At 44.6% G+C, this 72,089-nt stretch overlaps 1 protein-coding gene across 1 annotated transcript; it reads right to left on the bottom strand.

The window, feature by feature from the left end:
- Window positions 1-30,256: 30,256 nt before the first annotated feature.
- LOC142803004 (neprilysin-like) lies at window positions 30,257-56,295 on the bottom strand. Its single transcript, XM_075888101.1, has 11 exons — window positions 55,979-56,295; window positions 53,470-53,790; window positions 49,202-49,382; window positions 48,037-48,348; window positions 46,508-46,768; window positions 43,750-43,923; window positions 40,940-41,055; window positions 39,040-39,286; window positions 37,654-38,199; window positions 32,681-32,872; window positions 30,257-30,501 (listed from the first exon to the last, which is right to left on the bottom strand). Exons 1-11 carry the CDS (start codon window positions 56,293-56,295, stop codon window positions 30,430-30,432), a joined length of 2,739 nt encoding a protein of 912 aa, XP_075744216.1. The 3' UTR covers window positions 30,257-30,429.
- Window positions 56,296-72,089: the final 15,794 nt, after the last annotated feature.

The following is a 72,089-nucleotide window of genomic DNA, read 5'->3' as shown; positions in this document are numbered from 1 at the left end:
CACACTCCTGTATACTGGCATACTGACGCTAGTGGTCCAGGAATTGGAGGTATTCTACTGCAGTGCGATGAATAATCATGGGAAAGGGTCATTGCGTATGCAAGCCGCGTCCTGAGAAACGCCGAGAAGAATTACATCACTACTGAACAGGAGTGTTTAGCTGTCGTGTGGTCGGTGCAGAAATTTCGACCTTATGGACATTGCCGTCATTTTACCATAGTTACAGACCATTATGCCTTATGTTGGCTTTCCGCACACAAGAATTTGTCAGGACGCCTTGGTCGATGGATTATACGTCTTGAAGAATACGACTTTACTATTACCTACAAGTGCGGTAAAAAGCACCTGGACGCAGATGCGATTTCTTGCTGCTCACTTCCTACAGCACCGTCCACTGCTTCCGCTACTAACTTCAGAGATTAACGCTTGGAAAACCCTTCCGCATCTCTCTCGTCCTTAGCCGCCATTGACAAGGTACCTCTTGACAACCACGGCTACATCAAAACGCATCCACTAGCTGACTCTTACTGTAGACGCATCATTGATCGCCTTCAGGGGAAATCGTGACCGCTTGATGCGCGCCTTCGGTGACAGCTCAGGCATTTCAAGCTCAATAACTGCGTTCTTTACCATCACATCTATCACCCGGATGGTCAACGCTGGGTGCCCGTTCTGCCTCGCTCTCTTCGAGCCGATATTCTTAAGGCCTAGTCAAGGCGCTAACACATATATGCCGCAGTCAAGGCGCTAACACATATCGAAGTGACGCGGTGCGCGCGCATACTGGCGTTCATTTCGTCGCGTCACACCGGCGTTGCCAGGCTGCAGGCGCGGGTCCTGCCGTGTACTCGCAGGCGCGCGTCACACTGCGTCGCATTGAAGCACGCGTGTTTCAGCACGTCCGGCGTCCCTCAGTCATGAAAAGAGGGAGGCGTAGTGTTGTCTGGGTAAGGCATCGGCGCGAAATGCGGAATGTCGCATTTTGCACCGGTTGCCGTCGGGCCGCGCTAACACAGGCTGGTCGCGCCTGGCGTGAGATTATATTGTGCTCGCGTTTTGCTAACATTGCGTCGCTGTGCTTAGCGTACGCGCGTCAACGCTACATTGGAGTATACTGGGCCCTTCTTGACGCGCTCGCGGCCGTTTTGCTAGCACCACATATAACAAGTGTGTTGTTACGTGACGTCGATAGATGACGAATTATAAGACTGGTGCAAATCCTGACACGCGTGTCATGTAAGAATATAACATACCACGCTCATAGCGTGCTCGTGGTCGTTTCGATAGTTCCGCATACACTAAATTCGGTATCACGTGACGTGAATAGGTGAAAAAAGTAAACGACACATCAAAATATGATAATCATTATCCAGAAGTCATGTACGGCATCATTTACCTCCACCTCTTAACGTTGTGCTGATATAAAGTGACATATCAACTTTTCTCATTCATGCTTCACATTTCATTGATCCTAACTGTATGTAGCATCTGCCATTTTTTTTTGTTTCCTTCGGTGCGCTAAGTCATGAAAAGAAACAACGAGCTATGCATACTTCTGTAAGCGTTTCTGAGAAGCGCGACGAAGCTTTGCGAAAAGCCAAACGCCACCTTTACACTTAATATGTAGGTGTGCTAAAAGCGATGCAATGCCTTTTCTTGATCAAAGGAAACCACTAACCTACGTGCTCATCTCATCATCATGCACCGTATATTGTCACGTGTAAAAAAAGAGAGACTATGAATTACTCTTCCCAAAACCTAGCATGCCTGGTGATGCCCTATTAAGAAAGGCATCATACTTTTAAGCACCGAGTGACAATTGCTGTAAAGGTTTTTTGATTGACGTTGAGTAGCCTAGTTGGTTGCCATCGCTCCAGTCGAACGGATGATGGGTCATGTTTAAGTATTAATAATATACGACTAAGAACAAAACTATCAAGAAAATAAGAGTTCTCAAAACAATGGCCAATAACACAGGTGAAAGTGGCACCACTGTCTTTCCTGAAGGTTAAATATACACGGGCAACCCATCCGGCCCAGAATCTGCACCAGGCTTGATTGAAGAAAATGCCTCTTCCAGCTCATCAGCTGAGGAACTTCTAAAAATATGCGCCGCTACCTCCGGTGGAACAAGAGGCAGATCGCTAAGCAATGTTAATGCTTCAGTGGTACCATATGACGAGTTGTCATAGTCGAAGGAACCATGTTTTCGTAATGACTTCTGAAGAAGGTTCAATCATGCGCAGGTGGTTTCGCAGAGGGAAGGACTCTTGCGGCATGCGTTATCAACGGACTCGACTAAAAGTGTTTAGAGAAAGTGGTGAACGACTTATAGTACTTGGTAGTCCGCTGTAGCAGGGCAGCATGTGTGATTAGAAAAGTGGTTAACGATTTGGGGTACGAGGTACTTTACTATGGCAGAGCATAAACCTTGCAGAAAGGTGAAAAAAATTGCCCGCAGCTTCCGTCGGGGGAACACTGAGGAGGATGCGGAGCATATAATTGGTTAACGGGGTGTTAACGTGCGACTTACTTGGGTCGATGGCTAAATTGGTTAACGTGGTTGTGAAATGGGGTGTTAAATTGCGACTTACTTGGGTCGATGGCTAAATTGGTTAACGTGGTTGTAGGAGGGGGTGTTAAATGAGTGAACACGTACACACGTATGCGAAAGGGCGGCGCTGGTCGAAGGGACGTCGATCATTGTGTTTGTGGATTCGTTGGAATTCATTTCACCGCGACCTTGGACGTCGACGCGCCGTACAAACCAACCGACGAGCGGCAACTGAGCGAGCGAGCGCCGACCTTGAGTATATATACAGCGCGACGGCGCATGCACTGTCAGCTGTTGAATGTTCTCGAAGCGCGACGGCGCATGCGCGTCCACTGGAGAATTAGGAGAATTGTAGAATGTTCTCGAAGGGGAGAAGCGCGCGCGGCACAGATGGTGGGTGACGGTGCATGCGCGCGTCAGCTGTCGAATGTTCGAGAAGAGGGAGAAGCGCAACGGCGCATGCGCGCGCGTCAGCTGCCGATGTTCTCGAAGCGCGACGGCGCATGCGCGCGCGTCAGCTGCCGATGTTTTCGAAGCGTGACGGCGCATGCGCGCTACATTATACAGCTAGCAAATGTTTGTGAAGAGGAGAAGCGCACGCGGTGTGTAGAGGAGGAAGGGTGCACAGATGGTGGAGGAGTGAAGCACGCGCGGTGTGTAGAGGAGGAAGGGATGCACAGATGGTGGAAGAAGGAGGAGGAAGCTTGCGGACGGCGCCGCACTACAAGCCTCGAGTATTAGATGCTCCGCATCTAAAAGATTTTTGATCACCCGGAAGCAACATATGAAATTGAGACGGCTAAACGTATTGTGTCGCTACATGATATTTCTGCAGCAAATTAGTACTAAATGTATCGAAATTCTGTGCATTTCCTTCTATTTATTTTGCCCTCCTTCGCATAATAAACTTCAGTTGCTATAGATCATGCATTGACCGCCAGTTTTCTAGGTTTGTTGCATTGTTTCACGTACCTTTTATTCGAAACATATCGGTGAAACCAGCGCATTCCTTTAGCTCTCGAAATTCCAGCTGGGCATCATTGTACAACTCTCAAAAAGATGATGCTACTTCCGGTTTGTTATACAGGGTGATTCTTTCAGAACTGAAGCTTTGTTAGAGCTTATTTCTTTTACGCCATTGCCGGCATATTATTCGGAAAGCACGATAATTTTTAACACGAAAGTGTTTTATGCGAGAGTCTAACAAAATATATTGTAGTAAGGTGGTAAGTTGGGCCAGTTGGTTAGGATCCATCGTGAACTTTCTTTCTGTTCCGTCTTTTCTTTCTGTTCTACTCCTTCCCTGTCCTGTATTTTTTTTTCTGGTGTTGCGCTGTAAGAAAGTTCACGATGAGTCTAACAAAACTTCAGTGATGTTTTCAATGCGAAGCATTTCTTGGCGAACTTCGGCGACTTTGACCATATCTATCTATCTATCTATCTATCTATCTATCTATCTATCTATCTATCTATCCGCCTACGACTTTTAGCTCTCCTGGCCGTTTTGATAATGATATCGATACTAAACTTGGTATGGCATAACTTTACTGTATGAAGAAAATATTCGTCTAATCATAGCATGAAAATCATTACATGTATGTCATGACTGTGAAGATTTACATTTCAGGGTCTTGCAGCTCTTGCGGTGGTTTTGTTCACGTGGCATGTTGCAAAACTTGTATGGTATGACATGATTGCATGGCGAGCACAAACGACAGACCCTAACATGAAAATCATGACATGCGTGTCATGTAACATGAGACTACATGCCACGCTATTGATGCGCTCACGACAGTTTCACTAGAGTCACATACATCAAATTTGGTATTATGGTACGTGAATGGATGACGAAGGTATGTAATTGGTGCAAACATGATAATCGTTAGTTGTGTGTCATGTAACAACATGACTACATGCCACACTCATAATGCCCTGGCCGCTGTTTCGCGAGTTTCACTTATATCAAATTTGGTTTTACGGAAGGTGAAAGAATGACGAATGTATGATACTGGTGCAAACATGACAAACATGAGAAGCGTGATATGTAACAACATGACTACATGCAGTGCTCATAAAGTGTTCATGGCCGTATCGCTAGCTTCACATGTACAAACTCAGTATTACGAGATGCAAATGGACGATGTAGGTAAATGACACATCCAAACATGTTAATCACGACATGCGTGTCATGTTATATGACTACATGCCACGCTCATGATGCGCTTGCGGCCGTTTCGCTAGCTTCACATACGCCAAATTTGGTATTACGTGACGTCAATGGATGACGAAGGTATGTGACTGGTGCAAACATGATAATCATGAGATGCCTGTCATGTGAGAACACATCTACATAGTGCTTGCCGGCGTTGATTTCGTCGCATCGCGCCGGCGTTGTGACGCCAGGCGCCGGTTTCGCCATTTATTAGCAGGCACGCGCCGCGCTGAGTCGCTTTGACGCATGCGTGTTTCAGCGCGTCCGACGTCTTTTCGTCATGAAAAGAGGAAGACGTAGTGTTCTCTGGGTAACACTTCGGCGCGAATTTTGCGCCGGTTGCCGTCGGGCCGCGTCAACGGACGCTGGTCGTGCCTGTCGCGCGTGGTATCAGACTATAAAGTGCTGGCGTTTTGCTAACGTAGCATCGTTGTGCCCAGCGTGCGCGCTCGTCAACGCTACATTGGAGTATATTGCGACCTTCATGATGCGCTTGTGACCGTTTTGCTAGCTCCACATATACCAAATTGGTGATACGTGACGTCAATGAATGACGAAATATATGACTGATGCAAACATGATTTTCCTGACACGCGTGTCATGTGAGAACATGACAACATATCATGCTCATTGCGTGCTCAGGGCTGTTTCACTAGCTCCACAAATACTAAATTTGGTATCACGTGACGTGAATAGATGAAGAAGGTAAACGACACATCCAAACACGATAATCATGACACGGAAGTCATGTATGCCATCAATTACCTCCTCCTCGTAACTTTGTGCTGATTTTAAAGTGACATATAAAACTTTCTTATTCATGCTTCGCATAACATCGGTTCCCACTTTACGCGGGATCTGCCAATTTTTTCTGTAAAGGAAATGATGACGAAAAAAAAAGACTCTAGAGAAGAAAAAAATAAGAACACAGCATATCCACGGAATGATCGATGATAAATTGGGCGAAGCGTCCATCCGTATGCCTATCCGTTATTTCATGGTTTCTTCCGTGTGTTTTATCTTGCTTCCGGCCATCCGTCCATGCGTTCGTCTGTCCGTCCGTCTGTCTGTCCGTCTGTCTGTCGGCCTGTCTGTGTGTCTGTCTGTCCATTCGTTTGTCTGTCTGTAACTTACATTAGCGCCACCTACTAAGTGAGTCATACAACTGGCTGGTTACAAAGCTGTCACGGACATGCATTGACAAATCCACGGCTTTGGGAGCTTCACCCCTGAAAGTTTTGTCAACAGAAGCTGAAACCGTGGTTTCTGGGTCCACACGAGCAGATTCCGGGCACGCTATCCACTGTCACACGGCCGCAAGGCATGGAGGCTTTAAAAAATTACGCCCTATATATATCTACCAATGTCTTCCCACCACGTTCTTGGTAAAGTGCAGTAATGCTACATGGCCGCCGCATCCGTGATCAGTTCCTTCAACACGTTGTTTCTAAACTTCTGTCCCATTCAGCGCGTTTTCCATGAAAGAAGTGCACTTTTTCAGCTCCTTAACACATTCTCAGGCGACAACCTTCACCACAAGCGCCGGTGTCACTAATAGCATTGATCCATGCCAAATAGTTAAACGACGTGATCGGCTTCGCTAGGCTTTATCTCCGCGTTGCCCACTTTCGCTGGCCCCGCGAATGATTGCAGCGCAATGAAGGGAAGTCACTTCGCACTCTGCGCTTTGCTCTAGTCGGGCTGTGGTGTTCAATACCACTAACCCTAACCGTACTAGAAGAGCTGCACGAGTGAACACGTGCCACTCTTCTAGTCGGGCCATGCGCCACCATGCCATGAGTAGCCGTCGTTGGGCCTAGTTCAGCGTCCAATCAGTCACGCTCCTCTGGCTTTCAGATCACTTTCTTTGGTTCCACTCACACCATTCACTACTACAGCTACCACAAGATTGTATGACCAAAAGGGTTCATTTAATCATCATTAGCGACGTTAATCGTCGGAATGGAAATTTATGGCCAAGCGTCAATGTGAATGCACCCTCTTAAGCGATGCTCAAGCTATCAAACCTCAGTAGATATTGCCGAAGTTCTCCTATATCACTGTGTGGTAAACATTAAACTACTTCTGTAAGAAGCGTCTTCGTGTTTTATCCATTCCCATGAGGGTGAATCAACCATGTTTTTGACCCTTTCATCCTTTGATGAGCAAAAGGAATTGACCACAAAGTTACAATAACTGAAACACGAATATGTTATACAAGACAGAACGGCTTCAGCTTATGCAATGCTGTTGAATACCCTAATTGACATGCGTACTGAACATGACTAATAAATATACGGGTTATAAATTTTTTACCCTACAACAACTTTTGAAGTGACCATCTAGCACGTTCGACTGCCATGTCTTCAAACAGGAACGTGGTGAGTTCTTTTATCTTATTCAAACTCTTTCAATGTCTTTCTTTGGATACATGGACACAGAAATCTTGGCCCGTCTGTCTAACGATATCTAACAAAGCATCATGCCAAGGAAAGTACAGGGGATGTTGTTAGAAGTAAATGGAATGTAAACGTGAAGAAAGAAAAGCGGACGAAAAGGTAACATGTCATGAGCAGGGACCGAACCGGCGACCTTCGAGCAACGCGTCGGATGCTTTACCAACTGAGCTACCACAGCGGCTATCCACAGCCCAATGTTTTGGGCATGTATGGGCATTAAACGTGCGAGTGTCACTCTGCGGCACCAGTAGCCATGACGGTAAGTGGAATACTCTACCAGCCTGTTTTGGCGTCACGTGGTACGCGACATTATTAGAAGATGCTGATGTGCTTGCCAAGCAAGCATGCTTTCAGTGTTATCCCAGGAGGGCTTACAAAAGGTTCTACAAATCCCACTTTTCCACATTTTGCTGCGACTGTGCTGCATGCTGGTTGGTTGGTTTTACTTAAAGGAATAGCTCAACCGACTACGGAGTATTGATAGCAATGATTCATGTGGCAGTAGGATTTGTCAAATAAATGTAGATAATCCTAAAACGACCATTTGTAGGCAAGCGAAATCATAGATGCGACAGCGCCAAAGAGCTCGTGTCGAAGAAATTTCAGCGTAGGTGTCGGCGTTGATGTTGGCGTCGGTGGTTATGAGCTAAAATCATCATCGTGGCGGTCGCCAAGCAATTGAAAAAGATTAAAGTTTGATCAAGAACAAAAACTATTCTCTCTGAAGTAACAATCTAACCCAGTCCGCGTGCATGGCGACCCAATGTTCGACTACAGAGCAAGGTAATTGCTTGAGACTGCTTTGAAAAAACACCACTACAAAAATGTCACCTAGCGAAAGACATCTCTTTAACTAATTTGATAGTGTGGTACTATGCGTAAAATTGCGCCAGGCGTCAAAACATGTGAATTGCGTAGCTAGTAGTTGTTTTGAAGGTGCACCCATCAGTACGCGGTGAGCTATATATATTATTCACAATATATTAACGGAAGCATTTACAAAGTCCACAGCTGCATGCGTAGGTTAGTGTGTTGCCTTACGGACGCGCTGTGGGCCCTTCACCGATTTGCAAAAAGAATACTTTGGCGTACTGGGTATTGAAAAACTACTTAAAACGCAATAAAGGATACATTGTAACAGCCAATGTGGCACATATAATCGTTGGTTTCCTTATGCTAGTTGAGGTACGCGCTAAAAAGTGAATCCAGGCTCGCAATTGAGGAGGCGATGTGCACTATGCCCGATTAGTCTATCGCGTTCTGTTTTAAAGACGAAGTTCAAGCTTCCTCCAATATGTTTACTGTGGAGCCTAACGTACGAAAATTAGAACCTAAGCAAAAGGCACACCCTAGTGAAAAGTTTCTCACTGATTTTGAAGCCCTTTTATGTTGATTAAGTGCACTGAGAGTACATTTTAGGCCTGCGCATTTGTATACATCAGCCATCAAAGTGTGGCTGGAATTCGCTAGCGACGATCAGCACAGTTGAGCCAAGTCATGGCTACCAAACCACTATGGTGAATAATGACTGAATTAGAATGGCGCAGTTAAACTTTACTTCCTCTGTCAGCATGAACAGATATGTAGTTTTTATTTTGCTTTCTCGAACAAGCGTGGACGTTGGTAAGGAGGGAAGACATCAGAATATCTTCTACGTGGTTCTTTTTTTCAGAGGCGAAAAACGTGAGAAACTACAACGCTCACTGCAAACTTGACAAGCGAAACTTATTTTACTGCGCATAATACTAGAACGAAATAAGGTACACGCTATCACACTTTATTTCCTTCACGTAGTCGGCGCAACCTGAAAGGTTTTTCTTGTCGAGAGTATGCTACATCAATTAGCTCAAGCAGCCACTTGTTCCACTATACCGCGTGATTTGTGGTTGGGTAGATGACTGCAGTTCAGCAGATTACCCGGGCTGACGTCATTGTACACCTTTTACGCAAATCTTTGTAAGATTATGAAGCAAACTTAGTGTAACAGCAAACTAATGCAGGATGTTTTGCATATTTGGATACAGCTTTCAGGTTTGCCCGAACAAGTTGTACGAGTGGTCCCCGCACCGAGCATACGATCAGTTGTCCAACGCCCCAAGCGTTCTAACTGGTGAAGTAATAATAAATTACTCGAACTCAACAACGAGTGCTTTCACCAAGTTCCGGTATCAAGTGGTTCTTCATATACCAGCGTGTCAAAATACATTCCATGAATTTGTGGAGATCAAAATAGGTGACATAATGTCCCAAATTATTGCCGCCAATAAATTTCACTCACGTACACAATCTCTTAAGCACGTTTCATTAGTGCGCTTGTTCTGTGCACGACTTTTCGTCACAATCTACACCATGACGGCATGTGTCTCATGAGAACCTAACTGCTCGCGAAGTGTCACTGCGACTACTTGGGCGTCAAGTACTATCACAGTTGCATATAGGCTCCTTTCTTGTTTTTTGCTTCCAGCTTGCACACCAGACAGATGGTTCATGTCCTTCGAAAAATTGCGGTACAGAACATCTAGGTTAAGGTTACACTGGTTTCGCCAGGAGCTGAGCGGAACGTTAGTTTGTGGAAACAGCAGTGTAATCTTTCTGCGTGGATGCATTTCTTCTATATTAATCACGGTAAATTACTGGGCACAAATTGTTTCCCGGAAAGGTGATCATTCATGGGGCGCCTCGAGTGGCACCGCTGTAGCACGCTTTCAAACGAACCACTTGATGTAGAGCCACGCTAGAACACCGGCGCAAAGGCAGTCGTAGCACTTCGTGACCAGGTCCAGAAAACGGCACACTAAGCACCTCTTCCGGACGGGACCTGCGCGTGGCAAGATCAAGAGATACTGCAGCAGCCTTCTTACGGTCAAGCTGAAAGACTGGATGCTTCAAATACCCCCTTGTAATTACCAGTACTAATGCTTCTGAAAAAAAAAAACACGTAGCGGCAGTTATTCAACAATGCACTGCGCAGCCTCGCCGAAAACAGAGTCGCGAATTTCACTCCGCAACACAAACCAGCCAGTCCAAAATATTTTCCATTGCAGGAGTACCTAATTTTGTTTTCTTCAAACATTTCCGGTCTTGCTCTTTCGGTTTTAGGAATATAAGCCTTTTATGTAAGCAAAACTGCCCCGAAATTGCTGAGTGTGGTACAAGTTAAAGGAATACACTGGATGAGTATACATTAGAACCCAAGTTTGCTTAAGAGAAGGTGCAGTTGGATTTCAGGGTAATAAGTGAAAAATGAAATTAGACGTATTCACCAAGAGAGCAGACACTTTTGTTGTAAGCAGCTGAGATGGTTAAGGCACGTGGCAGAGATAATCACAAACACGCTCTTTTTTTTTAACGTGACCTGTGAGATCCGTATTCGGAGCACGAGGAAACGCAAGTTTAGCGCGAGGAGTACACCAGGATGCACAAATCCTAACGAGCGATTCCCACTAATAGACACCCAAGGCAAAAATTAGGTCTTCGTCAACTGTCTTATTCTACACTACAAACGGCACCACAAAGGGTAGCCAATAATGCAATTATATAAAACATTTGTTTACGTAGACAGCATGGTATAAGCAACATAATTTCGGTGTGGAGACTAGGCCCCACGCCGCGTCGACATAATGCTCGTCACTTTGAGTGCTTCTAGGGCCATGGCATTTCCTAAAACTAGAGGGGTCTCAAGCGCTTAGATCGTTCAGCGACTATGGCAATGATGGGCAGCACACAAATTTACTTATTTTTCACGCTTGCGCAATTCGAACTCACTAGTGACTTTGTTTACTGTTGTTATCATTTCATTTTGAATAAAAAATACAGACCGTTGTGAATTTCGTGAACCGTTTAGAAATGATGAGCCTAAAAGCGTAAGTGGTGAAGTGCAACTGCTGAACAATTGTCGATGGTCATATCGTGACAAAGCAGCCCTAAGCCACGTCAATCCAAGTGGAGCAAAAAGTGCCAAGTTTATACAAATTTATGTACTACCCATGATTTTCATTCTGGCTGCAGCAATTCGCATTGAAACTTCCATAGACACTAGTGCCAGAATTCTATCTAGTGTATTTACAGGAAACTTTGTGACTAGGCCCCAAGTGTGCCTCAATGCGCACTCTCCCATAAAGGTGTTGTCATTTTTTTGAACCAGCTGACGCCACCATGCCGCCATTTCTTGCTGCGCGTTCCGCACCTTTCAGGGGAACCGCTGCAGAGTGGTGAGGTGCCTATCAATTACTCTGTGCTTAATTGTGGATGCCATGCCAAAGTAGACGCCATACACCTCCTCACCCTAAAGCTGACAAAGTGCGCATCACGGTAACTTCTAGAGACCCCTTCGTCGCAGAGGGCGCCGCGAAACTGCGGCTGGCGCATGTACAGACGGGTCCACTGTTAAAGGGAACACCTGCGTGAGCAGCATGTTTAGTTTTCGTTATCTTACGGAACCATAGCGGCTTAGATATGCATAAAACTACTGGCGGTTAAAAGTTCCGACACCGATTGACGGATTATTGACTTGCACGAAGACTGTTTCTTAATCCACTTGCTCTTAGAGGGCCAGGAATATTGATGGTGTGCATTTGAGTGTTCCCTTTAACAGTGGATCATACTGCACAACAGGTCACAAGCTGCGTGCGCAGTGTCCTTGACGGCTTGCGAATGAAAGAACACCGTGGAGCAGTGTTCCTACTCCAGAATTGGAATGATTCCGGAATCATTCCACAAGTTTGTGACCCTGGAATGAAATGGGAATGAAATAGTGGCAAATGTTCGAGAAATGAAATGGAAATAAAATTAAGCATATTTTGGCCAGAATGGAATGGGCAATGAATTACGTCTTACACCGAAAATAGATCAAGTTCTCGTGCTGTTTTTCAAACTTCAAACATTTGTAAATGAAAGCCTCGAATATAACAAAAGAGGATCATTTTAAAATGGTTTGGCTGCTTAAAAGCACGATACATATATAAGCAACGCGCCTGCTGAAATTTTTCTTATATTGACTGTTTTGCACTGCAGTTTGTCTATACTTTTGCCTAACCGCCGTCAGCGGAACAACAGTGGCAGCATGCCCCCCCCCCCCCCCCTTCCCGTGCCCTCTTTTCGCCTTGTGATTTTTTTTTCATCTTTGGCGGCACCTCAGCTACAGTCCCCAGCCTTCTGCTGTGTTCACACCCTTCACGCCTTTGTGCTATCCTCTGGCACCGTTGGCCGACCCAGAGGCATGTTCTCTCTTTCTCTCTCTCTCTCTCTAAGTGATCTTATAAAGAAACAAGAAAAGTGATGCTCGTAACTGCCTCTCTTTAAGAGGACACCTCAAGAGGTCGGCACAGGTATGTGGTAAAGGAAGTAAAAGCTATAGGAGGGAAAATATAGCAGAAGAAATAAAAAAGAAGAATAGGACACATCTGATCCGCCTCCCTTAGCGCTCGCCCGAACCACCGCAACACCCAACCGTCCGTAAAAGCAGTCAAGATCGGGAGAAGATCCACCGAGTTAGGAGAGCTATGATGTGATGAGATGTTATGAGCACACGAAAAAAGAAAAATCGCTTCTCCAAGTTGTGACATGTATTAACGCTGGCGCGACGCTTTTCTTTCACTGGGAGTTCACCTCCTCCTCCCCCCTTCCAGTTTTACAGTACTGACCCCCCTGTCACATATGAGTACCTTCGCCCGAATATCTGTTAATGAAGGTTTTTAGGTAAGGGCAGCACACAGTCGTACACGTTCAACTGTGTGTGGCCCCACTCCGTACAGACAAATAGAGAATAAACTTTTGAAAGCATTGGTTCCGGAAGCCGCCTGGAGTAAAAAAGTCCACGTAACCACGGCTGTCACGGCGCCTCTCCGAAACCCCCCCCCCCACCTAAAAATAAAGAAAAACCCACGCGCTGCACTAAACCTACGTTCGCTCTGTTCTAGAACGGGAGAAGAAGAGGGGGCAGGTAGAGAAGCCCTACCATAATGCACTGCCACACAGGCTCCTACGTACAGCGGTTCACGCTTGAGCAGCTCATGTTTGAGAAGAGTAACACATAGGAAGACGGCAATTGCCTCATCTCTCTTTTTTTAATAAGCAACCCTTGAAAACACCATCCAGTCACAATTTGTGTTTTAAAACCAAACGACAAATTGCTCATTTAGCTTTTACATTGTATTGCAAAAGTTCTATGAATAAGACCAACAAAATAAAGTTTTTTTTCCACTTAGCTTGTACTGCTTGCGACCTTTACTGCAGCATTTAGAAGTCTCGTGGACGCTTAAGCACTATTAATGACGCAAGACTGGTGACCAAAAAACTAGTGACCGATTGCCGAATGGGTTCGGAAGATAAAAAAAAATCGGTAGATGAAGACCTGGAAATAAGGCGTTTCTGAATCTCGAGCTGAGAGGCCGTCATCCCGCACTCCCACTGCTCCGGGGTGGGATCATTTTATTGTTATCGTCATCTCTCTTTTTTTTGTAACTTCGCTTGGTTTGAGAATGGCAGACTGGGCTTGTTGGTTTACCATACCTTAAGTTTAAGGCACGAATACCACACGGACGAAGAGAGACGATACACACACACGGAGCGCCATTTCCAACAAGGATTTATTTCAAAAAAGCACAGAACCTATATAGTCGTAATGATTAGTCGTACTGATAAATTACTACGACTCATCATTGACGCCAAGAAAATAATCGAATTAGGTGGTCTATGCGTCAGCGTAGTCTCCATTTCATTATTGTCAAAAGAGTTGCACTACTTTAATGTGACTATGCATTAAGACATGGTGACGATGCGTGGGGTGTGTATATATGTTCGGCGCTCTTTAAAAATAAATCATTGTTGGAAGTGGCGCTCCGTGTGTGTGTATTGACTCTCTTCGTTCGTGTAGTATTCGTGCCTTAAACTGCAAGTTCGCTTGGTTCCTTAGACTCGGCACATATTCTTGTTTCTATTGGCAAGCAAATAGGACATTGCGCAGTATTTTTCTACACCCTTGATAGCTACTACTGTCATATCATGCTAAAATTAGTTTTATAGGCCTGAGTACATGCTCTATCAAAGTCTAAGGCCACAACGCTTTCTCTAGGTTGACCTTTAGCTAGCCAAAGCAAAGAGAAGGCGTTGTGTAAAAGTGTTAACAAAGAGAAACCGTGGCACATGTTGGCGTTCCAACAAATGCATTATTCCAACATATCCTGAGAGGAAAAGCCAATTGTCCCCGCACATTAGTTCTCATTGATACCCCACAAGAAAGGGGCTGTTATGCACGGCCTCATCTTTATCTTACGAGCAGTTTAGTACCTGACACACCTAAATATCCTTTGCGACAAGGAACATTGCATACCTGCGCACAGGCGGGCATAAAGTTCTCCTTACCCCATCCAAGCTTGCGAGGCCCGCTTGACAAGCTTAAGGGCTGACGAGCAGTGCGGCCCCGTGTTGCATATTGGATGCAAAGGCACAAGGTGCCAGAGCGGTGGTGCAGTGTTCGATAAAATACCAGCAGATCTATAGTGTTTTGTTACCATACTATATGTGGCGCTTGAACTGCTGCTACGGGAACCAGTAGGGTGGTTTTACTGCGCGAGATATGCCACTAAGCTACTTCCCCCGACCTTGGTAACGTACTTTTATTGCTTTTGCAGTTCTTAATGCTCAAGACACTATATTTATGGGGTCATTCTTTTTTACCTCAATAAAACTATCAAGATACATTTTCTACGTTGAGGCATTGAAGGGATGGAATTGAACGGCCACGCCATTGCTGAAGGGGGAAGGGAAATTTTTTTTTTCATTCTTAGGACTTAAAAGGGATGGAATTGCGGCAAATGTCAATTTCCCGGAATGAAATTGGAATAGAATAGAGGCGTTCATTCTGCAACACTGCCGTGGAGGCAAGTGCGGCGTACGCTGTACGTGCCGTCTTTCGATCTTGAAAAATGGGGCATGCAGGTCTAGCTTTAGTTGCAAGCGTGCGCGCTACTTTAAAATACAAGGCGAAAAAATAAAGGAATGCGTGCCTGCCTCATCGCACTCGGTCTTCCTAGGTCCTCTCTTCGCAGTGCCCCTTCGCTTCCGTGCCACAAAACAGCGGCCGCCGCATCTGTCGAAACCGAAGATTATTTGGACGCGCTCTTAGTCGGGGCGAGTGAAGATAATTCATACCTAAATAATTTTGTTGTACAACGTGGTAGAGAGGTATTTCAGATAAGAAATACCCTGCAGAGCAAGTCATGTTTTCTGCAGCCGTGGGAACGAGCTGCACCACATAGTTATATTTTATTACACTGTATCCATACGCTGGTACCTAAGCATGCGTAGACCTACGCTATCAAATATTCATGAGTTTAAGAAGACCGCAGGTGGATAACTATGCCGTTCCGAACTGTTTTTGATTTCTTGCACACTTTTTGCTTACGAAGCCTTATTCTATAACACTGTTAAGTCCCCGGAAGCATGAATTTCTATAACTCACCATATTTACTAATACGGGTTTATTATTATTATTACTATTATTATTATTGAATTGAAACACATCAATAGCATATTAACATGGCTTACTGATTATACCACAAAAGAATACAAATGGCAAAATAATATAAAGCGAAACTTATGGACACATTGTGCAAAATTAAAAAAAACAATAACAATAATAAACTACGCTGTTAGTCACGAGTGAATTCATCTTGGTGAAGCGCGATTGAGGGGTAACACGTTATCAGTAGCGCGTGATGAGCGTAATCACTCATTGTGCGTCGCTAAAGAGATAATGCATCAGCGGCAGTGGCTGCATTATTCACAGTTACCTGAGAGTCAGTCATTATTGAAACGTGCAATAGGGGTCTCTATCTTCTCATGTCTCCCATCTAGTGTTTATTGCTCCATGATCTTCCAGAAGGACCATGTTTTTTTTTTCTTAAATTAGGATAGCGATTATAAAAGCACTACTGGGGAATTACTCGTGCCGCCGTATTGTTTTACACGGAGTATAAATCAGTGACCCTGTTCAAGTACGTGATACGTTCCGAGTGCGAATAAAAGCGTGGGAAGGCTGGAGACGGAAGCAGCTGAAGGTAACATAAAGCGTGCCGCCCAGCACCGTTGGGCGAAGGAACAATAAGAGCGTTCGGAGTTGGGGTAAGGGGCTTTGTCGCTCGGGAAAAAGCTGAACGCTTGATGTCATGGTTGCTGTCAAGCGCGCAAGTTTTTGACTGGCACCAATAGATGTGTGTCCATCATTGAGAACAGCTTGCTCTCATCGCTTACTACGCCTAGGTTAAGGCGACCGACAACAAATGACCATGCAATAACCATTCAATGACAGCTTAACTAGGCGCCTACTGTGACCTAGATAAGAGGTGATTAGCCAGATCGAAATCAGAACGCACATAACACTGATGTATAGGCAGGGTAGATGGCGCCACCAGTACATCACGCACTGCGGCTCTAATGCTGACCATACCAGCTGGCAGGTAACTGGACTACGCATTGAGGTACACTCGAGCTTTCTCCGCGAATCTTCATTGCAAGCACGAAACTAAACACCGACAAAGGAGACGAGACACAGGAATTTGTGTGTTGTCTTCATCGATTCGGTGTTTAGTTCTGCAGCTGTTTTGCATCTGTGCCAACTAGCCCTATCCGCTTGTTTACAACGTCTGTTCATCACTCACTGTGCCCGTCATCATAAGTGCGTTGCCGCTTGGGTCCGGGCTGCACCAACACATCGGAAGACGGGGACGTCGGGACTTCGCTGCAGCGTTTCCTGCTGCCACTGCTCTCAGTGCACGCCTCGAACACCTGGCAGCCGCTGTCTTGCCTGTCGTGCGACACGGAATCCCCGCAGTAGGACTCTGCGGCACTTTTCCCAGGCAGCGTGAAGATCAGTCGCCTACGCCATAGCCTCGGGGACAGCTTTTCCTCTGGTCTAGGACAGCCGGAACTATCGTCCGGCGGTCGCATGTCCAGCATGGCGACGCAAACCGACTGCGACAGTTGTTGTAGTTGTTCACCTATTGATAGTGGCGCATACCCATTATGGCGGATTGGCCAAGAATCGACTGGTTTTAAAAATTACTGTTTAGATTTGGAGTAATGGAGGTATAACAGAAAGATTATCGATATTCTAGGAAAGTGTGGTGCTTAATGTAATGAATACAAATATTTACATAAACGAATTTATCCTTAGAACAGAGCAATAATCTGATTTTATACGTATATAATTATGTAGACGTGTAAGGATAATGAAACTGGTTATTTAGTCAACTTATTAGTTTCATCAATATAGTTCCGGACGGCCGCGCATACTGTCGCATATGAGAAACCAGAAATGGAAGCTCCAAAAGACAAACTGACAGGCCCAAATAAGTGTATACCAATACCACGTAAAGATATTTCTAAAAGGGTTTCTCGTAATGTGTTAAACCGCTTGCAGGTCAAAAAGAAATGATCTATTGTTTCCAGTTCATCACAGAACACACACTTTGGTGAAGGTGCCTGAGCAGACCTGTGTTTATAGAAATTTAGATTTGGTACCCGGCAACGCAGCCTTGTTATAGCTACTTCCTGTTTACGAGTGCGGCAAATGTCTCTTTGCCAGGGATATAATAAATGGCGATATTCTGTAGAGTTTGTTAGTGCTGAACTTTTAAAGACTTCCATAAGCGTACGTCAGCGGAATCGAGCAGCAGTCACATAAGTGGCTGTTTCCATTGCAGAACACGACGTTGATGATGATTATCGAGATGTCATTGATGATAATGAAGATGCAAGTCTGTTGCACCTAGCCTAACAGGCGTCTTCCAGATGTATTTTTTCACACAAGTACGTGTGCTTGGATAATATTGCCGCGCCCGAAACAAAGAACGAAGACGATGTGCGCGCCAACAGCCTCGTGAAAAAGGAGGACTGAAGAAGACGACGTACTTTCGTTTTTGGCTCGCCTGCTCTTGGCTCCTGCATAAAAACACACGCCGTCTGTTCTCGGACTCAACGTCTCGGTGCACTGCTTACGTTGAACCGTGACACTGGTGGAGGTGCTGGGTTGCAAGCCTGCTGATGCTCAACACCCCATCTGGAAGCCGTTCATCAAGTCCCGACACGCAGCCATCTGTTACGACACCAGTGCACCGCTTCAGTCGCTGGTTGCTAGGCCTATCTCCAGAGCTGACCTCCTTCGACGAACATTCTACCAGGCATTACGTACCTCTACCAATGGCCTCCGCTAGCCAGCCACAGTTGGTCCAAGGGATACAAGGCAGCCCCGTTTCCAATCCAGCCCAGGTAACACTTCTTCAGCCACTTGTGCCTGATCGCTTCAGTGGTGCCCCACACGAAGATGTTGACGATTGGCTTGAGCATTACGAACGCGTTGCCGACATCAACCAGTGGAATGCTCAACAGAAGCTCGCCCGCACGTATTTCACTCTCGATGACGGCGCTCACACGTGGCTTGAGAATCGAGAAGGCCGTATATCCACATGGGATGACTTTCGTCAGCAGCTGATTGACACCTTTGCTAGCGTCGACCGTCGAGAGCGGGCTCAGCAGCTGCTCGAGTTAAGGCTTCAAAAACCTAACGAAACTGTGGCAATGTTTGCTGAAGACGTGACGCGCCTCTGTCGTCGGGCTGATCCCAACATGTCCGAGGAGAAGAAGTTGCGCTACCTTATGCGTGGCGTGAAAGAACAACTGTTCGCTGGACTTGTGCGCAATGCCCCAACTACCGTGGCCGATTTTATAAGAGAAGCCACTGCCATTGAGCGGGCTCTGCACCAAAGATCGAGGCAATATGATCGCTCGTCGACTACCACCCCAATCAACGCCGCTTCAGTGACTCTGGACAATCAGGGCTCCCTACGTGACCTTATCAGAGATATTGTCCGCGAAGAAATGCAGAAGCTTTGGACTCCTCCAGTGGATACACCAGTGACCGCCGTTGCCGCGGTCGTTCGTGACGAACTTAGGCACGCTTTTTCAGCAGCTGATCTTGATCGCGATCAGCGTCAACTGAGTTACGCCGACGCTGCCCGCCGACCACCACCCGTCCCGCCCATTACATCATACTACCAGCCACCTACAGCCGCACTTTCGTCGCAACCATTCCAGGAGGCTTTCAGACGTCAGCCCATGTCTCCGATGTCTCCATGCCAACAGCCACCACTTGCCGCGCCTTACTCACCACCACGAGAGGACATAAGACGCCCACAATTTCGCAGAACGGACGCTTGGCGCACCGTCGATCGGCGCCCTCTCTGCTTCAACTGTGGTGGTGCCGGCCATATAGCTCGCTATTGTTGGTACCGTGACACATCGCTTCGCCCGTCTCGGCCAGGGTATGACGGTCGCCGTGCCAATGACGACTACATTGTTCGCCATGACGACCCTGGTTTTCGAGGACCTTCAACAACGTGGTCTCCCTATCACGAGTCGCCTCCTCATCGCCAGCCCAATTCCGCCCAGAGGTCACGCTCTCCATCCCCTGCTCAGACATCATCACCGAATCGACGTACTTTTGCTGACCTTCGGGGAACAAGGTCGCCCAGCCCTTACCGGGGAAACTAAAGGCGGCGACCTCTCGGGGTAAGGTCGCAGCCCGACCACAAGACGATAAAAAGTCCCCAGTACTGCCGCGACAGAACGACTTGACGCCGACGAATATTAACAACGACGAAATGGTGAGCGCCGACCTCAATGTAATTATTGACGGAGAGCAAGTGACGGCCTTAGTCGATACGGGTGCTGATTTTTCCATAATAAGTCGCAAGCTGGCTGATCATCTTAGAAAAGTAAGAACGCCATGGACAGGACCACATATAAGAACAGCGGGTGGTCAATTGCTGCTCCCTACTGAAAGATGCACAGCAAGAATCAGCATAGGGGACTCTTCTTTCGTCGCGACTTTCATTGTTCTCCCAGAGTGCTGCAAAGATTTAATTATAGGAATGGACTTTCTCAGGGAGCATGGCGCAATAATCAACATCCCAGACCGCGTGGTTTCATTTTACGAGAGTGCTCGTGTGACTGATCCTACATTACCAGAGCACAAATCCTTTCGTCTCAAAGACCACAATATAGTCGTGCCGCCTCGATCATGTATCCTCGTTTCAGTAGCATGTGACGTACCGTTCGACGGTGAAGGAGTCGCCGACCGAATAACCTCGCTGCTTTTCACTCACGGTATTTCCGTAGCACGAGGAATAGTCAATGTCACCGACGGCCGAACGAACTTGCTGTTGACCAATTTCACCTCCGAGCGACGGCACCTTCCAAAAGGCACAACGTTGGCACATTTCGACGAGATCGCAGATGTTCATGACTGCTTTTCAGCACTCGAAGCAACACCTGCACAAGACCCACGTGACCTAGCACCTAACCTTGACGTCAGCCCTACATTAACTCAGCAACAGCGGGAACGCCTGCTTGTGCTGCTAGACGAGTTCCACGACTGTTTTGCGTCGACCTCGAAAGTTGGCCGGACGTCCTTGACCAAGCACCGAATCATCACAGAGGACACGGCTAGACCAATTCATCAAAATCCGTACCGTGTGGCTTCAAAAGAGCGAGAAGCGATAGAACAGCAGGTAGCAAAAATGCTTGAAGACGACGTCATTCAACCGTCGAAAAGCCCCTGGGCATCACCTGTTGTTCTAGTGAAAAAGAAGGACGGCAGCCTGCGTTTCTGTGTCGACTATCGAAAGCTAAATCAGGTTACAAAAAAGGACGTCTACCCACTTCCCCGCATAGATGATTCGATTGACAGGCTTCGAAACGCACGTTACTTCTCTTCCATGGACTTAAAGAGCGGATATTGGCAAATTGAAGTAGACGCCAGGGATCGCAAAAAACCGCTTTCGTGACGCCAGACGGACCCTACGAATTTAAGGTTTTACCATTTGGCTTGTGCTCCGCTCCTGCTACTTTCCAGCGTCTCATGGATACCGTTCTCTCTGGCCTTAAATGGAGAACCTGCCTAGTATACCTTGACGACGTCATTGTGTTTTCTACAACGTTTGACGAACACCTTGAACGATTGCAAATGGTCTTGCAGGCCATACGGGCCGCAGGCCTGACGCTCAAGCCGGAAAAATGTCACTTCTGCTTTGAGGAACTGCAGTTTCTCGGCCATGTCGTCAGTTATGCAGGAGTTCGTCCAGACCCCGAAAAAGTTGCCGCCGTCGCACAGTTTCCAACACCATCAGATAAAAAGGCAGTGAGGCGTTTTCTGGGTCTCTGTGCATATTATCGGCGATTTATTCCAGAATTTGCACGCATTGCGTCACCTTTAACTCGTCTCACGAGGGATGACGTTGCATTTGTTTGGGGCGACGAACAGGAAGATGCTTTCAATGACTTGCGGCAACGTCTACAGACGACCCCCGTACTTGCCCATTTTGATGACACAGCCCCTACAGTGCTCCATACTGACGCCAGCAATGTTGGCCTCGGAGCTGTGCTTGTACAGCACCAGGATGACGAGGAAAGAGTGATTGCTTACGCAAGCAGAACTCTGTCACGCACAGAAGCAAATTACTCGACCACTGAAAAGGAATGCCTGGCCGTGGTGTGGGCAGTTATGAAATTTCGCCCATACGTGTACGGCCGCCCATTCAAGGTTATCAGTGACCACCATTCGTTGTGTTGGTTAACAAGTCTGAAAGATCCTTCCGGGCGATTGGCCCGCTGGAGCCTTAGACTACAGGAGTTTGATATAACGATGGTGTATAAGTCGGGAAAACGACACACGGACGCCGACTGCCCATCTCGATCACCAATAGAGTCGGCTACTGCTTTTGATGAAGAAACAGCATTCCTCGGAATCCTCGACACGTCAACCATCGCAGATCACCAGCATGACGATCCTGAGCTACTTGGCTTGATTAATTATTTAGAAGGACGAAGCCAGAATGCACCCAAAGCCTTTACAAGAGGACTATCGTCGTTCTGTCTGCGAAACAATGTCGTTTACAAAATGAACTTCTCGTCAGACGGGTCCACCTACCTGCTTGTCGTCCCTACCACTCTTCGATCTGAGGTGTTGCAAGCGTGCCACAACGAGGTAACATCTGGACATTTAGGCTACATGCGCACACTGAGCAGAGTTCGAGGGAGATATTACTGGCCTAGACTCACCGCTACCGTGAAGCATCATGTTCGGACCTGCCTCGATTGCCAGCGGCGCAAGTCACCTCCAACGAAACGAGCCGGTTTGCTACACCCTGTCCAGATCCCGACAACGCCGTTTGACCAGATCGGAATGGACCTTTTGGGCCCACTTCCCACCTCTAGTGTTGGTAACCGTTGGGTTATAGTGGCGACCGACTACCTTACTCGCTACGCCGAGACAAAAGCCATCCAGAGAGGCACAGCAGAGGAGGTAGCCCGGTTCTTCATAGAGAACATTGTGCTGAGACACGGTGCGCCATCGATCGTTATAACAGATCGCGGAACCGCATTCACGGCCGCACTTTTAGATCATGTGTTGGTGCTCAGTGGTACTATTCATCGCAAGTCGACAGCTTACCATCCACAAACCAACGGGTTGACCGAGCGACTTAACAAAACTCTAGAAGACATGCTTTCAATGTATGTGGACTTCGAACACAAAAACTGGGACGAGATTCTCCCTTACATAACGTTCGCATACAATACTGCGAAACAAGAAACCACACGGATGACCCCATTCAGCCTTGTTTACGGACGAGAAGTAAGAACGATGTTAGACGCGATGCTGCCACACGAATGCGATGACAACGAAACGAGTGCTGACGCGTTTACTCAACGCGCAGAGGAAGCCAGGCAGCTCGCACGTCTGCGAATATACAAACAGCAAGAGTACGACGCAGGCCGCTATAACCAACGTCATACACCTGTAACGTACAAAACCGGGGACAGGGTATGGGTGTGCACACCTGTACGAAGACGGGGACTATCCGAAAAATTGCTCAGAAGGTACTTCGGACCTTACCGAGTGCTGCGACGACTAAGTGACGTTACCTATGAAGTCGTCCCGGATAGCCCAAACTGTTCAAGGCGTCGCCAGCACCAACCTGAGCTTGTGCACGTAGTGCGCATTAAGCCATACGTCAGCGAGTGACTCTGCGAGGCACCGTCGCTTCTACAAAGTGACTTCTTGCGCAAATTACTGTCTCAGCTATAGCATCGGGGCGATGCTCTTTTAAGGGGAGGAAAATGCCGCGCCCGAAACAAAGAACGAAGACGATGTGCGCGCCAACAGCCTCGTGAAAAAGGAGGACTGAAGAAGACGACGTACTTTCGTTTTTGGCTCGCCTGCTCTTGGCTCCTGCATAAAAACACACGCCGTCTGTTCTCGGACTCAACGTCTCGGTGCACTGCTTACGCTGAACCGTGACAATATGAACGTGAAAAATTCAGAATACGTCACGTGGATTCAATCTTCGCGATAAGAGGCGCTACGCCTCTGTGGTGACGGACCCATGACAGATTTTAAGTACGTGTGATTATGGTAACAAAAAGCCGGAAGGTGGCACCAGCGACCTTTGAACAGTACATATTGAAGGAAGTGGATAAAACCTTTTTTGTTCTCGGCGCCGACTAAGCCGGTCTCCGTAGCAGAGCGCCAGGTCATTGGGATTTGGTTCCTGGGACCGCTCCACTGCTCAGCGAGCACCAAGAACAAAGACGGCTTTATCCACAGGTCCCCTAGATGAAGCATTAACCCAGGTCCAAGTGACTACACAATGAAGGGCTCAGACTCATTGTATAATTAGCCCGAGGACGCTGGCCGCAGTAGTGAAAGTTGAAAAGCTACACAAGTGTAATAACTGTGGCCTAGCACATGTAGGCAGGACAAGACCACGTATTATGGGGTTGCCCCAACCACCCTCCACCCGAGGAGCTCCTGCAGCCATCTCCCTCTCTGAAAGCCTGGGAGAGGTCCTTAAGTAGCCCGAATATGCATACACAGGTCAAGCTGGCGAACAGGTCTGCTAGTTTTGCGGCCGCTTGGGCCCTAACCTAGCCCCCATCAAACTTGGTTTCCTCCATTTCCTCTCACCTTCTGAATAATAAAGTTTATTCCTCTTCCTCCAGGAGGTGGGCGTTAGGCGACGATTGTATAGTTTTGGGGAGAAATATACCGAGAAAACACAGCGTTAATGGGATGGGAAGGAATAAGTAGCAATGACAGCGTTGAAATTAACAAGAGACTGAAACAGAAATGTCCTTTGTTCCCGCTATTATTCATGCTCTACACGGTGAGGATGGAAAAAGTGCTGGAAGGCAGCAACATTGAATTTAATCTGCCACACAAACAGGCTGGCGCGACGGTTGAGCAGAAGCTTCCAGGTATATTTTATGCAGGCGATATTGTCATATTTGGGGACAGTCAAGACTAGGTGTGTTGCGTCGATGCCAGAACATACTACCTGTGAAACAAAAAATATTAGTGTATAATGCTCTTTTTTCTTCACAGTCACACTACTGTAAGCTAGTCTGGTCTACAGGCTCTAAAGCATCTCTAAAGAACCTGGTCGTGTTACAAAAAAATGCTTTGCGGTGCATTGAAGGTGTATCCTATAACGTACACACTGCTTCAATATTTGCAAACTTCGCCCCGCCGCGGTGGTCTAGTGGCTAAGGTACTCGGCTGCTGACCCACAGGTCGCGGGTTCGATTCCCGGCTGCGGCGGCTGCATTTCCGATGGAGGCGAAAATGTTGTAGGCCCGTGTACTCAGATTTGGGTGCACGTTAAAGAACCCCAGGTGGTCAAAATTTCCGGAGCCCTCCACTACGGCGTCTCTCATAATCAGAAGTGGTTTTGGGACGTTAAACCCCACAAATCAATCAATATTTGCAAATTATAGAATTTTAAGAGTTACCTGTCATTACGAATATCAGCTTCTGTCAGCTTTTAAATCAGAAATACGCAGAGGAAGTATCTTTTTACGCACCTTGGCTACCTTGCAACCAAATCCTGCCAGTCGTGTTACTTGCTGTACGGAGACTTCGCACGTACCTTGTCCACGCACAAACTATGGATTTGAAACACTACGTTACCGCCTTTCAAGTGTGATGAACAAATGGAAACTAACAACTGATAATCTGCGTATATTGTCTGAAACTGAAATGTTAAATCGGATGTGCTGATTGTGTTGTTAATGAATGTTGGGTGATTTCTGTAATGGTTATTCTGTTTTTATTCTTTCACGCATTGCTTTGTTATGAATATTTTTGTATGTATTTTAGAGTTGTGATTCTATTATTTGCTGTCATGGGCCACATGCGTGTTTCTTTTTGTTTCGTCAAAAGACAGAAATAGTGAGAAAACGAGGTCATTCTGCCTTGATAGGCAGAGAAATGGAACACAAATTTTTATTTGTTTATGTTATATTATGATCTATTTAATTGAAGTGGATAAGACACTAGGCCAACATAAAAAGAAAGGTTTCTGTTTATTTTTTTCTTGCGAGCCTGGTGGCACATATGTCACCACCCAGTTATAAAGGGGACGCTGATAGCATCCACGCATCCAGTAAATATTGGCTATGCGTTATGACCTCTACATGCATTTTTAAGAAAAAAAAAACTTCTTGCTGTATAGGACAACGAGAAGCTAAATATTTAAAGGGAATATCTACCGCATGCTGAAAAAAAATATTTGTGGCTCAAACTAAAAGATCATTCATCACATCGACGGGAACGAGCATGCTTTCGTGCGAGAGAAGAAGGAATTATATTATTTTGATCTTTAAGGTCATTAAAATAATTCCACTAGCGTCACTCAAGAGCGAATATGGTTAATCTTGACAATCTATTGGCAGGACAAGAAATCCTTGCAGGTACACATATTTTGCTTAGAGACAAACACGTTTAACTTCAATCGGTACATTATGCACTTGCGGCAGCTTCAGGTAGCGCCAGAGCCCACTTCTTGCTATTTTTCTCTCACGTGCTGAAAGAGGCGCCTGGTGGCGCTGTCGGAGGTGTATTCGCTTGCCTGCCTGCCAACGGCGAAAAAATGGCGACCATGTCGTCAGCCGCCCACCATGAGAGCAACAAAAAAATGTGTGTGCGTGCCTAAAACGACGACCGAGGTATTTTTTTTATTAATGACCAAACTGGATGAAGCCTGGAAAAACCGCCCGCGGATTCTGTTTCCAACTTTCCCCGGCACTGACAAGTGTTGTGGGCATTCATCCCACCGATGAAAGCAGACATGACTCGGACGACAATATTGTGTTTTAAAAAATTTTATGCAGTTGCTAGAGAAACCGCTGCAACGTTAGACACTCCACATGGTAGGCTTTTTATTGCGACACAAAACAGAATAGCAATGAAAGATGGTAGACAATCAATTTAAGATATTGAAAGAACGCAAAACTTCACACATGTGCTGATCATAACCTTTTCAACGCTGTTTTGGATAATAGAATTATAGGCTGTAACCCGGCCTGACGTGCAGCCATCATATAACACCCGTGATCACGTGGCACGTTGCGTCACGCATCTGTTTATATAGCACTAACCCAACTGCAATAAAGTTGTTGTTCACCCCAATGAAGGCCTCGCTACATAGTGGCAGCGGAACCCACCTGAAGCATCATTGGCGTCGGCGTTATTACCACCCCTGGCCCATGGAGGCCTCACAGGACCCTTGGATTGCATGAAAAACTTGGAAAAGTGAGTTTCTGATGTTTTCCACTGCTACGAAGTTGAACACACAGCCAAAAGATGTTCAAACAGCCACTTTGCTAGTTACCATAGGCGAAGAAGCTCGAAAGACATACAATATAAACCTTCAAGTTCGAGAAAGCGGAAGACAGAAATGATGTGGAAATTCTGATTGAAAAATTTGAAGAGCACTACAGCCTCGCGACCAACTTGACTTTTCAGGAATTACTTTTTGGTTAGAGAAACAAAAAAAAGCAGGTGAACCATTTAACGAGTGGCTAACAGAACTGCGTGTGTTAGCGAAGAACCATGAAATCGGGAGTCTGGAAGACCGCATGTTGCGCAGCCGAATCATTCTGGGCACAACGGATAAGAGCCCCCAGCAAAGACTGATAGCGGCAAACCCGACGTACGAAAAGACCGTCGACATGTGCCGAGCGCAGGAACAAAGCAAATAGCACTTCAGAGAGATAAGTGGAGCCACAGAATCAGGTTAAGGCACCCAAGTAAATGCAGTCGCAATAAGAAAAAAATCGCCACTACAAATGTGGGGGTCAAATGCACTGCAGTCACATGTGTCCAGCGAAAAGGAAAACATGCCAAGAGTGTGGAAGGTTAAAACATTTTGCTAGAGTATGCAGGTCATCCAATTACCCACAAAACGTCAGCCAACAAGTACGAGATCTGCGAGCAGAAGACGACTTTTTTCTACAAACGTTGACTGTCGGCGCGATCACCAGTGGTGACTGGAGCGCAACTGTGTACACCGAGGGCTATCCCATCACATGCAAGCTAGATACCGGTGCAAACTGCTGTGTAGTTTCAAGAAGCGATGATTGGAAATTGCCAGATAAACTTCAGCAAGCTTGCAACGTTTAACTCACAGGATTTTTTTGGGCACACAACAGCCGCGCACGCGCAAGTTCAGTTGATGCTTTCAGCTAATGGCAGAACCGAAGAACAAACATTTTTCATTGTCGATCAAGACATCCCTGCCACTCTGAGTGGCGCAGCAGCTTGGCTTCATCTACCGTATGCGAAACTTACAGTATGAACTATACCCACCAGTACAATCTTTACAGGCTTACGTCACACATCTTTTTATATAGCCCTAACCCCACTGCAATAGAGTTGTTCACCCGACTGAAGGCCTCGTTACATAGGTTACTGTATTAGGAGTGAAGCTCCTTATAGCGGCACCCGTTCGTCCCTCGTAGTCATAGTGGTACTCTGTAACCAGTCTTACATTTCGTCTGTGCGTTGCTGAACAATAAATTCGCAGCGTGCGCGTTAACTAAAAGCCGAACTCTCCTGTCTCTCATTCCCCCTTAGCAGCCATTGGCATGTACATTGAGCACTATCTGACAAGAAAGGGTTGCTACGTTATACTCGCTGGGCGTAACCTACTTGGTTTCAGAAAGGTTTAGCGAATGTTGGGCCGCAGTGCCATGAATACAATGAAGTAGTATATACAAAGAACTCGAGATGGTTGAAGGTGGGAAGTAGACACGAAGCGCAAGCCGTTAGAAAGTGTGCGTGTGCCTTCTCTCCTTCAGTCCTTGGAATGTCCGTTGGATGGCGGAGCTTCTATATAAGGAATATATGATGAAAAGATGCGAGATGGTGGTACTTAAAGTGTAGAATAGGTGGACAAACGGACACACGGACAGATGCATAAACAGACGTGCGGATGGCTGCACGGACGAATGGAAGCGTGGACAGACGCAGGAGCCGATGCATGGAAAAACGCAGGGACGGACGCGCAGATGGACGTGTGGACGCACGAGCAGACGCACGCACGGACGGGCGGATGGACGCATGGGCGGCCACACAGACGCACGCATGGACGGACGGAAGCAAGAACGAATAGACGGACGAATGCTTCGCCCCACTCTCCATCATTCACTCCGTGGCCCCGCCGCGGTGGTCTAGTGGCTAGGGTTCTCGGCTGCTGACCCGCAGGTCGCGGGTTCGAATTCTGGCTGCGGCGGCTGCATTTCCGATGGAGGCGGAAATGTTGTAGGCCCGTGTGCTCAGATTTGGGTGCATGTTAAAGAACCCCAGGTGGTCGAAATTTCCAGAGCCCTCCACTACGGCGTCTCTCATAATCATATGGTCGTTTTGGGACGTTAAACCCCACAAAGAAGAAGAAGACGATCATTCACTCCATGGATATGCTGCTATTTTTTTCATAAATTGTTCTCGTAAGAGTACTATCGACATTCCACTCTGTATAGTTATCTGGTGTAAAAATGTTGCAGTCTGCGAGGACGCACGAATTAAAACACAAAAGCAATGCAAGCATATACTATACCGAATGGACTCTACGCTTATACTGTTTGCAAAAAAAAAGCGTGCTTGAAAAGTAGTCTTAATTCTCTTTTTATATATGCGGAAATCTCTATAAAAATCAGAAGATTTGAAGGGGAAAGCTGATATAACTAATCCTCGATTTTATGCCATCCAGTTCCACAATTCGATATCACCCAACACGGGAGGCTCCATGTGCGGTAGACACGAGAGACTGCATGTCCAGGCCACCCTTGCAGACCTTTCGCATTTCAAGGTGTGGATTAGTGGCACATACAATTCCACGGTGGGTTTTGGGTGTGTCTACGTTATATTATCGGATTTGGAAGGAATTAAAAACCAGTTTGTCGACTTTGGGATCATCGTGAGTAAAGGAGATATTGTGATCGTTGTCACGATTTTGTTAAATGAGTTTTGTTGTCTTGTTTAACGAAGTGATGTAACGACGAGAGTATTTCATCCTGGCGGCACGGCAAAATACTTAATCACCTATGTTCTAGACAAAACGCTTGTTCTCATCGCAAAGTGACGTTAACAAAATGACGTTAGCTAAATGAATATGGCAATGAATCGGCCGTATTCCATTACGTCACTGTTTTTCCCAGTTCGCGCCACATTCCTTCGTCCCTCAAGAACAAAGAGGGTACGTGTCTGGAGTCTTTCTTCAGAAGGTGCTCAAGATTTTTGCGCAGTTTCCACATCCTAACGATCATTCCATATATTAAAGCCAACCTTAGTACATCTTCATATATGTTTAATAATCGTATTACTCATACGCAATGAAGCAAGACAACGAGGGAACGGAGCGTCACGTTAATTGGATACGAAATTGACACTCGAGCATGACCTTGCAAACAAAATAATAGCGCTAGTGAACTACTAATATACTTAGAATTGCATAGCATAAAAAATGAACACCATCACCAGGTAAGTTAGGAGCAGTTCCAAAGCACAAAAGCCGCTAAAAATTCTACGGGTTCATTCAAGGTCTCCGTTTGGAGATCGCACATGTAAGCTGAGCGTACAGACAAAATGCGCTCACCCATAAGGTGAGTGTGCATCATCGAAAAAAAAGGAAGTAAATGAAGTGAAAGTGATATTGTACCCAACTCTCTTTCACGGTGGCACACAAAAGCAACAAAACAAAACCAAGTGGCATTTTCATATGTGCAGCCGCGAGAAAAAAACGCCTTCGTGATGATTCAAATGACCACCACGATGATGGGGGCCTGTCCGTGCAGCCAGTGTCACTTTGTCACCACACTTGGCACCTGTTGCGTGGGTTCATCACATCGTCTTCCTTGCAGTGGAAGACGGATGCAAATGCCTGCAAATGAGAGCAGAAGCCAAAATTACCCATTATTAAGATACCACTGAATTCAAAGTGTGAGCGCAGATGCACGTTCGTTTTCATTTAGCGATACAACATTTAGGTAAAAGGTTTAAGAGGGATCTAAGTGTGAACGGTTATAGGGCACTCTTTTTCAAGTTTCAAGGTCGCCATGCACTCCCTTATTCTTCGTGCTGTACATTTTTTGCTGTTCTCTCGCACCAAGTCCAAGAGGCGCTGCAATAACTGATGGGTGATTGAAGATGTGCAGAGAGAGAGAGAAAAAGGAAAAGATAAGAAGAGAGACAGATAATACACGGTAAGAAAGCGAGTGTTTCCATTCGGCCATCGAAGTACGGTTGATAGCGTAGCTCAGCTTTGTATGATACGCCATAGCAAGGAAGTGGGAAAGAGCAGCGAGGATAAGGAGTGGGAAGGAAGAAAGTAGAGAGTAAAGCACAGGATATAAAAAATGAAGAAGAGATAGGAAAGCAGGAAGAAAAGCATGAGGTAGAACGTAGTAGTTCTCTTGTCAGCGAACAATTACAAGGTATTCATGTACGATGTTAATTTTATTGATCAAATGGAACATTGTTCTAACTCTCTTGCCACTTTTCCCGTTAAAAATTTTCGACAAAGACCATCGAACCGAACTTTTTTGTTTCTCGTGATATCCTGTTTTTTCAATCACCTCGAAACTGCGCTTATTCTAAACATTCTCATCGCATCACGAGCAACTTATCCCTGTCAAAAAAAGTGGAAAATGGATGACAATCCTGTTTTACACGTACCAATAAAACATCTTCTCCAGCCTGACTGCGGCCATGGCCAAGCACATGATTTTTCATATATATTTAACTAGGTGTTGTACTTGGTGCGGTCAAAGCATGTACTCGGTGGTTAGCTCTTAGTGATTAGTACAGCTACTGACTGAGACTAGGTGATTAGAAGTGAGATGCAAAAATACATAAAATTAAGTTTGTATGATTACACAAACTATTTGCTCTGAATATTTCCCGATGGAATTGAGAATACTATCAACCTTTATGGTATACTGGTTTTGATAAGTTTCGGTCTGGCATTGGCGAAACCTTCTGCGATAAGGCCAAGAATCACCACATTACTAAAACATGCCCACTTCAGAAAAAGTGGAAAACAAATAAAGTGGTATTTCTTTAAAAAAGTTGTGGGAATTGAGGCAAAGACAAAGTACACCCTCTTCTGTCCTTGCCGAGAAAGGCTCCGCAGCCGATACAATCATCAGTGCAGCGGAAGAACACTCACTAAGTAATGGCTCAGTTAGCGAAGCACACAGTAGGTGGAAAGGTGGTGCAGGCCGATATCTTCGCGTTTTATCGTCAGAAAGCGCCAGCAGTACATACAAAGGCTAGTCAAGCTGGAAGTAACCATGACTTCTTCCCTCTGGAAAGCAGTTTGCTCGCGCTGAAGTGCCGGTGTGCGACTGCTTACTTGATTGTTGCTTCACAGTGTGGGCCTAGCTGTACCCTTGTTTCATTGCTATAGGGCTACACACCTTGTTTCGCAGAAATTTCGGTGTTGGCGTCGATGCATGAGTCGGTGCTGGCATCGTTAGTTGTCAGTGTGAATTGTGGGAAGAATGTCATTTAGCGTTAGTAGTCTCCTTCGGCACGAAAAACGAATACAATTGTATTGTGTCGAACGTTGCCTCATACACTCGTCGTGGGTCTTTCGCGCCTTCGTACAAAAAATTATGGGTGGTGGGTCCTACTCAAACGTAGTACGCATTACAGTATAATTTGAAAACTTAATGATTTACGTGCGCAAAGGTTGCTTTAGCGAAGCCAGGCTTTAAGGAATAATTTCTCAGCACCGGAAAACAAGAATATACGAATAAGGGAAGACACCCATGTTTATTGTCTGTCCTTGTTTTTAGGCGATAAGAAGTCATTTCGTCATATCATACAAACTCGACTATGACTCCATTCTCCGAAGGCAGGCTATTAACTCAGAAAATGATGTAAATTGGTCCCGCTTACAGTACCGCGTGCAATACTGTTGAAGGCGAAACGCGAGCGTACTTGAAGTTTTATTACGAACTATTGCTAGGACACAATATCTAAGGCTGCTATATAGGCCATTTGTGGCGTCTTACAGCCTTGGTGTCCGGAACTCGACCCTGCAACTACACACATACCCTGGAGTTCATAAGAGCCACGTTGAGCCGTGCAGCCGGTGACAGAGCCCTGTCCGAATCCGTCGATGCTGCCAGGTCCACTAATCGCGGTGCGTGCTCGCAGTGAGCCACCGCGTAGTTGACGAAGAAGAGTTCGAGGGAGTTCTTGCCTGGCAGCTCCACGATGTTGGGACCATCACGCAGCTCAGGGTACTAGAATGACAAGAACAGAGGTGCAAACACACACTGTGTAAACATCATTACACAATTTAGCAAAGATTTGAGTGAAACCTGTACAGGTGTATTATTGAGTGGTAGCTAAATAAAAAAAGTAATCTTCAATAATCCGTTATTCTAACATGGCAAGCGTTGTCGGTTGAGCGACGGGTGTTTGTCTCAACCCTTACATTCGTTACTCTGCATTTTACGTGTCACATCCGAAGCGAAATTGTCAGTAAGTCAAAATTTCGTGCACCCCACCCTGACACATTTCTGCGCGACGAAAAAACAACCACTGAGGTTCCTTGAGCTGGCATAAATATAGTCATGAGCAATACGACAAAGAACCGCAGAATCGTGCCTAATTAAAAATTACTTGCATTGTACTGACATGTACGTGGCGTGTTTTTGTTGTGTAATTCTGACTGCTTTAATTACAAATTTTTTCCAGGGTCGTAAGCGAATGGAATGAACTGATCAATGATGTGGTGTTGCCACCATTACTAAATTTGTTCATGTCCCATATTGTGTAACTTGTGTATATTTTTTTCATTATTAACGATTGTACTTGGGGTGTTGTTTAAAAAATACTTGAAGCGTACTTTATCCGATATTTTTTTATTTATCGTTACTGCAGGCCAATATGCTGGCCCATGCAGGAGGGGCAAATACAATAATACAATGACAAATCATTCACAAAAAGACTAACAATGCAAGAAGAAAAACGTACAGTGTAAGACGCTTGCTTCGCAAAACAATTTACACAAGTGATAGCAACGAAAAAATCTTAAGACAATAACAGAGTGCTACACACAGCATGGGATTCACGACACAATTGTCAGAAATGTTTAAACACTGATCATATTTATACTAAATATTAAGAGAAAAGGTTTTCCAATTCTTTAGTAAAGTTTTCCGATTGTATGACGTGAACAGGTAAAGAGTTCCATTCTTTTATGGTGCGCGGAAAAACAACTGTTCATGTGAGATTTAGTTTTGGTGAATATAGTCGTGAGAGAAAAGCTGTGTCTGTGTCTAGTCGACCATGTGTTTAGGGGTACTGAAAAGTGAGGCTTCTGAAGGCTAATTTTCCCTTTTATTATGTTTTGCAGGAACTGTAGGCGACTAAATTTACGGCGATGTTCTAGTGATCTTATTTTAATGGTAAGCATTAGAAGTGAAGAAGAATGTTCTCTTTTGTATTTTCCAAAAATAAATCTAACTAACAGTTTTCATCTGCACATGCTCCAAATTCATGATGTCTTTTTTTGGTGTGAGGATACCATACAACCGCTGCGTATTCAAGTTTTGAGCGCACAATTGCGTTGTATGCCAAAAGCTTTGTAATCGCCGGAGCTTTGCTAAGCTTTCTTTTAAAAAACCACAATTTGCGCAAGGCCGAACAGAATGTAAGAGATATATGATCTGACCAAGTAAGTAAGATATTTGCGTTATCTTTGCACAATATGTTGTTTTCTTTTAGGGGCGAAGGTTCTTACGCGTGGGTCGTACGTTTCATGTCGTCGTCGTCGTAGTATTAGCCAGTTTCAAGGTTTCAAAACGCTGCAACAACATATCCATGGAGTCAATGATGATGAGTGGGGCAAAGTGTCCATCAGTTCATCCGTGCTTCCATGCTCCAGTCCGTGCGTTCGTCCGTTTGTTTGCTTCACTCCACTCATCATTCACCTAGTTTAAATGCTGTGAATTTTTTCTCCTGTAGTTCATACTGTTTTTTTTTTCGCCCCACGAGTCGTATCATGTAATTGTATCTCCTTCCGCGAAAAAAGGAATAGGTGGTTGCAGTATTTGTAAATAAATAAAAAATGTAGTATTATTCTTTGCGTCCACTCTTGCTTAAAGTGAAGGGACTATTCAGAATTCCTAAATAAAGAAACGTACTTCGCTGTATAATATTTGTTTTTATTCGAGTGTTGAGTGATATGAACACGTCTACGGATGCAAGCTGTTTTCACCTGCCTCGACTTTTTAAAAGTTACTTCAGTGGTACAGTGGCTTAGGGGAACACGTCAGTAACGTTCGTAATGGCAAAGATGGCTTCCTGATGCTATAAGTGAGCACGCGTGGGTGTACTCCGCAGTTCGAAAGCACCACAGCTCTCGATAGAATTGAAGAAAAGCACAAGTACATAATCTGTTAGGCTGTTAAGTTGGCATGAAAGGAACCCGTGCGTAAGCAATTGATTCATCAGTTACTGTGTCAGAAAGAGAGCTCTATTGTGGAGGTCAGCGCAGCAGGCACGGAAGTTGTTGAGGTTTAGTTGCATCTTTGCATATCTTTGCAGCTGTTTTCATCTTTTTTTGACTATTTTCGGCTCACTCGGGCATTTATAGTAGCCTTCTTGTCAATAAAAGTTTAGTTGGAAATCAGCGCTTGTTGCGTCTTTTTCTTGTTCGTTTGGTGTTATTTTCTTGCTGTTAACCTTAAGTTCCCGGAGCGTAGGCAGAAACACTTTTCAGGGTTGGAGAAACTTTCTTGTAATTGTCACTTTTTGTGCTGTATGTAATAAGAAAAAAAATTGAGGGCCCGAAGTGCTACCCCCTAGCTAACGCCACTGCAGTGTTACCTCATACGATGCTTCTTACTATTCAAAACACCACGCAACAAGGTGAAATTATGACGCAGATAAAAGATACAGTTATAAAGATGTAAAGATAAAGATGCTTAATCAGACAACTTTCAGTTTCACACGTCGCACGCAAAGCCCCCAATTACCAGAAAACTAAACAAGTAGAGTAAATACCATGGACCCGACACGTGAATCTACAAATGGGGGCATACAATCACGAGCGGTTACAGCTATCCCGAGAACGCACGCGTACGGCTCAACTCGAGGATCGCGCAGCCTCCAATAAGTGCCGAGATGAGCGAATGACAAAACCTGAAGTCTGGTATTTACTCACACTGTTGTCTATCTGCTTGTTCCCTGCATACATGATGGCAATAGCTACACATAGCCCGCGTTTATCAAGAACAGGTCCAGCTTTCTTTCAGTCCTCTTCTTTTGTCTTCAGTACTCACTTCAGTCAAACAATATAGTCAGCCTAAATATTTTTGGAACGAAGCAGCACCCGCGCTTTCCAATACACGAGACACTCATATCATCTGAGGTTTTACGCCCCAACACCAGGATATAATCACGAGAGACGCCGTAGTGGAGGACTCTACAAATTTTGACCATCTCGCGTTTGTTGACGTGCATTAGCATCGTACAGTATGCGAGCCTCCACCGTTTCGTCTGCATCGAAATGCGACCACCGTGGTCGGGATCTAATCAGCGACGTTTGGATCAGTAGCCGAGCATCGTCCACGCTACGCCATCGCGGTAGACTACAAGACACTAAACGAGAACGGTTCGTGGCATGTTATACCAACAATGCAATCCACGAAACCATATAGGTATGTCTTATGCCTCCCCAATATTTTATCGCCGCAACTCCTCTTTCTATCTTTCAGCTCCTCCACACCTTCCATTAAGTTTTATGGTCCGCACAAAAAAAAATTAACGGAAATGAAATGCGGTCGCAGTGTTTATTCAAACGATGGGATGCGCCATACGAAGAGGCGATAGCCACATGCACCAGTCTTGATGTGCCCTTCCGTGTGCTGAGCAACACACGGCAGGGCAGACGAGGACTGACGTTCTATCAAACATCAAAACCACCCATCTTATAGCCGGTTCAGCAGAGTGACTTTTTTTTGTTTTGGACAGTTTTTGATGGTCACCGTGCTTTTTATTAGTGTCTGACTTTTGTTAAGTTATGAAACTATCCCCACATTGATCTGTTTTCACCAGCAATTATGGGCGCAGAATCCTGTCCTAATGCATACTTCCCTCCCGGTGAGTAGTTTCGTGCACTATGGAAGAACTGTGTTGTTTCTATTAGTAAGTAGATGCCATTGCACCTGATAACGAGAGTAAGATGTTCTGCTTTAGCCTTATGCTTTTATTCTTTATGGGAGGAAATCAAGAGAATTTGTCGGGTCTGTTAAAGTTACAAAAAAGCTTCGCTTAGTTATCACAGGCATAGGAAGCATTAGTGTTGAACCTCAACTCCCAAAGTTTTTTTTAACTTTGCATGAGTGCACATACATGCATGGCAGAGGCGTTAAAAACTGTCTCTTTGGGGACGTAATTAGAGCCTTTTCATTTCACTATGTCCTATCTGATAGTCTAAGTGTTTGCTTTCGGGCCTTGATAAACTGCAATTAAAGAGAGACGTACTCTAAAAGCACTTGTAGTGTATTTTGCATAGCCCATGCAGGCAGTGTTGGCGAAACAAAGCTGTCCTCAATGTCAAAAGTTATAGGTAAGGAGTAAGACGTAGAGACTTGCGAAATAGCGGATTAGAATACGAACTTGGAAAATGAGTTACGAAATGAGGATAACAGAATTGATGTAGTTGGTAAGCAGTTTTATCATTATACTGGGCGTGCAGACACGCACATACGAGAGAAAATAAGCATCACTTGTGGTACGTTCTCTTCTCTCGTGTGTACGTGTCTTTACGCCTACTTCATTGACACCAACAGTCTTATGGCACTTGTTGGCCCTTCATTGCATCATTTCCACACCAGTGCTAATCATCTAGCAATTTTCCGTGTGGTCACATAAATGTATATTGCTCAGCAGCTACTGTTTTAATGCGATGCATGTTATCATAATCTACAAGATGGTGTCACTGTCATTCTATGACGAGTTATCGTCTATTATGGAAAGAATAGTCAAACACTTTCAAGCGGATTCTCCTCACCTTTGCGAGATAAGTCCTGTAGAGCTCGAACAAAGGCTCCACAACCGCAGTGTCCACAAAGAGATCGCTTGAACGGGCCGATGCCTCTCGGTCTCCCGTCAAGTTGGCATACTGCTCAGCCAGGCAGTGAGTAGCTTCCTCTCGGTGTCGACTCATGGAGACAGAGTGCACTGCGGAACCCTGCTGGCCAGTCGTTCCCACATCCGAGGACTGCTGGCTACCGACCACGACGCTCAGCAGGGCGCGAACGACGTCGGAGCCCAGGACGGGTACAACCAGAGGATCGAGGCCAATGAGCATCGCGGATAGGAAGGAAACCAAGCTGGGTGATATCAGCAGAGTGTTTCGCGCCTCGAAGTAGTCGGCCCGTGGCCTGACGCGCAGCGGAGGCCACCGCGTCTCCAGGTTCTCTTCGGCTCGCTCCGGGTCGCTCCAGTAAAGCGCGTTGGTCGCGTTCTGCCGGATAACATACTCCTCGAGAAAGCTCGGTGCAGCCCTCGACCTCGACGAAACGCTACTGGTGGTAGTATTCTTGGAGATTTTGTTCTGCGAAGAGAAACCGTTAACTTCCCCATAAGTCTCACCAGAATGCCGCATGGTCGTGACGGAGACCTATCGCTTAGAAATAGTGGGTTGTTGACAAGATTCATTGGGAAATGCATTTTCACACATGTGACATTTTCTTAAAGATATCACATAAGCCATGAGTCGGCAGATACGACGCCACCCTAGCGGGCTCCCGAGCAAGCTCGCGGATTCAGGTCTCACCTTGCCTATGGATAGCCTAATACTTTACCCTGATCAGGAGGACACTTTTGTCGTGTGAGAAGCGGTGTTTATTTTTTTTTTGTTTGCGCATACGTACGCTAAATAGCATACGCCTCCCTGGGGCCCGAATAAGAGCGGGAGCGTAATTTGAGTGAGTTGATTGTAGTTTACGCTCCAACAGAAAACGATGAGAAGAAACACGGATTACTGCGTCAGGCATCTCAGGAGCTCCATTGTAGGATGAGGTAGTGAGAGATTAAAACCCAAGGCGTACCTGACCGTTGCAAAACCATTTTTGCTGCTGTGTAGTGTCTTCAGAATTGGCCCATCTTTGTCTAAGCGACGATTTCATTCAATGTAATTCAATACTGATGTAGTGATATCAATCGCACGTTTATGCCACATCCGATGTCAGAGGGTGGCGTCATTAATTTGCAGTCCTTGCATTCACGATCACGTCATATTTTCGCGTTCTATGAGGTTTCCAAGGCTTTAGCCGAAATTTAAAAAATCTAAATTTCTTTAGCGTGACCATGGCCTTTTAACAACGGTGTCATGTCTATACTTTCAGGTGCGATAACATAGATGCTGAGGGAAACACGAAAAAAGCCCACTTGCCGTCGCAGAGACTCGCGCCTTCGCGAGCGAAAGGCCTGCTGTGGTGCCGGCTGTCAAAGCACCGTAGTACCGCGACAAACGTTCTACGCTGTCATCGGGCTCTTCGAGAAAGACTACTCGCAATGCTTCGAGCCTCTGCAGCACTGGCCGCAGCTCGGCCGTTGTCGTCCCCGCAGTGTGGTTGCGCAGCAACGTTGCTATCTGCTCACGTGCTCCGTCAACCAGTGCTCGCATGTCACCCTCGTACCTGCACTCAAAAAGAAAGGCACTTCGTCTATCAGCTTCATTTACAACGATTAAAACCCGTTGATTGATGCGAAAACATTAATTAGCGGGCCTAGTCGGTCAGTACACTGATTGGCATACACGTTTACACAGCGTTTCAAGTAAACATGCAAAGGTACCATCGACTTGTCCTTTGTCTCGCACAAATATTTGTAATAATAAAAGCGTTTCGTCCCGCTGTGGTGGTCTAGCGGTTATGGCGCTGGAATGCTAACCCGAAGGTCGTGGGATTGAATCCCGGCTGTGGCGACTGCATTTTTGATGGAGGCGAAAATGTTTGAGGCCCGTGTGCTTAGATTGAGCTGCATGTTAAAGAACCTCAGGTGGTCGAAATTATCGGAGCTGCCCACATAATCATATGGTGATTTTGAGACGTGAAACCCTGGACATTATTATTAGTAGTAATTTAAAATTATTTTTTATATAACAACACATTTACAACTAGTGACATCACTTACACTTTTCTTGGAACTATTGTCCGTTAGTGCTCATGAATATCGCGCCTAAGAAACGAAAGTATTGCTTAAGAATTCTCCTTCTTTCCTTAAATATATAGCGAGGGTATCGTTCTGGCACACTTGATGCTTTCAGGTTGACTACGAGGAAAAATTTGGTCAGCTGCCAGCTCGTAATAAGATCATGTGCTACGTGGCGCCAATAAGCAAGCAAAGTGCGTTCCACACTGACCGTCGTGGCTACAGGCGGCGCTGACTGACGCCTCCGCCTTTACATTCACAAATATACTCCCCAAATGGAAGATAGAATGGTCGCTGCTGTAGCTCAATTCGTGGAGCATTGGACGCGTCATGCGAAGGACGCAAGTTCGGTCTCCGCCATGGCAAGTTATCGTGTCGTCCACTTTTCCTTCTTCATGTCCACATGGCATTTACTATACTAATAGCATCTGCTATAATTTCCTTGGCATGATTGTCTGTGTTTTCACATTATTATTGTGTCTAACAAAGAGAAACGAGTTCTTGAAGTTCCCCTTCTTTCTTTGTTTACGAAAAAAATATAGTATGTACAAGAAATGAATATTGGTGGTTCCATATTTTCTGAGGCAGTATTGTGATCCCCCGGTACAATGATTCCCAAGTAAGGGATTTAAGTGGCACATTTCATATTCTACTCATGTAGGTGCTTGGGGGACATGTTTACATGTGAAGCATGCAGCGCACGGAGACAAGGCACAAAAAGAAGGGACAACACTAACAACTGATGCGCTGCCCGGCAACCTTGTTTTTTTCCCTCAAATTGAACGAGTTGGGAGTGCAGCTGTTGTCATGTAAGCATGAACTATCACCAACTTGGTCAACTTTCAAAGTTACTGCTGCTTGTGGGGTGGGTACGGCATACCACAAATAAATAATGCACAGGCGACTAAGACCACTGAAACAGACGGCGTTGCATGCCGCCTTTGTTTACTGAACTGGCAGGGACAGATGGGCGAGTTGTTCCTAATTTTTTAACTGTTTTTCTTTTAATCATAAGTCTCCAACGCTCTCAGTTCTTCTGAACTTTGAAGTACTGCCTAATTAGTTTCCCGTTAAAGTAACAATTCGTTTCTTGGCACCCAGAGGGGCACCCATTTCTGAAACCAGTGCAAAGCACTGACTTGTAGCTGTTTCCTTCGCTGGTGTCGCGACTGACAGCATGGCGGGCGAGGGACAGGGCGCCGTAGCGGTAGGTTCTCGCCAGCAAGTGAACACATGACTGGAGCTCTTCAGGTACCTGCGTTGTTTCACAGAGTTATTGTGGCAACCACTGTGAAAAAACTAGTAGTTGTTCCATGTAAGAATACAGTAAATGAGCGAAGCTCCTTCTGAAATGGGACTCAAACAACCACGCGCCTGATTTCGCTGCTGGCTTTCATGAAGGTGGTAGGGTGATGACCGAGTGAGGATTGGGTGGAGGGAAGGAATTGCCTGGTGATGTCCTCAATCTTATGAACTACTTTTTAAGCAATGCCAGGATACGCCATGACTGGAAAATAACCGGGGTAGTTCCCATATTAAAAAAAAAACAAAGGTACCAAGTTACTTGGGAAACAGCTGAACAAACTTGATCGTATCCACTTATTCCCAATAAGCCCTTTCACTACCACGAATTGAGGAGAAAGTTGTAACAAATTTCCCGACAATTTTTTCTCCACTCGAGGAAGTACTTTGGTGTTACTATGATGCATAACGTAAGTTGGAGGGAGCATGTTGCCAACATTTGTGGATACGCTCAGCGAAAGCTGGGATTGCTACGACGCATATTGAAACAGGCATCTCCTGAGGGAACGTAACAACAAAACTATATTTTTGAGGTGAAGACGAAACCAGGCATTCTGCGTGACAAGATGATCTACCAGCGAGTGAAACTGTTGCTTGAAACTACATCGAAAAAAAAAACGCAATATAAAGGTCGCATAGTGAAAGCAGTTTCCTTAATGCATGCAATTGTGCGTGGCAAAAGCACGGAATCACGTCCGACGTAAAGACACGCTAGGTGCGCAAACATTTGTTATTTTATTGGTGCACTTAATGCAACGCTAACGAATATTTTGTTGTCATTAGCTGCAAAAGCATGAGCAAAGAAGGCAGCTGCATATAGCTTTGGGTGTTGCGCTGAGGACGCGTGGTTGACCTTTCGCTAATTTGCAAAAGGAACGATAATGGCGTAGTGCGTTCTTAACAAGTGTACTTGCAGTAAGTATTCCAGGACAAATTGAAACGCCCAATGTTCAGTGGAGAGGCTACGAATTCAGAAGGCGATGCGCACGGGGTGAATTGCGCCATCGCGTTCTACTACTAAAGGCGAAGCTAAAGTGTACTCCAACGTTTTGTTCTTATGGTGTGATTTCTGTGCGTTTAATAGGTGCATACCTTGCAGCAGGGCGATTAGGAATGCGCAAGACGAACTTTTAAAAACGTCTTTATGAATACCGGCAAAACTGTCCTCAATTCACGTAGAGAACTGAGCTCTGAAAAGTAGCCTTGTTGCTCGCCAATTTCGACGGTCAGAATAAAAGAAAAGCTTCGGCTTCAGCTTGTTCTTCAGCTCACTCTTTTTGCCCTGAAAACTAATTTGTTTCTTGAGATAAAATCGTGGTTGCTACGATGACTTTGCTCGCACAAGGTGTATATTCTGTACTTTGAACGTGAGAACCCTAACTTCGTAGGTTCTACTTTGTATAACCTGTCCATTCAGTGTGGTACTGAGTGGGCATGGGTAGCTCTTGTCTTGAAAGAGTAATCCGCACTCGCCAGCATTGCTACTAGCGGTGCTAACTTGCACTCCCAGATTTAAAATCGCATATATACCACATAAACTGAACAAGGGGATGGCATGGCCACCGCTGTAGATCAGTTGGTAGAGAACCCAACGTACTCTATCAAAGGTCGCTAACTTGGCCCCTGTTGTCGCAATTTATCTTTTTGTCGCCTTTATTTTCTTAACATTTACATATTACTTACTAGAGATAACACGCCTATAGTTACCTTGGCTCTGCTGCAGGTGAGTTCTCAATATTTAGTGTCTAACGAATAAAGCGAGCACTCAAATTCTCCTTCTTCGCTTCCGCCCCAGGCTTTCTAAACGTCTCGCATACCTAAAGAACACAACCCTCTGTTGCTGATCGTTTTATATACACAAAACGGAATTAGCTAGCTTTTTGAAATAATTTCATACACCTAATCACCAACGCTAGCTTAGCATTGAATATATTTTCCGATTGCTGTTAGTTTCTATAAGATACGCTATGAACCTATTTACATTTATTTATTTTCCTTCTGTTTGCTCTCTCACCCGAGGTCATTTACTCCGTTATTTGAAGGGACAAAGAAATCAGTCTTGTTACCTTCCCACATGTATATTTAGGTTGTCTTATATGCCGTATGTATTTTATTTTTGTCTTTAAAAATAATCTCTCTGTATTGTCCTTAATTTCCTTCCCTTACAATGCTGTTACGTGATGACTATTTGACTTGATTGCAGCTTTTAGGCACTCTAATTTGCTGAGTAATTTTAAATTTTAATTATTGTTCTTCTTATTACGGGTTGCTTTAGTATCTTCAGTAGATCATACCCTAGGATGTGGAGATTTTTTTTCACACTACTCTATCGTCCTGTTGATGCTAATAAAAGAAAACCACTTTGCATGCACCTCTGTTTTTTCGATCGTATCAACTGGCACTTGGACCAAATCCTGTGTCGAACACCAAGAAATGTCATTTTACATTGGATTCTTAAGTAACAACACTGCCAAAAAAGTTCTAGTTTCCATCGATTTAACCCTTTACCCTTATCTAGACACATCAGCGCATTTGCGAGCGTGGCTTACTTAGCATTCACAAAGAAGAAAACAGGTGGTGACGTACGCGCTGAAGTTTGTTCTCAAAATGACAAGGAAGTGCTTTCTATGTGAAGTACCACGCTTACCTGAGGTACGTGTTCCCCGTGGCTCAGAGTGATCAGTTCTTGCGCAATGCCTCCATGGGGCAAAGCGGGGGACAAGAATACGGTCAGTGAAAATGCCACGTAGTTGAGAAGGGCGCTGATCTCATGGTTGTCGAGCAGCGACACTAGCTTTTCCAGTTGGCCAGGGCTGTCCACCTTCAGAAAAGAGCGAGCCATCTATAGCTGTCTGGATTGCCACCGAACACATGGTTCCTGTGATCTGGACACTGGACCGAAATCTGGCCTTCCCTGGCTGTCGGTCCAGATAATTGCATATGTGTGTTTGTACAGAACAATAAAGGGTTTTACTTCAACCAGCTTTTTATGATCAAGAAGAATGAAGTAACACTGACGCCCATCCATGCCTGCAAAAAAGTATCAGTGGCTGCTGGACTGCCAAAAAAACCATTTAGCATTATTTGAGGGTGCAATGAGTAAATAGAAAGCTGTTATGAGACCAAAACACAGGTCCCGTGAGTCGTAATTGTCCGTCGCCGCCGGTGTCCATAACCACTATCACGCAAAGGGAGGAAAAATGAAGTAAATAAACACTTCAAGTACCCAGCGAGATTCCAACTGGGGTCATGTGCGTGCTGGCCCAGTATTTTACCACTGAGCTATACTGGTGCTTGGAACTTCACGGCAAACTGACCCAAGCAGGCTTCAAATGGGGAAAGAAATGGCATTATTATTGCGTAATAGGCGCTTTAGAACAACGAAGGAACAACCAGGCTCCACACAATGCGAATTGCGTAACGAATGTGTTAGTGTGGTACAACCCATTAGAACTGCGCTAGGCATAATTCTTCATCGTCGCTAGCCACAGCACACAAATTCCTTGTAAGTGTGTAGCTGGTATAACGCTTCACCGAAAAATGACGAAGAATGGCCCATTGAGTGTCTACACAAAATAATGGTGATTTATGGCGTAGTGGGCCTTCTGCAAGTTTACTAGTAGTAGTTACCCAAATAGTGTTTCAGAAGCTCTGATAGGCCGCTTTTCCATCTTTCGCTGTGACTGTGCAGCGCATTCTACGCAGACCGGGCGGTCTTACTGCGTTCCTGTAGATTAGTCTTTTCTAGCACGGTGGTGGCGTTGAAGCTGCTGTGTAGGGTAATGCGTTATCTTCGTATATTTCATAGTTGTGAGCATAATATTATCAAACTTTGAAGCTAAACTCCAGCTGCAGGACTTACCTGAAATCCAGTGTGAATTGGGACTTCTGGCGATACTTCACGGTAACTATAGAAAGCTCAAGGTAACTCAAATGTGAAGGATTGACCTGAATTTCAGTGTGAATGAGGACTTCTGGTGATAGTTCGGAGTAACTCAAGAGAGCTCAAGGTAACTCAAAGGTGCAGGATTTTCCTGAAATCCAGTGTGAATGGGGACTTCTGGTGATGCTTCGCGGTAACTCAAGAAAGCTCAAGGTAACTCAAGGGTGCAGGATTTACCTGAACTTCAGTGTGAATGGGGACTTCTAGTTATACTTCGCGGTAACTCAAGGAAGCTTGTAAATAAGATTGTGAGCTTGTGTGGTATAAATTACGTAATTATGAAGCCTCGAAACCACCAAGAATAATTTTTAATTCCAGCTGCGAATAATAGCACTGCTTGCGATTTTGTTTCATTTCATGGAGTAATTTTTCAGATGTCACGGCTAATATTCGTTGGCATAGAGGACATATACAAAAACACTGATTTCGCTATTTGTGCCAAAGCCACTCCATCCTAGACAATCTTTTCACTAAAGCATTTACAATTTATTCATTCGAAATATTCCAGGCCCAAGCAACCCGTATCATTACTTTCAACTTCCGCTGTTCGCATGCTCCTCGACTACTTAAACAATTAGCATTTTATTTATTAGGAAGTTACTCATATTTATTCCTGCGAGTTAATTTCTCTAAATAATAAATCCGCAGCCGTCTTTTCATCTTACAGATGTTCATGTTTAAAAACATTTACCGTATATGCTTCGCATTAGTAGGAAGTTAGTTATTACCACGACTTCACAATATTGCCTCAGAATCTGTCTAGTTTAGAGAAATATATGTTTATGCAGTCTTTTGTGAATTATTCTAAAGTGGTGATCTCAGCTGCATTTCAAAAACCTAATACACGTGGCGATCTCCTTTATGTCATAATAAATGGTGTTCCTATTATTCTATCATGTCCTTTATAACTTCTAATATAAATATAACTTACTACTTTCATTGTATTTAGGGCTGGTTTTATAGACCAGTTATACCTGCATTCGTTGTATAACACTGCTTACGCCCCTTATGCTAGTGATATGCATATAAATTCCTTCACTCATTCGTTTTTAATCGTGGGTCTCCTGACAGCCCTCGCACTATGGAACTCTAGTCAAAGCTTCTACTTTGCTAACAACTTACTTTACCCGTGATCATGACAGTGACAGTGACAGTGACAGTCGAAGACGATAATAAAATGACGCTTGGGATAAAAACAGAACGGCAAGTTTTTGGAATATTTAACGAATTGACGATATGTTGTTATCATGCAAGAATATATTTTTCCAGCTGAAATTTGCTGGTAAGACGCGGTGATGTCGGACAAATTTTTCGCAGCTTTTACAATGTGAGGGGGAAGGGGAATTACTGTGTTGTGGACGTTACGCAAATATTAAGTCTGTCATATTAATAACAAAATTATGAAGCTAAAGCGAAAAAAAAACTCGTAGAAACTGGTCAAAACGCATCTGAGCCGTCTCACCTGCACCAGAACACGTGGTTCTCCTGTTGCATTTTCCTTGACGACGATGTCGCCCATCAAAATCTGTACATACTCGTCCCACGACCAGGCCTGGTTGCCGTAGTCCATCGCCAGGCTACTAACGCTCATGAGTGCACCACGAACAAGGTTGCCATTGTTTGATGTTTCCGCTGAGACCGATGATGCCAGTGAGTGACCAGCAGAAGGCAATTCATTTCTCATTTGAATGACACTAGATAGCTTCTCGTCGATGGCTAGCACCTGGGAGAACACCACGGCGTAAAAGTGATGAATATACACGTGTGAATTACGCTTTAGGCACGAGTTGATTGTGCTCAAAGAAAACTATTTTTCTCACAACTGAAAGTTGGAATTAATAAAAACGAAAAAAAGCAAAATTGATTAGTGTGTTTTATTCTTTTATTGAGAGAGCTCCTCACAAGAATATTACAAACAATACCGTTGACCAGCCACACATAGACAAAGTATGGAACCATTTTGAGGCTGTGCCCAGCGTTAAAATACTCTGAAAAAGAAATAAATAGACCAGATGTTTGACCTTTCCTAAATGTGAAGGTGAACATACAGTTAGACTGATGCCAGTGCATAATAAGCTCAGAGCTCACGCGGAAACAAACTGGCGCTGTGAAATAGAGTTTTATAACGGTAACAGCAGCCCAAGAACTTACTTATATTAGGTTTGGTGCAGAAGCAGCCGAATTTAATATAATTTATGAGGATCTAACGTTTTAAAATCAGCATATAACTAAAAGACACCGTGATGGAAGGCTGAAGACGTTTCGCCCACCTAAAGTTCTTTGTCATGCACAGAGCCTCAAGCATTTTTGCTTCCACCTCAAGTGCGACCCCCACCGCCGAATTAGATCCTACTTGCTGTGGGTCTACAGTGAACTGCCAGGCCTACGCGGAGGATAGAAATACTAAAGAAAAGCAGTTCAATAGAATCCAGCGTGGCTGAGAGCCTGACAACGAGCACAGACGCTGATTTGTTTGCAATTAAATTGTTTTATTAAAATATCTCAAGCTGGTGTTGGTTTGATGAAAAATGTTTCAAGACGTACGCCGCACGTTTGAAGCACCATTGTGCATATTAAACGCTTTTCTCTGAATGCACGGATTTAGAATTCCCTCCACGGAGCCTAAAAGTAGTAACAACCAATAAATACTGATAAGGATATAACGTTTCCCGTCTTTATTCGCATACAGATGGGCAAACGAACTACCGTCACTAATTATGCCTAAACTATGGTGGTGAATCGCGCAGCCTATCATAGAACCATGGAATCTAATGTGTACACTATATTGGAATAACCTTTATTCTAAAAAGCCAGATGTAGGCATGCTGTCGTGAAGGACTCTGGATTTTGTTGAGCACCTAAGTCTTTTTTACGTGCACTAAACCTAACTACGAAAGCATTTATTATCTCCTCCAGTACGCCGGAGAAGCCTATGAATTTAGCTTTCTTTTTCGTATACAGAGAACTGCAGGGCAATCTGCGAAAGCGTACCTGAGCAGCTTCTTTTCTGAGTTTCCTGGACCTCGGATTTAAAAGAGCGAAGCTGGCGATAATCTTACGCAGGAGAGAATTTTTGTCGTCTTGGCCCACGTGATCTTTCAGCCGCATTGATGGTGTTGACTCCGGTGCGTCGATGAAGAGGACCACGCTGTTGGCTTGTTTGCACCGCCGCGCCGTGGTCAGCGACGGTTGAAAGATAGCCGCCAGGCCAAGCTCACGGTCCAGCATCCCCACAATGCGGGTTAGGTTGGTCGGGGAGGGCGATGACGAGGAACTCTCATTCGATGTTTTGTAAGGGTAGTCCTGGGCACAAGTTTTTTATAATGGCAGTGGAACACGCAGCATAACGCATACACGCAATACATTCCACGAATAAATTTTTTAAACCATTCACAGGTCCGATAGCAATTTTAAACTACAATGACACCAAGCAAGGAGGACACAAAAGAACCAGATGTTCTATAACTGGCGGGGAGATTGTTTGCGCTCTACGCTTCATTGACAGGTAAAGCAGATATTTAGGGCTAAGCGGCGTCCCTATTGAAATCAAAATATTGTACGAGAATGAATTACAAGAAAGAAACTCTGTGTTTTCCTGACTATGAATCCTGCAGTAATTTCGAGTTGGTATAAAAAATGTAACGATAACTCAAATGAGGAGCGAATACATGAGCATTATGTGTGAGTAATTTCATTATAAGATGCGTGAAGCACCCTTTAGAGCATTCAGAATTATTTTCGAAATGACAATGCGCTATAAAAACTACGGTGGCAGCTTTTCAAGCTTATCTGAATACTTTGGTTCATGCAACACTAAGAATAATGCAAACAGAATCGCCTGGTTCACACATGAGCAAACGATGTAAATGAATGAAATCGTGTAGTTATGCAGTAGACAGTCAACTTTACGCTAAGTGATAACTACTCGCCATTCAATTCACCAGACTTGAGCGGACACATGGCTGCCTTGAGCCAGACTTTTCGACACCCACCGCGTCAAGCGAAAGACGCGAGATCATTGACTCCCACTGCTGTTATTAAACAGTATTGTATACTCTTGTACTCGCAAAACTACACCATTAGCGTACTGCGTTCGCATGCCTCTAAATAAACCAAAGTCTTTTCATTCTGGGGGTGTACGTCACCAGGAGCGTACTTCGAGTCCGTAGTGAAGAAAGAGCTCCTCGAGCTCAGGCTCCTGTCCTCGGATTTCCTTCTTGGAGACGCAGCGAAGGAAGAAGTCAGCTGCTCGCGACATGAAGGAGGCGTTGTGGCCATTCACGTCTGCGCTGGCCTCTGCCTGGTGTATCTCGTGGAACATGTTCTCCAGACGGTACCTGAGTTTCAAGTTTGTGGTGCCATATTATCGCGACAGCAACTTTAGGGAGATTGGAGGTGCATTCCTGCAGCTATCATCATGTTCTTAATAAAGTCAAAATGTATGAAATCAGCCTGCGCGTTGTACATTCTATGTGCGAGTGAATGCGCGCGAGGGCTGGCACCAGTCGTGTCATTGGCACATATGAAACGCGGCAACCCTTTCCATCGCGCAAGAATGAAGAGAGGTGGGACAGGTGGAGGGTCCTTATCACCGGCCGGTGAACTTGAATCAAATGGGCGTGGTGATTTGTCTTCGCCCCCATGCATAGAGTTTCATACAATAATACCTAAAGGGGTATCTGGCGCTCGTGTCTACGCGGGCACCTTCAGTGGCGCTTGTACCTCCATTGGAATTATGGGAAGTACTGGCTTCGGATCTGCTTCGGATAGCTCCCGTTCTTGAGATTAGCGGCGCTTGTTCGCTGAGTGTAAAACAAAGTTATATAAGGTATGTCTAATTGAAACTTGTTTTTTTGTACGCAAACTTTAATTTAAAAGGTTTTTGTGACTAGGCAGTAGAAGTGAAACCTGGACAAATTTAACCAACAAGGTATGCTCAAACGACCAAGGTTGCTCTGCTATTGCGTTTCAGATTAGGCATGAATATGTATCGTAATTTTATGTATCGAAGAATGCATCGATGAATTTGGATCCGTAGCATTCCAGAACACGACTTGTATTAGTGGCGGTGCTTTCCTTGACCTTGTCTCGTTTTACCTTAAATCTACCTATGTTGAATGGAACAACGAAATTTTTCTTCAAAAGAATGGTGTGTCTATAGGCTCATGTATTGCCCCACTGTTGAGTGACCTCTATCTAGCAAAGCTAGACAGAGCTCTTAACGCACGGCTCACTGGTAGCAGTGTTCTGAAAACCTTCCGTTTTGTAGATGATTATCTTGTGATTCTCAAGCGCAATGCAGATAACTTTCAAGTTGCAACAAGTCACCTCATATCTTTATTTAAAGAGTGCCTGTCGCCTCTGTGTATCACACATGAAATGCCAGAAGACAACAGCATTCGTTTTTTAGATCTCAGACTAACATTTGCCAATCAACATTCATGTTGGATGTACGAACCACGAGCACAAAAACCGTTGTTGCCGTACACATCGTCACACACAAAATTAGTCAAGCGAAGCATTGTTCAAACATGTCTTTCCAACGCATTAGATAAATCTTGTCACCACGTTGTCACTAGAAGTTTCTTGGCGCAGATTCGTCGGCTCGAAGCAGCAGGTTATCCACAAAAGCTGCTCACATCGGTAGCGGAAGTAATTTACAGAAAAAAGAAGAAAAGCTGCCAGGAAAATGTCCAGCAGGCAAGCATGGAAACCGGTCGAGGCAAGAAGATTTCGGTTATACCTTACATGCATAATATTTCACATCGTCTCAGAAAAATAGGGCAACAGTGCGGCGTTCGAGTGGTTTTTTCAGCACCTCACAAATTGTCATATCTTTCGCGTGTCACCTGTCCTGTTAAAAAAAGGAAACACCAGTGCACTACCAAGCATCGTAATAAATTTCTAGAATGTTCACATAATGTCATTTATCGCATTCCACTTTCATGTGGGTGTTGTTATATAGGCCAAACTGGAAGGTGTCTAAATGACCGCCTCCGAGAGCACAAGAATAATGTGCGCAACGCCAAAGAAGGTTTTTTGGCCATTCATTGCAGTTCCTGCGGTTGCACACCCCTGTTTGAAGAAACAACAATCATCGGTAGACATCAGGACATGCGTACTCGTGAAATCATTGAAGCCGCTCATATCGCAAAAGAAGGGTCGCTATGCATCAGCATGGCTTCCATCGGGTTATCGGCCAAAGAATTATCTTTTTTAGAAGAGCGCGTGTAACAATAACATGGAAGTATCCTTGTCATGCTGTAATTTCTTCAGTTTTCTTGTTTCTGTTATTTTTTTTTTCCGTATATATTTCGCTTCTGTGTTAATAAAAATTCAGTTGCTAGTCAGCGCTTGTCTGTGTCCCCTCTTTAGTATTCCCGTCTTGTGTTCGCGCTGTACGTTTTTCATCATGAATATGTAATCAGAATCAGAATCGGAAATGCTTTTATTTTCCAACGAAATTGTTGAGGTTGGGGGTAATGAATTATTCTTTAAAACATTTCAAAACAAACATTCTTGTTTAGCCCTCGAAAGTACGCAATATCTATTTATGGAAATAACAGCACAGTGTTAAGTGCGGAACACTTAACATTTCGTCTGCTACGATGCCAGGTGCGTCTGTTCAAGTGGTCTGCCCCCAACGCATTTCTCGTTTTGTTGTGAAGTCGAGTCAGAAGAGCGTGACGGTGCGTCTTCTTCACGTCGCCGTTGTTTTACAGTTATTTCAAGGAGTTTTGGCAAGGCGCACCAACAACAAACGTGAACTCGATTTAATTAAAATGGCATGGAACGCAACATCTATTCGCAGCGGTAAATGAACGATGCTTCGCTTAAACAGTCAAACGTGACTTATACAGCCTTAGCGGTGCAGTAAGTTCAGAGGCGTAGCAGTTTTCAGCTTCTTTTAACAACAAAGGCGCAGCTTCAGTTCTTTGCACTCACCGCACTACGCGAAGAATAAAACTGAAACTGCAGAAACAGATCCGTAGACAATTCGCTGGCTAACGCGATTCAATCCGAAGAATGTACTTCACATAATTCCCATGTGGTTCACGATCGCAGTGCCAGATTCCATTCTAGGTATTATTGTATGAAACTCTATGCACCCGCGCTATATTCACAGAGATCAGCAGACGTCTGATGCCTTACTAGGTACAGCACTCCGACCATCTACTCTGCGTTGAAGGTATTGCTAACGTGAAGCTAGTTTTCATCGCTGGGCCAACCATGTTCCCTTACGCCAGCATTTTGTAAAGGAACGTCATATTAGATGCCATAGCTGCCAGCCTTACTTCAAAAGGCATTGCAATTGGTTGCTATCACATTCATTGCTTCACACATGTGGCAATAAGTAGTAAACTCTGAACATCTTTACTGCACGCCAGTAATTTTTATTTGTATTTATTTACATATACTGCAATCCCCATAGCGGATATTTAGCAGGGTGGGAATGTATGATGAGAAAAATAAAGGCAGCAAAACAAAGAAGGGCATCGTACGTTGCTTCCGAAAAAAATCGAGAACAAATAAATTGGTTATGAAAATACATTATTTGTGCTATGGCGCATAAATATACACAATCTCTACGAAACATCAAGTACAAAAATAAAAGTTGGCAAAACAATATATAATTCATAAGAGGTCACATTGCGGATTAGAAAGTAATTAAGAGATATTTACAGTGAGTGAAGGGAACTAAGTTTTAGTAACGTGGTAATTAGTAATGTTATTCCGTTCAATCACAGTCCTTGAAAAGAATAAATGTTTGAAACAATTGATTTTGTACGCGGGTCGGGTAATTGTTAGGTGATGCCGTTGTCGTGTGGCACACCCAGAAAAAAAGTTTTATGTCAAACTATCACTACTGTAAGGTTTATTTGAAATCTAATATACCTATTTTAACCGGAAGGCAGCATTGCGTTCCTTGCTGAAAACCTACTGCTGTGCTAGTTAGCTGAGGTGGCACCATGGCTGCTTCCGCAGCATAAATTGAACAGTTGGTTGTACAAATGAAATAACAGGTGTAGGCAGGCATATTTCCACCATTGTAACTCAGTTAAATGTAGAGTGCGCACATCTAATTTATAAGGTACATTCCGATCCTACCAAAAAGGAAGGTTGCTTTTAGGGGCGAACAATCTTAGAGAGTAAATCGTTTGCTCCTCTGTATTAGTATGTTGTTTCTATTTAGTGCTGATATATTGACTGGGACACAAATTTGTATGGTTCTTTCTGCGCACTCTCAGTGTGCGGAAGAAACCCTCCACGTCGTCGTGTGCATATAATGTTCCTATGATTATACCTGATCAAACGCCTGTGGCAACTCTTGATTCGGCCTTGCTGTTGAGAAAACTTCAGCATGTTCATTACGTGTGTGCAATAAACCACACGGTTAGATATACCAAAGACAACGACCCCTACATGAGTTGTCCCGCCGCGTAGACTCTGTAGGGCATAGCTGCGAGGGTGTCTTGATGAAACCAGCGGCTGGGACACGCGTAGCTGTAGAAGTCCATGCAGGGGTCAATGGTCTCGTCCAGCTTGCCACCCAGGTACTCGCCCTGCCAGCGACACATCGTCGAGCGGCAGCCGTCCACCTGGCGGATGTACTCGGGCTCGCCTGTGCCCGCGCCGGCGGCATCCTGTTGGCGGTTCTCGGCCGATGGACCAGCATGGCGTGACCCGCCCTTGTGAACGCGTGCAGCACCAGATCGCACGAGGGACTCAGTGCGACGCGGATTACTGTGGTTCAGCAGGCCAAGAGGTTTGCAAAAGTTGATTCATTGTGACATAACATCGCAAACAGGCTGCTAATGGTAATGGCAGCAAATGAATATACTCTTTGCCACCCACAAGTCTTTGAAGCAATCGAACGGGATTCACAAGCGGCGGCATCAGGTCAACTTCGAATGGTATACCTTCATATTTTATTGTGAAACTGCTGATCAAAAATAAGGCAAGCGTGCGGGCGCGAGACTATACATTAGAGAACAAACGCAGTACGTGGCGTCACCTTATCTCTCACTGTGTGCTGCTGTGCACTTCGGGTGTTCTTTACTAAGCATTCTTCCTCTGAATATCCTATCAATCGATTTTTTTTCAGGTTAACAAATCCCATTTTGCGTGGAAGAGTAGAACCGCACTAGGCGTAATCGAACGTTGTTTGCATGGAGATTTGGTGGTTGATTGCTGCCGAACCATTACGAAACAATAAATTTGTCATCAACATACGCAGCCCCAGGCGTGCGTATGTTTTCCTACAAATAAGTAGTGGTCCCTTCGCTACCTCACAAAATGGTGTAGCTGAATGTGCAGTGGGTTCGTCGAAGATACACTCTTTGCACAAATTCTAATTTCTCTGCGTATAAGCTTGCACTGGGACTGCTCTGGCAATCCGCGCAGACCTGCCATTTTTTCTTCTTTGATTCACTGGCTATTTGCGTACACCAACGAATCGAAGACAAAAAAATTGGTAGATACCACGTAAAGTTGGAATCGACAATATGCGAAGCACGAAAGAAAAATGTTGATATGTTACTTTAAATGAAAAATGTTGATATGTCTCTTTAAAATCAGCAGAACGTTACGAGGTGAAGGTAAATGTTGCCGTACATAACTTCCGTGCCATAATTATCATGTTTAGATGAGTCGTTTACGTTCGTCATCTCTTAACGTCACGTGATACCATATTTAGTATACGTGGAGCTAGAAAAGTGGCCGTGAGCACGATATGAGCGTGGTATGTTGTCACGTTCCTACATGACACGCGTGTCAGGATTATCATGTTTGTCAGCCATATATTTTGTCATCCATTGACACCACGTAACACAAAATTTGGTATATGTGGAGCTAGAAAAACGGCGGCGAGCGCATCATGAGGGGCCCAATATACACAATGTAGCGTTGACACGCTCGCACGCTGGGCACAGCCACGCTACGTTAGCAAAACGTGAGCATTTTATAGTTTTACGCCAGGTGCGACGGCAAGCAGATGCAACGGTCCGACGGCAACAAGCGCGAAATTCGCTCCGAAGCATTACTTAGACAGCACCGCGTCTGCCTCTTTTTGTGACAGAGGAACGCCTTCCGCGCCGAAACGCGCATGCGTCAAAGCAACGCAGCGCGTCGCGCGCCTGCGAATATATGGCAAGACCGGTGCCTGGCGTAGCAATTAACGCGGGCGTGACGCACCGAAACGAACGCCAGCGCGCACGTGCACCAGGTCAGGTCGAAGTATATTGGCGCCTTGACTGTTACATGTAGTCATGCTCCCATATGACACGCATCTCATGATTATCATGTTTGTACCAGTCACATACCTTCGTCCTCCATTGACGTCACGTAATACCAAATTTGGTATACGTGACGCTAGCGAAACGGCCGCGAGCGCATCATGGGTGTGTAACGCAGTCACGTTGTTACATGACACGCATGCCATGATTTTCGTGTTAGGGTCTGTCGCTTGTGTTCGCCATGCAATCATGCTATACCACACCAGTTTTGCAGCATGTCATGTGAACGAAACAAATGCAAAAGCTGCAGGACCAAGAAATGTAAATTATGACATTCTTGACATTAATGGCGGAATTTTCATGTTATGATTAGTGAAATGTGTTCTTCATACAGTCATGTTATGCCATATCTAGTTTGGGATCGATACCGTTATTGAAACAGCCAAGATAGCTAGAAGTCATAGGCGGCTAAATAGATAGATAGATAGATAGATAGATAGATAGATGGATAGATAGATAGATAGATAGATAGATAGATAGATAGATAGATAGATAGATATATAGATAGATAGATAGATAGATAGATAGATAGATAGATAGATAGATAGATAGATAGATAGATAGATAGATAGATGGATCAAACTCGCCGAAGTTCCCTAAGAAATGTTTCGCATTTAAAGAGAAAGTGGGACACTCACTTGTGCTGCCCCACGCTGCTACGGTGGGCCCCACTGTTGGCCGAGACTGGCACCGCAAGGTCAGTGTCTCCGTCGGCCACAGACAACCGGTGCCCGTGCACCTCCAACCGCGGGACGGCACCGCTGGCGTCCCGCCTCGACGACGTCGCCATCATGGAAGAGATGACGAGGATGCCGGCGATGGCTGCAACCGTCCAGAGGTACGAGCGGGAACCAATGGCGGCCGACACGTGCTCTGAAAAGGTAGACGCCTTGCGTGGCGGCTCGTCAGCTCGCGCAGGGCAGAGAGCCTCTTCCTCGGCCATTCCGTACGACATCCTGTGAAGTAAGCAACCCGAAACGTCTAATTTATGTGCGCAGCAAGGCGACACCTAGACCCTACATACACAAGACTTTTCCAGCATAAGCGTCTTTCTCCATGAGGCGTCATATTTCCTAGTAATGTGCTCAAGTTGCCTCTTGCGTGCCATGATTCCTACTCAAGACAGGCTTCCCTCAAGAATAGGCTTCAAACAACGCACCTTACAAACATAGCAGGGGGAAAACTCGGAGGTCTGATTCTGCAAGACACATCCACATCATTAATAAGTGATGCTAAGTGATCTGACTGCTTACACTCACCTTCACTTTAATTCTGAAACTGTTGACAGCGCTGCTCCGAACGCTACGCACCGACCAGTTTGTTTGTTTGTTTGTTTGTATCCTTTAATCCATGGCTCGTACCCACTCTGGGGGATTGGCCAAGAGAACAAATAGTCTCATATGAACAATAACTGCATTATTGCTTACAACGAAAAAAAGGGGGGGGAGTTGTATAGTTAAGACAGTATGTTGGAAAAAAAGAAATAAACCAAAGATATACATAGTGAGAAAAAAATCATTAACAAAGTAGATACTAATAGCTACAACTTGATTTTGGGAGCCGACCAGACAGCTGGTTTTGCCAAACCCGATTAGTTTGGTATGTCACGGATTTATCCAGAATAGAAAATTACTTTTCGACATTTTTTTAGTATTTGTTAACGAGGGCTTTATGTTGAAAAACGTTTAGAGTCTTGAATAAAATTACACACCGCATCGAATGCATCTCTGTGGCAATTTCCCAAAACAGAGGCACCAAAACCTAGAACATTTTCTGCGGTTAAATTTAAACCTAGCTTCGCAAATGGAATATCTAAATGTCGTTTCCTAATTAATGCATAGTTGCGACATGAGCCAAAATAATGTTCAATAGTTTCTGATTCTTCGCAGAACGGACAAAGGGGGGAAAGTGTCAGACCAGCTCTGTGTAAATAAAATTTAATGGGGGGACACGGCACCGGAATCTAGAAATTATAATTTCAAGTTTCTTTGACGGACTCCACTGGGCTTTCCATGGAAATTTGAGGTGCGGATAATCTGTCCATTGTGTGATATTTTCTAAACTATCTGTAAAAATAGCGAATTTCCTATATCTAACCCCTGATAAGTATTCTAACTCGGGAAGTACTGAAATTACTGGTCCATCGAGTGATGCTCGTGCCAAAGCATCTGCCAATTCATTTAATTGTAATCCGCAGTGACCTGGGACCCAAACTAATTTGAGGAGTTTTAAATGCGGCGGTGCTAATGTGTAGAACGCTGCTAGGGCACGAGATTGTTCAGAGTTTGTCAGAGCTGCACACACCGAAAGTGAGTCTGTTAGGATGATTGCACTGGTCTCTGTCGTAGGAATTTTACGAAGGGCTAAAATAATAGCTACTAGCTCAGCTTCAAATATAGGAGTAAAATCTGGAAGCCTTACTGAAAAAGACCAGCCGAGGGAATCAGACGCAATTCCTACACCTGCCTTTTCATTGTTGACAGAAGCATCTGTAGCTATTACATTTTTTGTTGCTGCATGTACCAAGTAATCGTTTAATGTAGTGGTCAAAAATCTCAGAGATTGCAACTTGGCTTGTGGGGGGAAGATTTCATCGTACTCTATTCTAATGTTGATGGTAGAAAAATTAGTTTCAATTACTGTGCTAATGTCTACATTTATGCAATCCAGTTTCTTTTTAGCGAAAATTATCTGAGGGGTATGAAATCGAGGCCAATGTGCAAGAAAGAAAGAGTCAGGGTCGCTGATAAATGCGTACTCTGATCTTCGCTCCGGTAAACTGTAGAACTTTAAGAAGGTTTGAACCGTTAAAATGTGGAATCGACAGAGGAGTGTTGGCAATCGCGCTTCTTGATACAATACACTATTCGCCACGAACCTCGGAAGTCCCAGGCATATTCGCAGGGCTTCTCGCTCTAACAATACTAGCGGTTTAATTTTATAATCAGCGGCCCCCGAGAATAATACACACCCAAATTCCAATATTGGTCGCACATACATTTTATATATCATTAACATCGTGTGTCTGCGCAGCCCGTATTTTCTGTTGCTTAACCTGCGTAATAAACCTAACGCCCGTTGTGCCTTTGCTGTTATATATTCAATGTGTGGGCTCCAATTTAGTTTTTCATTATAAATCATTCCCAAGTACTTGACTGAATCTACTTGTGGAATAGGTTCTCGATTATACAATACACAAATTGAAACTGTATCTGCTATAGGAAACACCAAGAGCGCACTTTTACTGATGTTCAATGACAATGAAATGGATTGCAACCAAATTTCTAGTGTATTAATATATCTTTGCAGTTTTTGATGTAGTGAGTAAATGTCGCTCTCTGCAGCGAAGAACGCGATATCATCTGCATAAATGTAGACAGTGACATCCTGAACAATTGGAATAGAGCTCATCAGTATATTGAATAATGCTGGAGATAGGACGGACCCTTGTGGAACACCACGTTTCTGTTTGAATTTATGCGAACAACAGCCATCCTTCACGCAATACAATTCCCTTGATTTTAGGAATTCCGCTATCCACTCAGTAATATACTGAGGAAACTTTAGACTCTGCAAGGTGGTCAGTAGAATAGAGTGCTCGACACTGTCGTACGCTTTAGCTATGTCGAGAGTTACTAATGCGGCGTACTGTTTCCTTTTACGAGCAAGCTGTATTCGACTCTCTAAATCCGCATGGGCGCACCAAATTGAGCATTCGCAACGAAAACCAATTTTATTTGGCTTTAATATGACCTTATTCGTCATCCAGTAGTTTATTCGGCCCTTTAGAACCCTCTCTATGAGTTTCACCAGGTTCGAAGTTAGCGACCAGGTGGGTGTCACTTCTTCTTCGCTGCACGAGATCACCTGTGCGCGAACTACCAGTACATCTGCCGGGCTCATATATACCCTCCAGAATCTAGTGCGTTCAATATGCGTAAAGAAAATAAGGTCGTAATGCGTCGATTAGTGCTTCATTTCGTGAGCGATTGTTATTAGGGTGTAATAAAATTTCTATGCGGAAATCACTCACTTTACATTTTTTTCTCACGAACATCGCTTCTCAATCTGGAAATACTCTTGCAATAAGACATTCACTGTATTAATTTCGTGCGGACGAAAAGCTAAATTTTAATTTTACCCTCAGATTGCTGCTGGTCGAATGAGCCGTCAACATTGCTAGTGCTTTTCAGAAGTGTGATCATGACACGCTGAAAAGTATACATAAGCTTCAATTGAACAAAAGTTAGAGTTACTTGCTCTTCGTTGGCTATTAGCTGACGGGCGCAAGTTACGTCCACAAACGAGTGAAGAGTCCCTCTCCCCCCTTTTTTTTCCTTGAGGCGGGCTGCCGTACCAGCCGCACTCTATTTTTTTCTTCGTAAAAGCCTGGTTCTGATGAAGTGGCTGCAAGACAGATGTCTTTAAAGCAGCAGCTGCTAAATTTATGATTCCGCCTAAGATTGATGATTGATTTGTGGGGTTTAACGTCCCAAAACCACCATTTGATGATGAGAGACGCCGTAGTGGAGGGCTCCGGAAATTTTGACCACCTGGGGTTCTTTAACGTGCACCCAAATCTGAGTACACGGGCCTACAACATTTCCGCCTCCATCGGAAATGCAGCCGCCGCAGCCGGGAATCGAACCCGCGACATGCGGGTCAGCAGCCGAGTACCTTAGCTACTAGACCACCGCGGCGGGGCTTCCGCCTAAGAACAACCCAAACACTCTATTCGGAGACATCGGTGCTCTTGGCGCCAGCGCATAGTGAAACAGTACGCAGTTCGCGCCTCTGGTTATGGCGGCACAAAAGGTTCGGATGGAAGCGCGTTTCCTGCTCCATAATGCGTCATCCAAGCGTTTCGCTGAAGAACTATTGCTAGAGTATTCAAGACACAGTAGACTTAAACGTGCCCATATGCGGGATATCTGGCAGTCCCGTATTTTTTTCACCAGAACTATGGGAATCGAACGCTCGATTACTAGCTACCATCAATGTTACCTTGGCAAAGCCTACAAAATCGTTTATATTATCAAACTCATTATTAAAGGTGGAGCATTTCATGGCTACTGCAATCATACTGCGCGTTTCTATCCTCGTACTCTATCTATCTATCTATCTATCTATCTATCTATCTATCTATCTATCTATCTATCTATCTATCTATCTATCTATCTATCTATCTGTCTGTCTGTCTGTCTGTCTGTCTGTCTGTCTGTCTGTCTGTCTGTCTGTCTGTCTGTCTGTCTGTCTATCTATCTATCTATCTATCTATCTATCTATCCTGCCTCCTACAAAATTTAGCTCTCCTGCCCGTTTCAATAATGATATCGATACTAACGTGGGTATAGAATAACATGACTGTATGACTAGCCTCACTAACTAGTCATAACATGAAATCTTGACATGTATGTCATGAATGTCATGATTTAACTTTCATGGTATTGCTGCTTTTGTGGTGGTTTCGTTGACAGACATGTTGAGACACTGGTATGGTATGTCATGACTGCATGGCGAACAGAAGGGACAGACCCTACGTGGAAATCATGACATGAATGTCATGTAATTCATGAGTCATGACTACACGCCACGCTCATGGTGCGCTCACGGTCGCGTTGCTAGTTTCACATATAAATAATTTAGTATTACGGGACGTGAATGCATATCGAAGGTAGAAGATTGGTGCAAACATGATAGTCATGAGATGCCTGTCATGTTAGAACATGACCTAATGCCACGTTCATGATGCGCTTGTGGCCGTCTCGCTTGCTTCGTATGTACTAAACTAAGATGCATGTGATGTAACAACATGACTGCATGCCACGCTCATCATGCACTCGCCGCCGTTTCGCTCGCTTCACCTATACCAAATTTGGTATTACGGGACGTGAATGGATGACTAAGGTATGTGAAAGGGGCAAACACGATAATCATGAGATGCGTGTGGTGTAACAGCATGACTACATGCTACGTTCATGATGTGCTCGCGGCCATTCTGTTAGCTTCACATGTACCAAATTCGATTTTGCACGATGCGAATGGATGACATAAGTAACTTACACGTCTAAACATGATAACAATCTCATGCGTGCCATGCAACAACATGACTACATGCCACACTGATGATGCGTTCATGGCCGTTTCGCTAGCTTCACATATGCCACATTCGTTATTACGTCACGTGGATGGATGACGAAGGTATGTGAATGGGTCAAACATGATAATCACGAGTTGCATGTCATGTAAGAACATGACTACATGCCAGACTCAAGGCACTAATACACCTTGACTTTACCCAGCGCACCTGCGCGCTGGCGTTCGTTTTGTCGCGTCACGCTGGCGTTAACCGCCAGGCCAGGCACCGGTCCTGATATGGATGGATGGATGGATGGATATGGCTGTACCCTTTAGATCGGGCGGTGGCTAGCGCCACGAAGCCGTAATACCTAATGAACCAAAAAGTATATTTATTTTTTTCCTTAAAAAGTGAGTTTGAGGATTCGTACTCAAACCAGGCAAAACGTTTTCAGAAACTTCGCGCGACACCCGGCAGAGCAGAAATGAAAATCGCCAACTCTTGACAGATGGTGATACAAAACATCACACACTTTCAGGTGATGTGCAGTGGCCTCAATCATGGCAAGAAAGTGAGATTCAAGTTGTACGTATGCAAAAGCTGCTTCTGATGGCACAGTGAGATTCCCAAAAAGTTTGCAGGGGCATGGTATGCTTTGAGCATTGTGAAATACTGGTGGGTAACCTTAAGCGTCTCACTGTCGTCTTTCAGTAACTGTGGGCAACTGCAACCGTCACATGCATTCCGAAGGAAGTGTTTGATGAGAAAACCGGCTACATAATATGCAGCGGAGTCATCGATAATATGGGAGTGAATGTTAGTCGCAAGTTCAAAGGGATCGTCTAGAGCGGGAAAGTCGTAAGACTGTGGCTGTGCACACTCCTCATTATCCACAAGAGACGCACTGGTGAGGGTGAATGGCGAGAGCTGCTCCTGGAGGAGGTCACATTCATCATCCTCGACATTTCCGTATTCTGACAGCTTGAAGAGTTTTTCTATGCAGATGTGCTTCAGGCCACAAATAAATTGTGCTACATTGGAGTTGGTGTTGCAACCCTGTTTTTGCCTAATGTGGCCAAATATGTTCTCCAGAAGATCCTGTTGAAGCCTACGTGTTAACAGGTATTCAAAATTGTAATTTTTGGAGAGGTCGTCCCATAGTTGACAAATAGCCTGAATTGTAATTTGCCAACCTACGATGGTTTGTGGTTGACGTCTACCAACAAACTGCCATGATGCAACCCAGGGAAGGTGGCCTCGGAGGAAGTCAATCAGGTCTGAATCATTTTTCATGATTGCATGCCGCAGCTTTTGCGAAAATCTTTTTTTTTTACTCGAGCTGTTCAAGGCATCGAAAATCCTGTCCATATGATCACAAAATTGAGCTGTAGTGATGGCCGAGGCAGGCAGCACTTTCGCATACACCATTGACGTGATAGCAATCGAAACTGATGCACTGAGGACCTGAGCTGCTCTGCTGACCTTCATATTAGAAAAAAGTTTCTGATGAGCGTACCGTTCAGTCAATTTTGGAGCCAATCGCAACCGCAACTCATGTGAGGATTGGTAAAGGTTTACAATGTGCGACCAGTTAACGATGTCATCCCCAATGTATAACTTGCGTGCTTGGACATTATTGCACGTTGTTTTAATTAATTGCGGAACATCAAAAATATAATACACCCGCTCAACATCAACTTAAAAAAAGGCTTTGCTACAGTCACTCTTAGTTGGTTAGCGAGACTTACATTTGAACTGCCCTGGTCACAAATGACTGCTTTCACTGCAGTATAATGCTCCTAAGCTCCAAAATGAGTGACACCAGCAATTTATGCATAACAGATGATGGTGTTGATGTGTGCCCTATAGTAAAAGCAACCAGTTGAACCCACTTTGTCGAAACACCAACAAGAGAAAAACCCAGTGCTCAATCAGCAATGATGGAAGTGCGACGAGTGCCATCATCTGTAAAACCCTGGACAACGTCTCTTGCAGCATCATAGTACAAATTCTTTTTGAGTGCTACTTCGTCAAAAACTAAAGCGCACACTCGGTCCCGTTCATTCCAAGCTTGAGTATTTGTTGCAATGGAAGAAAGAATTCCTGGAATTATGCCTAGAGTCATCTTTACATTAGCTAGCCACCTCCTTAATGAATGATGGGAGGGCAAAGAAAAGTATGGAGCCAGAAATTAGTATGCTTGCGGACCTCGGAAGTTTCAGTGAAGAGCGAATTTCTTGAACCACACGGGAAACCGCTTGCCCTTGCGTTTGGGCCTCAAGCGAACATATGCAGAAAGTAGTTTAAAAACCTCCTCGGTGACGTGCGGTCGGATAACTCCAAGGGTCTTTGAAGTCGATGACGGTGCTTGGTGAGGCTGTCTCCGCAGTCTTTTGATAGTTTTCCGCTGTGCTGCTACTTTGGCTTGCAGATGTTTAATGGTTTGCTTGTACTTCATTGATGGAGACATTGTCGCTAGCACACAGGAACGCACTGCAGTAAACAAAAATGAATGTAAAAGCGAAGAACAACTAATCCCATACGAGCACGTTCCTCGCTCTTTCAGACCCAAGGTGCACAACTTTCTGTCGTGCAAAGGTTTCGATTCCACTACCTAAAAACAAACCATTCACAATGTTGACAATACACAAAAAATGAAAATAACTGAGAGCCTACCCTTACAATTTATAAGTGCACACGTAGTGTCCTTTTGAGGATAGTTTCCTCAGAATGTCCTAAACATAAAATAGCACATTAAAAACAGCTGCAGTAAAAGCATAGTCACCATTTTCTCTAGGGCACTCAGGCGTGGAGCTGTTGGCGGAGACATCTTCTGGGGGGTCTTGTTAAGCTTGTTCAGTGCCTTGGACAGTGCTGTCGGAACAATCTTGCGAGCAGCCTGCGGAAGTCTCTATATCAATCCACTTTGGTGTTGAAGTGAACATACAACTTACCGGTCACACAAGTTCCTTTTATGACAGCTGAATGACTGGTTAAGGTGTCCTCCGGCAAGACGAAGTGAGCAGAAATTTTTTCACCAGCTACAAGGGAGCTGCCACCTGCAGAGGTTTGGTCAACAGTCAATTTGGGCAAAAAAAAAAGAAATCGCGACACTGAACGCACTCTGCTCATCGGGGAACCTCAATGTGTGGGAGCCGCTTTTTGAAGCCTCTACCGCAGGTCCTGAAGAAATAAAATTACGACAATGTGTCAGTAAGAGGCTTAAAATAACACAAACTTAAGCTCATTCACACCTTGCAGTGCAGCTTCTGCAGTCATGTCACAGTCACTATTTGAAGCGACGCTCAGCGAACCTGCATATATGTGTAGTTGGTACAAATTACAAAGCTTGTAGCATAGGGAAACTTAAACAGCTCTTTAAAACGCATAAATTGGTCGAAAGTAGAAGAAAAGAGAAGGCACCAACTAGGAAACAAGTAATTTGTGATTTTTGGAATTATCAACAGTGCCAGCTTTCACTGATGAAAGGTATATGTACGTGTGCACTCAGGCTTGAAGATAACGTGAAAGAGCCCTTTAAAGTCTTTCAAAACAAGTTGCGCAGGTCAAGAGCATCAAAAAACGACAGAAATGTAAAGCTGCTGTTAGGAAGGTAATAGCCCAAAATTCACAAAATTTAAGACTTTCCAAGTGTTAATTCTATAGTGAGGTTCCTCCATCGGCTACAAAGATCTTCGCGGTTAACTGTCGCCACTGATTCAATACAAGTGGCTGCTATTGCACATAATTGAGTTTCAGTCAATCACTTACATGGTGCAGCTGGTTGCACACTGGGAACAGCCATTCTTGTAAGCCTTGTGTGCCCAGGGTCCATGAAACTTTGAGCAGTAAAATGGTCACTACAAACCCTGTACGTTGCGTACAATAGGCTGGCCGGCTTACTCAGGAGATCATCGCGTCCAGCATACTGCATACATGCTTTCATCCTGCATTGGCAATGAACTATCAGCTGAAAGGGGAAGTCCTTGAATAGTGATTTTTTATTGTTACCCTCACTGAGCAAGTACGAACAGTAAGCCTAAAGACATGCAAACCATACAAAAGCTTTAACACACCTGTCGTCCCGTAATATGCGGAAGAAACTCGTCCCAAACTTCTTGTGGGTTCTGCCATTGTTGAAGCACCACGATACACAGCAGTAGCTGCCGTAGCTTGGACCGCCGGACGGCATGGCATCAGCGTGGTCTGAAAATGTTAGTAATTAGATACTTCGCTGTCAAATTACGAAAAATGTATGTGCACGTCATAAGTGTACCAGCAAACCCCTTTGAATGGTTAGCTAATCGATGCACAATGCAAAACCAGTGATACCTCTCTGACCCATAAAACTCTGACTTACAAAGATAGACGTCAAGACCACGTACAAAGATCTTCAGAAGTTTCTAGGCCACTATCTCTTGTAATGCAATGATATCGAGGACTGGGAACTTTAGAACACCTTCGTGCGTACGCAGTATCAGCAGTACATTCGGAAGAAAAATCGTAGTTGAAATTTGTCGGTAAAATTATATTGGAAATGTCAAACAAATTTGTGGGCAGCTTGCACTAGTGGCACATGGCTAGCAAAGAAATGAAGATGACGGCCACTTGGCTAGTCCAGATTTGGCTCCGGCACACCAAGAATTATTCACGTTCCGAGCCTTCGGGAAACGCGTCATGAAGCATGCGAGGCCCAGCAAACGCTTCTCAATATTTTGCACCGAGCCACCGAGCCTATGACCTAGCTTCACAGCTATGCTCAGCGCACAGACACTCGCGTCCGTGGAAGACGCAGCACGCGTCACCTCGGCTTGACGCCGTGCCGCCTTTGCTATACTGCATACGTTGCACAATGTTCCCGTCTAGCCGCCGCATAGAGCCGCAAACTTTCTTTTTAGCGAACCTCCCCGTCCTTACAAGCTTCAGAAAAAGGTTACAGCTGCGTGAATGAGACGCCACGTAAGAAACAAACTCGCACACGCGAAGCGCAACGTGTTTGTGTGCATCTTTTTATGTTTGTTGCATGGTGTCTTATTCGCGCAGGTGTAACCGTTTTCTGAAAAAAATGACCCAACAAGCCCAACAACATGTCATTCAACAAGCTTCGCTTGAAAATGTGCCTCACCTGTTATCTCACGCACGAAAACGCCGACGCAGCCGACGTTGACGAAAGCGACGAAAGCTTCCCGCTATCAGCCATGCATGAGCTTGTCACTGGGTGGATGGTGTTTATGACTGTACGGCTGAAGAAAAATAATCGCGTAAGGTGAGTTGAATAAACTGTTTTTTTATATAAAGAACATACCAGATTTGGACGTATAATTATTATTTTGTAAAAACAATTCTGTTGCATTGATCATAACTGTTTTTTTTTTGCGCTTGCCTCCTCTGACGTTTGGTGAAAGCACTAGTTCGTTACGCAGTCGTGACGCACTTCCTGAGGCCAGGTTTCGCGGAGTGTCCTCTCTTGTCTTTTTCTTTCTCTATGGTTTGAGCGCGTCCGGCGTCCCTCCGTCACGAAAAGAGGGAGACACTGTGTTGTCTGGGTCACGCATCGGCACGAAATGCAGCATGTCGCATTTCACACCAGTTGCCGCCGGGCCACACCGACGGACGCTGGTCGCGCCTGGCGTCAAACTATTGAGTGCTCCTGTTTTGTTAATATAGCGTTGCTGTGCCCAGCGCGCGCGCGCGTCAACGGGCCCTTCATGATGCGCTGGCAGCCGATATACTGGGCCCTTCAATATACTGGGCCCTTCATGATGCGCTGGCAGCCGATTTGCTAGCTCCACATATCGCAAATTTGGTGTTGCGTGACGTCAATGGAGACGAAATATATGACTGGTGCAAACATGGTAATCCGGACATGCGTCTCATGTAGGATTATGACAACATACCACGCTTATAGCGTGCTTGCGGCCGTTTTGCTAGCTCCACATATACTAAATTTGGTATCACGTGACGTGAATAGATGACGAAGGTAAACGACACATCCAAATATGATAACCATGACACGGAAGTAATGTACGGCATCATTTGCCTCCACGTCGCAACGTTGTGCTGCTTTTATTGTAAGATATCATCATTTCTCATTCGTGCTTCGCATATCATCGATTCCCACTGTACGTGGGATCCGCCAATTTTTTGTCTTTTTTTCATAGGAAGAAGGCGCGGCGCTGCGTCAAAAAGCTACGCGCTGACGCGTGGTGCGATGGGTACGTGCGACCAAGCCTTCAAGCTCGCACGTTGCCTGTTGTCACCGTCTTCATCGACCTCCTCGTCCATCGGTCTACAACCATAAATCGTTCATGAGCGTGCCCTGTAAAGAGCGCATAGGGCGTCCTCTATTCTTCCAACCACCCATGCATATGTGCGTGCCTCTGTTCGTCTGTGCATCTGTCCGCCCGTCCTTCCGTCAGTCCGAGAATTCATTCGTCCGCGTATCTGTCTGTCCATCTCTGTATCTCTTCATTCTCTCTGTGTATCTGTCCGTCCATTCATCAAAAATTTGGTGACTTGAACATTGACACTATGAACCTTAAAAGCTTGCTTCACTTCAGTATCACCATTGACTGTGTGAATTGGCCACCAATATTTCTTAAGGCAACGCGTTAAACCTAGAACCACTGCCAAGGACGCGCAACAAAAAAACATAGGTAATTTTCGGCCAAGGACCAGCCGCTAAGTTGCAGGTTTTAAATAAACTGTTGTCCATCAAACCATCCATCTGTTGCCTAGTGGCTGGAGCTTGCTAGGCGAGCGTGTTGTCCCTGTGGCGCTACAATATGGGCCGCTGATGTGTTGTTGAAGAAAAACACAAGTGTTCTTGAGTTCGGAGATTATTTAGCAACCTCAAACTTTGGAAAATAGTATTAAAATTCAGATTATTAACGCTTCTAAGTATGTCATAACTTATATCAAAACAAAGACATGCTATTTCATCATTTGGAACCTTAAGAACATTCAGGGCCATGAGTGAATAAATGATCATCGACCTTTACTTCTTTTCTTGTCGTTTGAAGAGGCCGCAAACTAAAGTGGCTCCTCAGCATGCTCGTTTGTGGGGTAGGCCACAGCCTTCGTCTTTAAAGAGAATAGTCCTGTTATGCAAACGTTTATTTATACATTTACAAAAAACTAAAGTTTCATAACATTTCGGCAATAAAAGGTACATAAACATCGGCACATTCATCAGCCACAAAAATATTACTACTGCCATCGCGACAGGCTGGTCAGGTTCAAGTAGGGCGCCGCAACCATCGTTTCACGAGCACCATGGCCGGACCACGACTTTTTCAGACCCGGCTCGCATGCACCATGCGGTCGTGCGCTCTCGCTGCGAAGAAGACAGTTAGATCTGTGGAATTAGACTGACTCGGAACTTTGACAAACAGTTGTGGGCACAATAAGAATACAGTCGAATGAGAACAATTGTGTTTTTCTGGTCATGAGCATATGGGTACGGGTGTCGTTTTCTGCGTTTTAAATAATAATAATAATAATAATAATAATAATAATAATAATAATAATAATAATAATAATAATAATAATAATAATAATAATAATAATAATATGGGTTCTACGTCCCAGAACTTATGAGATATGAGAGACGCCTTAAAGGACGGCCTCTCAAATTTTGACTCTCTTTTCCTCCACTCTCGCTGACATGGCAGAGCACACGGGCCTCGACCATTTTGTTCGCGCTTTTCAATTCTCTTGTTTACTACTCAAGGCAAGTGCGGCGCATCTTGGCTTTTTGCTGCTCTGTATATATTAGGGGATAAGGTCCTTAAGCCGTGGGCCATGCGTCCGCGATGTATGTAGTAGTGGTAGTAGTAGCCGTAGTAGTAGTTGTGCGTCGTAGTAGTTCGTAGCCACCTTCACAGCTGCACTACAGGAGCGGCACGCGCACTCATTTGAATTGAGGAGGGAGCCCACGCACGTTAATCAAAAATAAAAAGATATGTTTCTGATTAAATAACATACAAAGACGAGTATCGGTAGCTTAATCTGCAATACAATTAGCCTAAAATACGATGCTTACTAAGAAAAACTAGTACCAGAAGGACCTACTACGAGCGCTATCTGTATGTCACGTTAAACTCGCTGGGCATAACCTCTTTGGTTTTAGCAAGGTTTAGCGAGTGTGTGGCCGCATTGCCATGAACTAGAGGCGGTGAAAGCTGGGAGTTATACACGACGCGCAGGCCGTAAGAAAGTGCGCGCGTGCCGCTACTCTAGTGCTGCCGTGCCACCTCTCGTTTACTCATTAGAATTTCTGCTGGATGGCAGTACTTTTATATTTTATTTATTTATTTACCTATTTATTTATTTATAAATTACTGCGGGAAAATTCAAGCAGGGTGAGCATACACAAAAAACACTAAATAACAGAATGAAACAAGGTTGCAAAGCGTTTTTTACACAATTTCTTTGCATATAAGACGGAGGGGTTTTGACTTAAAAAAAGTAACAATTGAACTACAAGGTGATAATACAAATCTAAGGAAGTCATGGAAGAATAGTATTTACGCAAATGGTCAAGGGCGTTGAGGAAATGCTTTGGTTAGTTTATTCCAGTCATCTATTGTTTGTGGGAAGAAGGAGTACCAAAAAGTATCAGTTCTTGCGAAGATTGGCGTTAGGGAATTAGGATAGTGGTGCCTAGTGGGTCTGCTTAACAAGGGGGATACGTATGCTGCGGTGTCTAAAGATATCCTGTGGTTTACTATGTCGGAAAGAAACTGTAGCCGACTTGTTTTTCTTCGAATTCGTAGTAGTTCTATACCATTTGCCGTTAGTAAGGCAGTGGGGGAGTCGCTTGACATAAATTTACTATATATGAATCGTACGGCTTTCCTTTGAATTCTTTCTAGGTTTTGAACGTTGATTTTTGTGTGGGGATCCCAAACTATGGAGGCGTACTCAAGTTTAGGCCTAATTAAGGAAAAGTAAGAGAGGAGTTTAACACTAGGTGGAGTAGTCTTGAGCTTGGGACGGAGAAGGCATAATTTACGGAAAGCGGCAGAGCATATGTTATTTATGTGCGAATTCCAGAATAAAGTATACTTGTTAAAGATAAGCCTAAGTATTTATAGGAGGCTACTTTAAGTAAAGGTGCTTCAGCTAAACTGTATGTGTAGTCTAGTAAGACTTTTTGCGCGTTATGAGGAGATACACACATTTGTTTGCTTTAGGAAGCATTCCCCATTGTTCACACCATTTTGATACATTGCCTAAGTTAGTATTAAGGTCACATTGGTCACCAATGCAGGTTACATCTCTAAACAAAACACAATCGTCAGCAAATAAACGAATTTGTACCGGGGTGCTAATTACATCGACAATGTCATTAATGTGGACAAGAAACAGAAGGGAGCCTAGTAGGCTCCCCTGTCGAACGCCAGAAGTCACCGGAAGGCAGCCCGATCGTTTTTTCTCCTACCTGAACATATTGGTTGCGATTGAGTAGATAAGCTGAGATCCAGGAGATAAATATTTCTGGTATGCCAACTAACCGAAGCTTCATAATTAGTTTATCGTGTGGAACTGTGTCGAATGCTTTACTGTAGTCTAAGAATATTACATCAATTTGGCTGTTAGCATCAAGACAAACTGCCAAGGTATGAACGATAGTGACCAATTGTGTTGTAGTAGAAAATTCTTTTCGAAACCCATGTTGAGAATTTGTTAAAGCTGAACGTTCTTCTAACAATTCATTTATTTATGAGCTATTATGTGTTCGATAGGTTTACAGCATGATGATGTTAAGCAGATTGATTGATTGATATGTGGGGTTTAACGTCCCAAAACCACTATATGATTATAAGAGACGCCGTAGTGGAGGGCTAGAGACGCCGTAGTGGAAGCAGATCAGTCGATAATTTTGTAGTACTAGACGGTCACCTTTCTTGAATATAGAAACAATTCGTGCCGGCTTTCAGTCATCTGGCAATTCCGGCGACAACAGAGAGACGCGAAAAATGACGACTAAGTATTTTGCGACAGACTCTGCAAAGCGACGCAGAAATATGTTGGGGATATTGTCGGGACCGCAAGAAGTCTTAGTCTTTGATTTTAACAACATAGCAACGACGGCAGAATAAGAAATAAAGTTAACATTTGCAGAATTGTCCGCATTTATGACAGATGGGGAAGCACTAGGAGTAGAAAATACACCATGAAAATACTGATTGAGGTGTTGAGCAATGGCAGCCTCATCAGATACCATTGAACCATTGAGAAAAACCTGTGATACGGGTTTCTTTTTTTCTCGCTATTATAGTTCCAGAACTTCTTTGGATCATTCTTTATGAAGTTTGCGAGTGACGTATTGAAGTAGTATTCCTTCGAGGCGTGTACAGCATGTGCAAGCTTATCTAGAGCGTCAGCTATAACTTTTGGGTCAGCATGTTTTTTCTTTAATCTTTTAACTTTACGCTTGAGATGAATGAAGCTTCTCGTTTTCCAGGGCGTATGTTTATACACCTTTTTACGTTTAGACGGTATAAATTTTCCGATACAGTAGAGTCATATGCGTTTAAATTGGTCCCACAATCTACAAAAATCGGTAGCTACAAAATCTATTAGACAGGTTTCTAGGTGCTGGATAATGCAAGCATCATTGGCCCGTGTAAAGTATTTCACACAATGAAAGGACGACTTGGCAG

Source organism: Rhipicephalus microplus, chromosome 3, assembly GCF_043290135.1.
Source record: "Rhipicephalus microplus isolate Deutch F79 chromosome 3, USDA_Rmic, whole genome shotgun sequence".
NCBI lineage: Eukaryota > Metazoa > Arthropoda > Arachnida > Ixodida > Ixodidae > Rhipicephalus > Rhipicephalus microplus.
Note: the sequence above shows the minus strand (reverse complement) of the source record. Positions and strands in the feature narration are given on the sequence as shown.

What these genes read in the sequence shown, in the direction of transcription:
- LOC142803004 (XM_075888101.1), bottom strand. Translation starts at nt 56,295, where the DNA reads ATGTCGTACGGAATGGCCGAGGAAGAGGCTCTCTGCCCTGCGCGAGCT. An exon ending in TCAGAAAAGAAGCTGCTCAG is followed by an intron (nt 46,769 to 48,036) that starts GTACGCTTTCGC and finishes GTGTTCTCCCAG; the next exon opens with GTGCTAGCCATCGACGAGAA. An exon ending in ACGGGGAACACGTACCTCAG is followed by an intron (nt 41,056 to 43,749) that starts GTAAGCGTGGTA and finishes GAAACAACGCAG; the next exon opens with GTACCTGAAGAGCTCCAGTC.